This window comes from Triticum urartu, chromosome 5A (assembly GCF_056163025.1).
Source record: "Triticum urartu cultivar PI428250 chromosome 5A, HENAU_Tu73, whole genome shotgun sequence".
Taxonomy (NCBI): domain Eukaryota; kingdom Viridiplantae; phylum Streptophyta; class Magnoliopsida; order Poales; family Poaceae; genus Triticum; species Triticum urartu.
Window position 1 is genome coordinate 5,036,554 of NC_141877.1, and position 71,475 is coordinate 5,108,028.

Genomic DNA, 71,475 nt, shown 5'->3' on the forward strand with positions numbered 1-71,475 from the left:
GCGCCAGCGTTCTGGACTAGAGACAGCGGTACTAACGCTCGCGAGGAGCGGTACTACCACGGGGCGCGGTACTACTGCAAGCCAAGGCGGTACTACCGCAAGCCCCTACGGTACTACTGCTCCCTTGAGCAGTACTACCGCATGCCACAGAACCTATAGCACTTGGAGGCCTTCATCTCGCCGTCTTTGTTCCAATGCAGCGAAGGAAAGGTGGTGCAAAGAAATAGATGTGTACGTGTTGATTCCACCCTAACCTTTCCGAAGTGAACCCCCTCTTGATAGTACGGCTTTCCTATGACTCAAAATCCACCGAAAAGAAACGTAGAAAAACCGCCGTCTTCGATATGCTCCGAGGGGCACCGAATCGTCTTATGCCTAGACATGAGATATCTGAAATGCTCAATGCACACGGTGAGTCCGCAAATGCACTGTCATCAATCACCAAAACCATATAGGGAGAAATATGCCCTTACACCGACCTCCATCACCTTGAAGCTAACATTACTAGAGATGAGTTAAATGTTGTTGTCTTTGACTTGCATGGGGAGAAGACACTGTAGAAGGGTAGAGAGGGATTTGGTGAAATTGTTGTTGTATTGCTTGAGGCTTGTGTGCATATATATAGAAGTACATGATCAACTTGGAGTACAAGACAAGGTAGAATAAATCCTACGTTATCCTATCTTCCTAACTAATTACGGTACTCAACACACCCCGCAATCACAACGGTAGGGATGCAAATACTGAGACTGGAGAAGAATCGGAAGGTAAGAAACCATATAGAAAGGTAGAGGGGGATTTGGTGGAATTGTTATTGCATTGTTTGAGCCTCGTGGGCATATATATAGGAGTACATGATCAACTTGAAGTACAAGACAAGGTAGAATAAATCTTACGCTATCATATCTTTCCTAACTAATCACGATACTGAACAGGCACAAGGTCCAGACATTTTTATTAGTGCATTCTTCAAGTGTTTCCACCGTATAATTGAAGATGATCTTTTTTAGGAAACTAGGCAAGCGGTCAGACTTGAGGGCCAATCAATGGAAGCTCCTAATGGGGCAAATATAATTTAATTCCAAAAAAAGTTGCACGGATGGCCTCTGGTTTTAGGCCAATTAGCATAATGCATAGTGTTGTCAAGATCTTTTGCAATATCCTTGCCAGCAGATTGGGACCGGAGCGATGTGAATGAGTCCCCACAAGAAAACATCTAAATAAACTTGATACCCACGCAGCGTACTGTGTAGTTAAAGAGTGGGTATATACAATCATGTCTACTAATGAAATCCCCGACCTTGGCTACTGGGTTCTCTTTTTCCAAATCAGAAAGGGGCCCGAAGACAAAGAGAGTCCCCATTGAGGGCCCATCTACCGTGCGCAGTGTTAGGTAGAGCCATCTGGATGATCCGTGTAGGTTTATCAGAATTTGTATCAAATTTACTAGCTCGTTCCTTGTGTCAGTTGATTCAATCACCGTACAAACATTTGAGTACACTAATTACTTCTATATATTAATGTATATGTATGCTACTTTCCTTTATTTCTACAACATGTAGAACATGCTACTTTCCTTTATATATTTTTAAACAAGGCAAAATACTTGCCATTTTCACTAAATAAGAAGTAGATATTTGCCCAGTTAATTGGCAAAAAACTAAGTGAAACCCTTCACAACCTACTGATCTGGCACACATAAAGATACTACATCGGGCATACCATTACAACAGCAAAAAAATCTTCATCTAATGCTTCGTTTTTATCCCTCTTCACCGCTCTACTTGATGTCCTAGTTGTTCCTGTCAAAATAACACAAACATTGGTTTCTTTTTTCATCAACACAAAGCAGCTACCAATATATCTCGTAGTGATTACACATTTCAAGACGAAAAGTACCTCATTGACAAAGAAGGCATGGAATCCGTAAGGAACCCGGCTCGGCAGCTCAACAACCGCCACTGGATCAGCACACATCGTCTTGGCATCAATCACATTTATTTCAGATTTGCTGCATCCACAGTGCACGCAAAGAAAACAAAATTAATCACATTAACTTTAGATTTCCTGCATCCATGTAGCAGTACCATCTTGCCTTAGTGATGTAGGAAATGAAAGGAGTACCCTGTGTTTTCATCGTGCACAAAGAATATCAAGTACCCATCATCTTCTTCCCCTAAAACACCAGGCTCCTTGGGCACGAAGACCGCCTCCGAACAAAACCTACCAGGCCCCAGGTCATATATGCCCCTCACATTCCCCCCAACTTCAAGCTGCTCCTTGTCGCTCTCTGGCTCCGCATGTAGGTCAAATTTTATGATGCCAATCATTTTTAAGATGCCAGTCACCTTCACTGTGCTCTCAAGTATCGTGCAGTAGACGTACCGCTGCTTTCTGCATTCAAAAAGATAACATATGAGATGAAGTTTGATAGTTCCGACAAGGAATCTTACTTTGAAATGAAAGTTTTATCATGTGTTAATAGTGATTTCTATGGTATATGCATCATAGAACAAAACAAACTTTGAAGTGAGACCTCCAGTATAAGTACCTGCCAGTATAACTCTCATTGATCCGAGGAAAGTCTATGGCAGATACTGATAGTTGTTTCTGCGAAGCAGCACCTGTTTTCATGTTGAATCTCATCTCGTACCTGAAAGATATAACATTAGGGCAAGTAGTGGGTTGCATGGAATTAAAATAAACGGTATGTATTGTGGGTATACATACAACTCATTCCCGGGATCCTCAAGCTTGTCACTTTGGTGACCATTCACTTGGTCCAAATCTAGGTTGTTGAGACGACATGTAATCAGAATAACTTCGTCACCCTCTTCCCAGGCGTTAGCTGCGAGAAGAAATATGCTTCTTGTGATTAGTTCAATAATATTAGCATGGAATGAATAATACAAATAATTACTGCAATTCGTCGATTGATATGTGCTCTAGCAAAGAAGCAAGATGGATTTGACTCTCTTATTTATATTTTCATCTGACTGTTTTCGGGTGGATTATTAATAATTAGATCTCGCCCAAAATTAACTTATATTTTTTGGTTTTGCATGGACAATGCTAAAAATTAACTCAAGGAACTGATGTTGAACTTAATTCATCCTCTTGAACATGTTTATTTCAATTTTACTCCCTACGTCCCATAATGTAAGATGTTTTTTAACACTACACTAGAGTCAAAACACGTCTTGCATTATGGGACGGAGGGAGTAGTTCTTATGCTATGGTGCTAGACAACATTGTTGGGAGAATAAAGAATTGCATTTACATTTTATATTCATCATTTCCCTTGCTATGTTGAATTATGACAAATGATATAGAAAGATTGCACATTCGGAGTCCAAGAAAAATGTTAGAGATGGCATACCATTGTGGAATATGAAGCAATTGGGGAGTTCAAACCATCTGATGGTCTTTTCGTCCTTCTCATAGCGTTGGAGTATACCAAACCGAGCGTTCTTTGTAGGATCAAACTTGTAGATAAATTCACCATTCTTCGCCATTTCCTTATACAAGAACATATCAGGTTACAATAAGACCAGGTTATGAAGAGGAGTATTAACCATTTATCAATCGTTGATGCAAACATATGTTGATCATATGCAACCGTCAAACAAATGTTGACTATGGCATCCTTCAACATGATGAAAAGAAATGGTATAGGGGGGAAATCCTACGGAAACCACTTATTATTAATGTCATTTACCATCCTATACATAAATCATCATGTACCTTTGGTCGAAAAAACATTGGCAAGTCCATAAATATGGAATAGTTCTCTGTAATGGCAAAGTCATGCATCATTACAGATTCCGATATTGTTATTGGCACAGGGTCAAGCATAATTCCGTCCTTGGTGATGACCCGATATGTACAATAGGGAGGTTCATGCGAATACCCAAAGGTGAACATTTCATCTGAAAGAAAGATACAAACTACATGATTTAACCCAATTTTCATGAATGTAAGTAAGAAATGGTATGTTTTCACCGTGATGTACCTGTGAATGGATCAACCTTTGGATGAGCAGTGAAAGGATGTTTCAACCTTTTGTCATAATCCAACAAACCAAGAGTTTGCAAGTCTCCATCTTCAAGGATCTTAACAACATCTGAAAAACAAAAATAGAAACTCATGCTTCACATTTGCCATGTGCCGTTTATCATGCAAAGTATATGGTATTATCATGCCCACAACAATGTGTGGGCCATGATCTATTATAAGCAAATTGTGCTAACAGACTAACTTACAAGGTTTATCTGATTCTGACAGGGCCATGAGTTTGCCATGATGATATATAAGCGCAGTATTAGCTGGAAAAGAAGGGAGCAAATCAAAAAATACCACTAAATAAAATGCCCATGAAACATATGTAGATATACATCATTCAGTGACTACTTAAGGTTAAGAAGTACCTGTTCCAATTCCGTAAGTAGCATCTAAGACTTTAAGTTTCTTCCTAAGTTCTTGTGTTAGAACCATAAACAATCCAAAAACACCCTTTAGATCTCCAATCTGTAAAGATTGAAGGAAAAAAAACTCATGTGTGCGCACAACCGATTTCTTATATAGCCATCACTAAACCCACAAGATTTGGAAGAGATGGGGTTTTAGTGGTGGACTAAGTCATACACATGTACGGTATATATTAGAATCTTACTTAAAAGAAAGTAAGAAAGTTGCAAGCATGAATAAGAAAATTGGAGCATTTCCCGTGGAAAAAGGAGCATAGTTGGAGATGGCGGCACGTAAGATTACCTTGGTAAACTGGTAAGAACATTAAGGCTTTTTAGTGAAACACGTAAGCTTACCTTGGTAAACTTTGCTCCACCAAAATACTCTTCTTGCTCGAGGCGAGAAGTCTTCACATATCTTGATACATATGTAGCTTTTCCATCTTTAATGCGCATTGCATGGATCATTCTGTAAGAAACAATGTAAAAGTTGATGCAATCATGAAGCCAAAGTTTGAATCATAATAGATTAAGGCTTGACTTTATCAGCAAATAGTGAGCTGTAGAACTGTATTGAAAACGGGAGAGAATGAACGTGCACGCAACCGGTACGACTAGATATACAATATTTCAAACAGAAAGGGATTGTGTCACGTACCCATCCCCATCAAACCTGCAAAAAAAGGAAAACACAAACACCAAAATTAGAAATGTGGCCCTCAATTGTTGGAAGGAAAATTGTCAACAGGTAAGAGTTAGTACCAATGATACCCTGCAAGAGGGGCAAACTTGGGGTTAGGCCCCACCCTGACAAATTCTCCATTCAAGCACTTCTGCAGATAACAAAATAAGGATCACCATGAGGAAAGGAAAAGAAAGGATTTTCTAGAGGGCTGCACTGCATGCATGGCTCCAAGAAAAATGTCAGCAAATCAGCGTAGAGGTTGTTGTTATTAGTTGAAAAAATGCTGGAGAAAATGGTGATTTGCTCTAGAAACAAAGGATGAAGAGAGGGAGGGAGAGGGATGCTGACCGGGAGGTGTCCGCGGACGGGGAGGCCGGCGGCGGGCGGGGTCTCGTCCGGCACGGGGGCGAAGTTGCCGGAGAGCCAGGGGATGGGCTCGGCTTTCTTGTCGTCGTGACGGAGGCGGACGGCGAGCCGCTCGAGCAGGTCGACCGCCCAGGACGCCACCCCCTTGCGCGGCCGCGGCGCAGGCACCACCACCATTGCCGCCCCCTTGCTCTGGGTATCTTCTCCCATGGTGGCCGCCGCTGCTGCTGCTTGTGCTTCTCCCATGGTGGCTGGTGGCGTTCCAGATTACTGGCCGGGGTGGGCTTGTATAGGAGACCGGAGATGGTCGGCAGAGTTTGCGTTGCTTGGGACTTGGAAGAGTAGAGCAAGGGAGGGACGGCACGGCAATGGCGACAGCGACAGCCGACGGGCCTCCATATGTCATGTCAGCGGTGGCGCGGATGGCCGGCCACGCCGAGGATCACATCAAGGCTGCCTCTCTCCATGGATTCCTTCGCCCAAATCGCCTGTCTTTCTTGTCCCTCTGGATGGATGGATGGATGGATGGATGGATAGACTCAAGACTCCATCGCACTGACTCGCTCCACGTTTTTCTACGAAATCCATCTGGCCGATCAAATCCTCTCTGTAGACGGTGTTAGATGAATGGGTGCATGATTGGCGCCGGCCCCCCGTTCAAATTCTTTTACTAAAAATAGTCGTGATGGATTTAATAATCCCAGATATTGGGAGCTGGATATAGCATATTGATGCTGGTACAGCGGCAGCAGCTTGTCAAGGTATCGTAAATTGTTCATAGAGCTCATCGATCAGCTGGATATAGTATACAACGGCAGCAGCTTGTCATTGTCAGGCCAACCGTACTGACAGGAGGAGGCGCCATTTTTGGTAGCGTTTGAGGCCATGACCTGGACCCTATGGACTACATGTAGCTAGCAAGACCTAACGAGATGGTCTTTTTACTGTGTGCTTCTGACACTACATTTAAATTTAGGGAAGTTCCAAACAGTTTTTGAATTCATTTTGTTAACTTTAAATTTTTTTTAAAAAAAAATCCTAAAATTAAGAATGTTTTTCTAAATTCATAAACTTATTAAAAAATTAAAGGACCATTTCTTTAATTTGTGCATATTTTTGAAATGTGGATTGTTTTCTAAATTAGGAATATTTTTAAAATTTTATGATGTTTTTTAAAATATAAATTATTAGTGAACGCTTTTTGAATATTAATATTTTTTATATAAGCAAACATACAAAAAAGGAAAACGAAAAAACAAACACAGAGGCACCCCGCCCCGTACTTGGGCCGGCCCAAAAGCACAGGGACGGCTGCGCGTTTGGGCGTCTCACGTCGCCTTATGCGCGAAATAGGAGGTCCAAGAAAAGAATATTATATTTGTGACCCTAATCTATACATATACCTATACCTATACCTATACCTACCTACTATTAAAGGGAATAGGTATTCTTGGTTCAGTCATAATATTCTTTGTCCCATGGTATTTTTCCATTTACGATGGGACCTACCTAATTTTCGTCCGTCATGGGACACTGGGGTTCTTTTTTACGTTTGTCTGTGATTTTCTCGAACGTCTAGGCCGGCCCATGAAGATAAGGATAGGCTGCAAAGATATACTGTAGCTCCAAAAAAAAGATGTGCTTGTGGGGATCAAACCTAGGATGTCATATTACAAACATAAGACTCCAACCAGTTGACCTACCGAGCTTTACTGGTTATAAAGCAGTGAAAATATTAAGAATTAATCTCCAGCGCAGATATGAAATTTTGTTAGATTTCGATATGAACTATTTTTGAAAAAATACCAGAATGTTTTGTGAAGCGCAAACACTTTACAAATTTTTAAACATATTTATAAAAAAATGAAACATTTTTTAAAATACGAAAATTTTCTGAAAATCATGAACATTTTTTTCAAATAGGAACATTTTTATAATTCCAAAAAAAATGTGAAAATGCAAACATTTTTTGAAATTTGCGACCAAATTTGGGAACACAAAAAAATTGAAACTCCGGAAAAGAAATTGAAACATGAACATTTAAAAAATGGAACAATTTGTGGATTCGGGAACATTTTTTTGAAATTCCAATAGAAATTCTAAAAACTTGTGAACATTTTGAACAAAAACATTCCAAACAATTTTTGAAAAAACCCAATACAAATTTGAAAACACGTTTTTAACACATTCTCAAACAATTTTGGAAACGGGAACATTATTTGAAACTCCTGAAAATGAAAACATGACTATCTTTAAGATTTGTGAACAATCTCTGAAAACTGGAACATTTTCTGAAATTCTCAACATTTTTAAAAAGTTGTGAAAATAGGACAAAACCATTCCAAACGAACTTTGAAAATCTAGAACATTTTTTAATTTATGTACAAATACGAAAACACAACCATTTTTTTTAATTTATTAAAATGCACAAACATTTTTTTAGATAGAGAGGGTTCACTTGAATATTTATCCCACCTCGCTTTGATCCACAAAAATCCACCGGTTTATATACGTTGGATAGTTGTCACGTAATCATCAAGCCCAACGAGGGTATGGTGCGGGAGTGAAGGAATTAAGGTTGGCTCTAATTAAAATGAAATTGTTGGAATAGAGTCTGATGAAAGAATTAAATGTTGGCTCTAAATGGAAATGTGGGAAGTATGGCTGAATTCTAGGCTTGGGATGTGCTTGCATGCCCCATGGAGTGTATGGTATGGCTGAATATAACTAACAAAAGATATAAGATACTTGGTTGGAGTTGTATATATAGCTAGTGAGTGATGGCCGAATCTTAATGCGCACTAACAAAACAACCCCCAAGATGTGTGCAATACGAGAGATACTGCTGTCTTCTTTCCATGGGATCAATCGGGTCTTGCTCGCGAACTACTCAAAAACAAAAAAAGAAGCAAACGACATGCCGTCAGCTTTGTTTTTTGGGCGGCACGTTAACCTTTTCAATGTGTAAAGTAATGTTTTTATTTCTCAGTGTTTTTGCCGCTACTAAGTTTTACTTTTTTTGAAAAAAAAAATACCTGGTTAATCTACATCCAATTTTTGATCAAGCATTGTTGTTGTAAACAGCACACACAACAGTTTTAGGCCCGCCGCTGTTGGTCAAAGCAGAACACAACATTGGAAGGCCAATTGCTTGCTACATCCGGAAGCACACCAATATAACACCAGTCGCCCCTATTATTTTTCTATTGGGAAGTTGGACCCCCATGCTACAAAACCAGTTACATAAGTGATACCAAGACAACAAGTCATATAGACAATGCAGCAAAGCCGACCACATGGACACAACAAGGATGACCGCCACTGCTACAAGTCGGAAGCGTGTCGTAGCGAGGTCAATCAGTGTGCTACAAGTTGAATGTGCGGAGGTGTAAAGCTAACTAAGCATAGATGGTAGGATTATAAGGAGAATTATTTGATCCTTACTACCGTGTTAAGGGTTGTTGCATGATTAATGCCTGACTGATATGCATTTCTTTTAGAGCTTGAAGTGCGTCTTCGTGCCGTGTGATACCTTCTGGATACTATTATGCCACACTGGTGAACACGCTAATTTTCACTCTCGTTGCAACGCATAGACATATGTGGTAGTTTATCTCAAAAATAAAAATATGTGTGACCCTAAAAGAAAACAAAAGAAAGAAAATCTCCAGCGTGCCTTGTCTGATGGGGCGTAATTACGCATGGCATAACGCGAGGTGCTAGCCAGCCTCGCCCACGCTCACGCTACAGGGTAACAGGAGCCGCCGATCTGCCGGCCCTGTAATGAAGTGTCATCGTCATTCTGACATTTTGCTAATTTCTTTTTCTCCTTTTCCTTCTTATTTTTAATATTTTAAATGAATATGTTTGAAAACCTAAATTTAATTTAATTTTCGAAAACGGTTAATTCAAACATTGTTAATTTATTATAAAAAATGTTGGTAGCCTTTTAAAAAATGTTTGTGAAAATCAAAACATGTTCCACGTGTAGGAAAAAATGTTACTCAAGTATTTGAAAATGTTAAATGTGTATAAAAAATGTTTGATATGTATAAAAAATGTACAGTATGCTTCAACAATGTTAACCATTTTTAACATGTTAATAAAAATGTTTCTTATGTACATGAAAAATGTACAATCTCTATTTAAAGATAGACATAAAAAAATATCTCAAAAATGTTAATCATGTATAAGACTACTTCAAATCCAACCCGACATCCAACTACACCGTCAACGGACACAACTACATTATGGGATACTACCATGTGGATGATATCTATCCTCGGTGAATGACATTTGTGAAGACTATCCTAGAGGCCCAACATAACAAAAAGAAACTAAAGAAAGAAAACCAGAATGAAAAACAAAGAGAAACCAAAAAACAGTGAAAACCAAATAAACAATGAAAACCGTAAGAAAAACTTGGAAAACGGAAAGATAACAAACCCACCAAAAACGGACCTCTCCGGTCATTGTACAAAAAAAACAACTTAAAACAAAATCTACACTCAACCGAACGACCGAAGCAAATGAGCGAAGACTAGCGAGCGTGAGAACACGCTAACGGGCCGGCCAATATGTGGGGGTGCTATGGCCGAGGAGAGCTACCATCTTGCTATAAGCGAGATATAGCTCCCGCGTGTCTGATGTGCTACACAAAGATGTATTATTGGATTGATCATGCCGTATTCAGCATACCTGGCCAAACGGGCCGGCCTGACCTGGCACGGCCCAGCCCATCGTAATCGTGCCTGGCCTGGCACAGCCCGCCAGGGCACGGTTACTATACGGGCCGTGTCGTGCCGGCCCGCGTGCTGCGCCCCCAGGCTCAGGCACAGCCCAGTTAGTAAACGGGCCGGCACGTTGGTCCGTTTAGCACAGTGGGCCGCATATTTTCAGCTTGTTATTTGACGCGCTGAGCGTTTTTTAGCCTATTTTTACATATTGGGCCATATATATATATGTATAAAAAATAAAAATAAAACGTAATCGGGCCGTGCCATGCCGGCCCGCCTGCCCAGCCTCCAGGCCCAGGCATGGACCAGGGCGTGCCACATGCCGGGCCTGGCTTGTTTAGCCCGTGTCGTGCCTGGCCCAAGGCGGGCCGTGCCGGCGTGCTCATGGGCCGGCCCGAAAAAAATGGCCCATTTGGCCAGCTATAGTATTCAGTATAGTACACAAGACAAAAAAATGTACAAGTGGCCGTCAACCATAATATGAAGATGCACATCTATCGACGTGTATCCCAGTGGGTGGCTATCCAGACAGTTTTAAGTACTCCCTTTGTTTCTTATTATTTGTCGCGAATATTTCTAGTAGGAGGTAAATACACTAAAAGTCAAAGAACTTGCACGCAACGTTCAGTTTAGTGCATAAACTTGTAAAATATGTGTTTCTGGTCATCTAACTTGTCCTCTTGTTCATATATGGTGCTTTCTACGGTATCCAGTCGTATCCCTATGCATGCCACATGAAGGGGCCCACTGTCAGTGGCTGAGATGGTGGTAATCCGCATGCATTTTTTTAGATAGCACCCTATTTGAGACTCCTAAGATATATATCAAAAAGTAAAAGTACATATTCTGAACTATGTTTTCTCTTATCTAGATTATTAATTTAAAATTATTTGAATTCAGACAAAATTTCCGTTGATTTGTTCGAATTTTTTCATTACTAAAACCAAAGTTACTTGGACTACTATTATGAAAAAGTTCAGACCTCGGGCTCGAGGATGTACATTCATTCAACACTATATTTTCTTTTATCTAGATTTTAATTTAATTTTTTTCGAATTCAAACAAAAAATATTTGATTTGTCCAGAATAATTTATGTACATCCATTCTGCACTGTATGTTCTTTTATCTAGATTTTTAAATTTACATTTATTCGAATTCAAACATAAATTGAGTTTATTTGTCCGAAAACATACGTACATTCACTGTGCACTATGTTTCCTTTTATATAAATATTTAAATTTAGAATTATTCGAATTCAAACAAATTTTTTGTTGATTTGTCCAAAAGAATTTACGTATATTCATTCTACATTTTATTTCCTTTATCCAGATTTTATAATTTTAAAAAATCAAATTCAACCAAAATTTTCGTTGGTTTGTCCAAAAGAATTTGCATTCATTCATTCTGCACTATTTTTTGCGGGAATATATATTTAAAGTTAGGTACTATGTGCAAAAAAAGATCTATCTTTGCGTAAAAAAATTAAACATAGCTCACTGCCATTGGAATACATAAATTTTATACTATACAATACATAACACTTTTATCATTTTTATCTCTATTTATCACTGATAAACTAAAATCAAATCTATCTTACATAGAAAAAACAATATACAAGATAAAATTTGTTTGTGTTACTAAGTGTCGGTGTGGCCTGATGGTTGGCACTTGTACACGATGCCATAGTATCAAACTGGGGCTTTCCCTTTTCAGCAAACCCTTTTGTCGTTTTAATTTCTATTTTTTTATGCAGTACGTGTTAAATAGCTTTAACTGTGCATTTTAGCGTCAACTGTTAGATTTTCTTTTTTGAGGAAGCGTCAACTGTTAGTTGGTCTAGTGGCTCTCTACGCTAGGCGGATCGTGCTAGCTCATCGGTTTGAATCCCATCATGCGCTGCAGCTTCTTTCATTTTATTTGAGGATTGTTTGTTAAAAATAAATAGAATGTATGGGTCCTTTCTTAAAAAAAATAGCCTCAGCCACTGATGGTGGCCCTGCCACGTTGGCACTCGTAGGGATACGGTTGGAAGCACCGTATATGCACGAGATGACGAGTTAGATGACCAGAAACACGTATTTTACAAGTTTATGCACTAAACTGAACATTGTGTGCAAGTTTTGTGACTTCTAGTGTATTTACCTCTTCTAGTAGAGAGTAATAAAGCTAATCTACGGGGAATATCACCGGGAGTCATAAAACTTGCGCTCAATGTTCAGTTTGGTGCTAAAACTTCAAAAATACGGATTTATGGTCACATAACTTGTCTATACGGCGCTTCCTCTCGTATCCAGCCACATGGCATGTCCACATGGCGTGCCAGCCCGGTGGAGGCCCACTTGTCAGTGGTTGGGAATGCACAAGGCACTAGGTGACCATAGCACGCTGGATTTTTTATAGAGAACTCTCTCACAATTTATTTAATGCGCACAAAGCCCTCAAATATAATGAAAAAAGATGGCACACATAGGGTTCAAACACGGGACCTGTCAATAAAATAGTCCGCCATACATCATTCCATCAGTGCCGATTGACGTTCAACATGATCAACTAAAATTCGTTTAATCACAAACAAAAGCCCCAACGTGAATTGAGTGACAAAAAAGGGTGGCCCAACAGATTCGATCTCTCAACCTCAAGCGTGGATACACTGCAGCTAAACGCTATACTAAGTACCAACCAGTGCATGTAAAGAGAGAAGCCCGATTTTATATATTGTCCACGACCACTACTCTTATTCAGGTTCTTTTTCTCTCAGACCGAATTTTCGACAACCGATCAGTCCCCAGAAAATTTGGCGGTCCCTGAAAAAAATGTTGTCGCCCGAAATTTTGAATTTAAACAACAAAAACTACGTCAAATATAATAACTTTTGTGTGCATACAATATCATAATGACATAGTTAGCTTAGTGGCAGGGGCCGCGATTCTATTCCTTGTATTGTGAAATATATTTTTCTTTATTCATGCTCATTTATAAAAATGGTCTCGAACTGTAACAATGAATTGAACATGCAAACTTCTATATAAGAGAGGAGTTGAGCTGACCACTATAACAGGCGTCACTTTTTTTTTGCTAAATTAAATATATTTAGACGATAAAAATATTTGAATTCAAAATTCATTTCAAAATTTTGGTAGATAAAAACTTGAATGGCCAAGATATTTTGAAACCCGGATTTTTCCAACCCTCTCAAAAAAAATGGAATAAAAAATTATCGCTCATGACAAAGTTTTGTATGGTATGGATTAAACATTATACATTTTGAAACAGTTTTCTTAATTGCTTTTTGGTGAAAAAAGGCGATATTTTCCGGTATCCAGTTTTTACTAGCCGAACCTGGAAAAACGGAATCTAGGAAGAACTGCATCTAATATAAAATCAGGTTTACCTCTTTACAGTAAGGAATATGTAGTTGGTGTAGTGATTTGCTTATGCATGGATGTACCCGAGGTGTATGGAGTTCAAATCCTTGCCCGTGTACTTTTTATTTTCATTTTTCACACCACCTCATGCTGACAAGTGGGACACACAGAGGGGATTATGCTCAATTAAATTAATTAAATACAGAGCAAGGGTACTTCTGCAAAGAAAAAATGTGGTGAGCTGTTTCGGTCACTAACAATGGGCCGTAGCCACACTGGGGTGCCACGTAAGCGCGGGATACGTCTGAATATGACCAAAGTGATCGTATTTGCACAAGAACGCAAGTTGGATGACCACAAATCCGTATTTTTAAAGTTTTAGCACCAAACTGAACATTGAACACAAGTTCTATGACTCCCAATGCTATTACCTCGCTAATCTAGTAGAGAGTAATAAAGCTAAGAGCATCTTCAGTTGGAGTTCCCACTTCTTCATATGTCCGAAGATATAGTGGCATGCGATGATTTGTTTGTGTAATCCTATTATCTCACATAGTCACACAACATGATTGTGGAGGATGGGGGCGATGAGTCTGCCTATTATATTAGAAAGTATAAATGCAGATGCTCACATACATGCGACCGTATGAACATACACATGCACACCCTACCCCTACGAGCACCTCCGAGGTACTGAGTCTACACAACATCTTGAGTTTGACGAAGACGCCATGGACGCCTTCGTAGTCGATGTGAACTTCTCCTCCCATTGAACACATATCGCCCAAAGGCCCATAATAAATCTAGAAAAATGTAATCACCAATGCCAAGTCTAAGACTTAGACCCTGGTGGGTTGGTTCCACCATAATAAACCTAACAATCTGAGCTATGCTGAGTTTACTATTTTATAGTTGAATTGTAGTGTGTTATTTGTATAACTGCATGATGCATGTGCATGTATTTGCATAATGTGGTTAGAGTATAATCTGTGAAGCCCTCTGATTCCAAGAATGCACAATCTCCTATATTTTACTAGGAGTATGTACTTGTTCTGTCTTATTTCTTGCTGATATGGGCCAGTCATCCAACAAGAAAAAAATTATTACTTGTATCCCCTTTAAGAAAAGGACCCAGATATGTCCCACACGTCACACTCAGATTCGAGCACATAGTAACTCCAAACATTTTTAGGCAATTTAGTGACGCAAGGATAACAACTCTATTTACCAGCATGGCAATTTTCATACTTCAATTTAGTTTTGATGGAAAATTGCCCTGTGCCACTGGAATATACCGTCCTTGCGTGACTGAAATTTGACATTCCTGTGTGACTGAAATCTGCCATTCTTTACATGGTTGAACTGACATAAAAAACGTCTGAGCCGGAGTGTCACGTACCTGACATGTGGTACTTATCGTCTGGGAAAAATAATTACCAATGGGTGCTCGATGAATGAATGGGATTTGTTGAGTATTGTTATTATTAGTAAAATTAGGATAGTGTAGGATATTATTTTACCTTGCCTTGTACTACAAATGATCATGTATATATATATATGTCTATGAGGCTCAAGAAATATAACAACTATTCCATCAACCCCCCCTCTTTCCCTTCTAACATGGTATCAGCCTTACCTCGATCCTAAACCCTAGCCGCCGCCGTCGCTTCCGCGCCCGTGCGTCGCCCCCGGGGCGGTTGGCCTCCATGACCGCCGTCGAGGGCCGCGCCGCCCGTACCTAGGGTTCGTCCGCCGGTCGTGTTGACCAGCTGCCCTAGAGAGTCTTTCCGAGCCCTTGCTCCGGGTTTTTCTCTCTCCCGCCAGTCATCTTGATCGGCGTTTTCTTTTGGGGTTTCCGATCTATGCTTGATCGGTTTGCATCACCCGCCGCCGCCGTCGACCCCCACGCACCTCTACTTCGACCCCGGCGCGACCAGCCGGCCTCTCCTCCGACTCGACGGTCACGCGCGACGAGGCGGCCCGATAGGGCCAGCCGCCGTCCGCGCGTCGGCCCACCCGTCGCCCTGCGTGGGCCATCACTGCCATGTCTCCGAGTTCAGCGCGCCCCACCACTGATCGAGCAACGGGTTGCCGCTGCGTCGCCCCGTCGGGCCACAGTGCCGCCGCCCTGTGGTTCTTCCTGTGGCTGCCCCGATTCGCGCCACCGTTGTGTTGCCCCTTCAGGTCGTAGCGCCACATCACACGATTATTAGGAAAGCTATGATAGCGTAGGATATTATTCAACCTTGCCTTGTATATATATGAGGCTCAAGCAATACAACAACTATTCCATCAATCCCCCTCTCTCCCTTCTAACTGGATTAGTGAAAACTATCATGCATGGTCATCATCAATTACGTACAATACAAAGAGTACACGCATAGGCACCAACTAATCAGTAGCAATCACCAAAGCCTAACTGACATGCACACCCTACCCCTACGAGCACCTCCGAGATACTGAGCCTACACAACATCTTGAGATCGATGAAGTTGTCACGAACGCCTTCATAGTCGACGTGAACATCACCTCCCATTCAACGCGAAGGCCTGAAATAAAATCCAGAAAAATGCAACCACCAGTGTCAAGTCTAGGACTGGAGCCTTGGTGGGTTGGTTCCACCGCAATAAATCTAACAATCTAAGCTACGCCGAATTTGCTATTTTATTGTTAAATTGTTGTGTGTTATTTGTATAACTGCATGATGCATGCGCATGTATTTGCATAATGCGGTTAGAGTGTAATCCATGATGCCCTCCGATTCCAAGAATGAACAATCTCCTATATTTACTAGGAGTATGTACTTGTCCTGTCTTGTTTCTTTCTGGTATCGGCCAGTCATCCAACAAGAAAGAACTACTACTTGTATTCCCTTTAAAAAAATCTGATAAGTTCCACGACGTAATGTACAAGCACACGACAACTCCAAACATTTTTTACGGCAAGTTTAATGACGTGAGAATGCCAACTTTTGTTACCTAACATGGTAACTTCTGTGGTCCAGTTTATTACTGACAACCCGTGTGTCACTTGAATTTGTCATCTTTACGTGACTGAAATTCCCATTAAAAATATGCCAAGCATCTGACGTGTCTCACTTATCATTTATCATTTGGGAAAAAGAATGAGATACTAATGGGTACTCGCTGAATGAATGGGATGAATGGGATTCGTGAGAACCATGATGCATGCATGGTCATCATCAAGTACGGAGTACCCCTCCGTTCCTAAATATTTATTTTTCTAGACATTTCAAATGACTACTACATACGGATATATATAAACATATTTTAGAGTGTAGATTCACTCATTTTACTCCGTATGTAGTCACTTGTTGAAATGCCTAGAAAAAAAAGTATTTAGGAACGGAGGGAGTAGAATACAAGAAGTACACGTATAGGTACTAACTAATGAGTAGTAAAATCACCAACGACGGATCCTGCCCTAGTTATTATCTTCAATTCAATCAATCAACGAATCAAATGAAATGATGATGATTCCAATCCAATCGCCCCCCTTAATAGCTTGCTCCGCTAATCTCGTCCGCACCAAAGGCTGACCGTCCTCCTCGATCTCCTCCCTCCCTGCTGCCCTGTTGCTTTGCCTTTGCCTTTGGCCTTTGGCTTTTGGCTTTGCTTTGCTAATGGCAATGGCGATGTTAATGGCCGCCACCTCGTGACCTGACCAGACGACCTTAACCCCTCCGTCCGTCCTCGCTAAACCCACTCCTTCTTCCTTCTCATCTCTGGCTAATTAGCTGGTTCATGCTGGAGCAATGAGGCGGGTGGCGCCGGCGACCGTCGCTTCTGCCCACGGAGGTGCCCACCAAGGCCACGACGGAGACGCCCACGCCTCGCCCACCGCGCCGCACGGCTGCGCCTGCCCCTGCCGCCGCGGCAAGGCCACCGGCCACCACGGCAATGCCGGGGGCAACGCCAGCCGCTCGCCGGAGCCCAAAGCCCCCGCCTTGCCGCGGATCTGCATCTGGGACTCCGCCGGCGACGGCGAAGTCCTCGAGGCCTCCGTCTCCGTGGCGTGGCCGGACGAGGCCGCCACGCCGCGCGCCAATCTGGAGCCGCCGCCGCCGCAACGGAGGCGGCCCGGGAAGACCATCTCCAAGGGCCACAGGAACTACCACCTCATGCTCAACCTGCAGCTCGGCATCAGGCATGCCCATCCTTTCTTTCCTTCCTTTCTTTTTTACAAGAAGAAAGACAATACTGTCAGTCCCTGATCTCCATTGCAGACCTAATAAGATATACTGCCAATGGTGGGTACAGTTTTGGTGGCAATGGATTGTGAATTCGATGGTTGTTCTTGTCTGCAGACACGCGGTGGGGAAGTCGGCGGCGAAGCCGATGCGGGAGCTCAGCCGGGCGGACTTTGATCCCCGGGAGAAGTTCTGGACGCGGTTCCCGCCGGCGGGGTCCAAGACGACGCCGCCGCATTCCTCCTCCGAGTTCCGGTGGAAGGACTACTGCCCCATGGTCTTCAGGTAGCTGCCCAATGCCAACTGATAATCTTCAGCTCAGTCACTTGTTACTTCAACCTGCTCTGTAACTGGCTCTGTTTTCTTTTTATGTTGTTTTGCTTCACAGGCACATGAGGAAGCTGTTCGCCGTCGACCCGGCGGATTACATGCTTGCGATCTGCGGGGACGACGCCTTGCAGGAGCTGTCATCGCCGGGGAAGAGCGGGAGCTTCTTCTACCTCACGCAGGACGAGCGCTTCATGATCAAGACTGTCAAGAAATCTGAAGTCAAGGTAACACCAACATTCATGCTTGTTAGTTTTATTTATCATTTGTGTACACTATTTATTAATTTTGGCTGAGGATTCATCTTCTGTTGTGTTCTGCATGTTGTGTAGTTGTTGATTCGGATGTTGCCGAGCTACCACAAACATGTTAAACGGTACAAGAACTCTCTCATCACAAGGTTCTACGGTGTTCACTCTGTGAAGCCATATGGTGGGCAGAAGGTGTGCGACCCTTCCCACATGCCAACAACAACTACATTGGCTCCCTAGTGATGTTGACCGTTTCTTGGTTCATGAGTCATGACACTACGACACATGTTCTTTCGCAGGTGCGGTTCATCATAATGGGCAATCTGTTCTGCTCGGAGCACCGGATCCATCGCCGTTATGACCTGAAAGGCTCCTCCTACGGTCGGAAATCCGACAGGTTTGAAGAAGAAACCGGCGATGCAACCACGCTCAAGGACTTGGATCTCAATTTTGTGTTCCGGATGCAGCGCTCTTGGTATAAAGAGCTTCATGAGTACGCTTTCTGTCCTCCCCGGTAATGCTAGCGTAACTATATTGTCTTCCAGCAACATCGAGTCTGAAATGGCATTATTGTTTTCTTTAGGCAACTTAGGCGAGATTGTGCGTTCTTGGAATCGGAGGGCATCATGGATTACAGTTTATTGGTTGGAGTTCACTTTTGCGATGATATTGTCCCTGCATCAAAGATGGCATTATCTACTTTTACTTCTTCTCCTGGTAAGCAAGTTGGGTGTTACTTGAAGGAAGACATGATTCTGCTAAATGCTAAATAAGTACGGAATTTTGGCAACATTATGGTTTTTTCCGCTAACGTGAGCAATCATATTACCCAGAAGAGCTTTCGGCCAACATGGTGTCGGCATGCCAGGGCAGCGTCAGCATGCCTGAGCCATGCCCCTCAGCTAAAGATTTGGACAAGATGGCCGATCACCGGTACGTCATAATAGTGCTTGCACACATATGCATCTCTGTAGCTTCTTGACCCTTGCAGAATTAAATGAAATCTAGTCATAAATAGTACTGATAAATTGATAATCAAATAGAGGCTGATTAAACCGTGGAGCCTCTTTTGTCTATGTTAAGATACCTGTAAACATCATGTATCCGTGGCATGAAAATGAAATTTGATGTCACCCCTTTAAATGTTTGCTAAACGACATGATGCATTTTTTCTGTACTTTCTGTATGTGCGAGATCAAATATCTGTTGCTTGCAATATGAGCCTGCTCTTGTTAAGCATAAAGAGTGAAGAAAATACTTTCCTCACATCTTGGCTTAGCTACTTTGAATGTTTTCCCTGTCGGAAAAAAGACACCAAATGTGTCGCTACTCTATTGAATGAGCAACCACTTCCATACTACATACTAGTAAAATACTTGGATCTCTGTAGCTTCTTGACACTTGCAGAATTAAATTTAGTCATAGACAGTACTGATAATTGATAATCAAATAAAGACCGATTAAACTGCAGAACCTCTTTTGTCAATTGCAAGATACCTGTAAACATCATATGTCAGTGACATGAAAATGAAATTTGAACTACATGATACATTTTTTTTCCGGATTTGATTGTGTGTGCAAGATCAAATCTGTTGTTTGCAATATGAGCCCGCTCTTGTTAAGCACAAAGAGTGAAGAAATTCTTTTTCTGGCATCTTGGCCTAGCTACTTTGAATGTTTCCCTGTCAGAGAAAAGGCAGCAAATGTGTTGCCATCTCAGGACTCTGATGAGTAACCACTTCCATGCTACTAGTAGTAAAATAGGAGTACTTCTTTGTAGTAATCACTCACTTTGTACTACCAAAGCGACATGTTTAGTAATAATACTTTGGATCCCAGAGCTTCAATTGTTAGCCCCTCCCACTATGAGACCTTCAGTTACTAAATATGTCGCCTTTTGCAAAAACATACATTAGTTCTAATGGAACACATGCCTTGTTTTATTGACAAGTGGTACACTTAGTTTTTGCCTCCCTAAGATGTTACACCTGGGGTCGCATTGTCCGTCTCCTTTTTAATAAAACATGAGCTGTCATGATACATAGTGCAAACTTGATCGCTGCCGTCCCTTGTTTTCACATAGTGCATGTTCTGGCATCATTTGGCTTGCTCGCCCCCCACCTGTAATACCGAGATAGCAGTACCCCTTAATTATTCTATCGTGTTCATCGTTTTCTCTTATATGTAATGTAACTAATACCAACTGGACACTTGGCAACTCCAACCCCAGGTTCATTTTTAACTGTTGTTGTATAATAACTAGTGATACCAACTGGACAGTCGGCAACTCCAATTTCAGGTTCATTTTTAATCGGTATTCTCTTAGTGACTTCAGGAAACCTTTGGCTAGACTGGGTGCGCACCTGCCAGCTCGAGCGGAGCGCACATCCATGAGCGACGTCGACCCGTTCCTCTCTGGCGGCGGGGGATTCACGTCGGGCCGGAGCAAGAGCAGGGGTGAAGCCTACGACGTCATCCTCTACTTTGGGATAATCGACATCCTCCGGGACTACGACATCAGCAAGAGGCTGGAGCACGCATACAAGTCGCTGCAGACGGACCCTAGCTCGATCTCCGCGGTCGACCCGAGGCTCTACTCGCAGAGGTTCCGGGATTTCATGGGCAGGATATTCATCAAGGAGTGCTAGTGTACCACATAAGTTTTGATGTACCATATATACTACACATTAGTGTTGCCACAGTAAAGAAGATGAGCATGAGTAGAGGGACATGGGGCTGTAGTGGCTGAATTTTTGAGACACGGCCAGGGTTATGGGGAGAGGAAGAGGTGGTGTCTGTAAATGGTTTGTGTGATCCTGGTTAGTGAGGGGCAGATCAGATCCCTGATTTTGTTTGTTAGTGCTTGTTTAGTCTCCTGGGCTGCTTTGCCCTTTGTATATGTGTGTTGGATGGAGTGAAAGGGAGACATGGTTGTGTTTTTTATGTTTGATGAGAAAAGAGAAGATGAGTCTGGTGTAAGCCATGGATGATGATATGATAGTAGTAGGGAAGAAAGATCTTGTGCAGATACACTCTGATGCATGGCACTGTCTCCTAGTTAAATTTAGCAGCATCTGGTTGTTGAGCCCACATTGTTTGTAATATTTAATTGTTGCTAATGTTGGGTTAGTTCCCCCGTAGAGGAGGAGCTTTGGGTAGGGTACTGGTGCTATCAAAGGTATGCATGAGTAGTAGTAGTATATGCTGTTGGTGTGGATTAGTAAGTAGTAGATCAGATCTTGTTTGTGATTAGCAGCCATAGTTTAGGGCCTGTTTGGTTCCAAATAAGTCACCAACTTATAAGTCGAAAAGTGAAAAAAGTGACTTATTTTGCCAAACAGACCCGACTTATAAGTCACCCCAACTTATAAGTCATAAGTTGCTCCACCCCAACTTAAAACTTATAAATCATCCCTTTTTGCGTGGGTCCCACCACCTACATGATGTTGATTGGTGTGGAAAGGTGACTTATAAGTTAGGTGACAACCAAACAGGCGTGACTTATAAGTCACTAGTTTTAAGTCACCTGACTTATAAGTCGGGTGACTTATTGAAACCAAACAGGTCCTTAGTAGTAGTGGTTAGGCTGGTGTGGTGGGATAGGGGTAGCCATGTTGAATTGTTGGGCATTGGTCAGAGTGCCAACCAGTGGAAGGGAGGAGCAGAGGGAGTTTGGTCAAAGTCCACTGGCAGGACCGAGGCACTTGCACTATTTTTAAGCCTCAAGTTGTTTTTTTATATAAGAGGTGTTAAGAATATTGTGAAGACCTATTTTGTTGGAGTTTTCTCCAAAAAATTGTTTTTTCTTTGCACAGCTACATCGTAGTAATATACTATGATAAGTACTCTCTCCTTTTCCTTTTGCTCTGCATATGAGGTTTTTCTGAAGTCAAATTTCATAATATTTGACACTAAAGTTATATGATACGAAAATTAATTCCATGATGTTGATATCATACTATGAGTGTTGATATATTTTTCCTATAAAGTTGCTCTAACTTTACTAAGTTTGACTTTGGATATATCTTATATGCAAAATAAATAAAACAAAGGAGGGAGTATGCGTGCCTGTTGCTCGTGGCCGGTGGCGGCGAGGGGGATCCCGATGCCTTTGCTCCAGCTAGTAGTTTAGGTTAGTTTTTTTTTGTCCTTGCAGGTGTGACGCTTGGACGGATGGTGGCGCTTCTTCTTCGAGTTTGTCTTTCGGGCTCCTATCCTCATCAAGTTCGTCCATATGGACGTAGTCGGTGGAGCTTCGGCGTAGATTTCCGCCGTCTTCTTGGGGATATGGGGTTAGGGTTTCTTGACATGTGGAGTGATTTGGTGTCAAGTGCTTCAGATCTGTGTAAGGGTTCAACGACGATGACTGCAGTTCTAGGGCGACGGTCCTTAGGGGCACTGCACAAAGACTTCCCGGCTCTCATCGACAGGGTCAAGCCGGCTCCTGTAAGGAAGCGGCGCCAACGCCAGCGCGTCCGTGGAGTCATCATAGACAACTTGTAGTTGACACGCACATCATACCGCTCAAGGAATAACGCCGGAAAAGCCCGGAAGGGATTAGTCCGAGAAGAAGACGGAGGGAAAATTCTGAAACTTCAAAAAATGCGATTTATCATGTTTTGAGAAAAAAAATACTAGTAGGAGTACTGTATTTTCTGGGTTATTATACATTCACTATAGAAAAAATTGGGGTAATGTTTGAAAAAACATTTCAGTTTATTTTTAAAAAAACTATGTAGTACTATCTTCGTTTCAAAATAAATAAGTGCCTTAACTTTGTAGTAATTTTAGTATAAAGGAGTATTACTTGAGACATTTATTTTGAGACCAAGGAGTACTCTTTTCGTTCGAAAAAGCTTGTTTCTTAAATGGATGTGATGTAAAGGATCATATTTTTCGGACGGAAGGAGTATATAATAAGGTGAAAGAAAGCAATGATCAACTCCAACTTGTCCGCAACACATATCGCCTCCGCCCGTCCCGTCCGAGTGTCGTCAGTGAGTGAATGAGTGTGCAGCTGAGCTGGGTTGGTTCGTCCCCCCTGGCCTCCTCCTTTCCTTTTCTTTCCTTTCCCCCTTCTCCGTCCGTCCGTCCGGCTCCGGCTCCGGCTCCTTTCCCCACGCCACCGCCGCGCCGCGCAACTCCGGCGCTCTCCCCGCAAGCAAGCAGAACGAGCGCAGGTATCTTCTTCCTCTTCTTGCTCGGTCTCCGCTGGTTCTGCAGCACGGCATCCCCTTCTCCCCGCCGCCTACATCGGCCATGGCAGTTAGGGATCTCCTTCTCCTGGCCCTTTCTTTACCTAGATCTGGGAACCACCCAGCAGCTGCGCGCGGTTTTTCCTGAGATTCGCCTGCCCTGCTAAGCTCACCTCAGCTCAGCTCAGTCCCCATACCTGGTTCTGGGAAGGCAGGGATTAGCATAGCACGCTAGGCTAGGCTACTCCGTCTGAAAAATCGAAATGCCACAGTTCGTTTGGGAGTAGCTATTTTGGCCGCTTCTTCATCCCACCCACCAGTTTTTGGCTGCTTGGACAATTAGATTTCTGCACCTCTGGGCTCAACGTGCACATTTGCTACGGATGCACCAAAATTTCCTCTTCTTCATTTAAATTTGTTCATGTGCACTCACTCACCGACGACACATAGCCACTTAGATCTTTTTATATATTTTTTACAACTCTGCGCCGAATGCATATCAAATCAGACACCTATTGCGCACTATGGATCTGTTTGTAATGCTTAGACAGTAGACACCCAAGCATACCATCACATACAATGGATGCACCCGAATTTATCTTCTCTTGTTGTTTTTCTCTGCTAGTTCAGTAGTTCTGCATTTTCTTACAATATATCCCCTGCTCCCTGCTACCTGCATCGGCCATGGTTTAGGTCTGGCAGCTAGGGGTCTCTCCTTTCCTTTCCCTGTGGTTTACCTAGGTCTGGAAACCAGCCAGCAGCTGCGCTTTTGCCTAAGATTTGCCTGCTCTGCTAAGCTTGCTCGCCATACTTGTTAATTAGGAATAGCATAGCTCCACCCTACCTCCCTCCCTGCCCCTGCTAGCTAGCTAGGCTACTCGCGTGAAAATTGAAATGCCACAATTAGTTTAAGAATAGCTATTTGGACAGCTTCATCCCACCAATTTTTATATCTACACTTGCTTTACCCTAGACTACTTAGATAAGTGGATTTCTACAGCTCCGCGCTCAATGTCTATCAATTCAGATAACCATCACATTTGTTATGGATGTACCCAAATTTATCTTCTTTATAGTTGTTGTTTTCATCACTTAAATAAATCTAACTTGCTTCATGACATAATTAGTTTGAGAACAGTTATTTAGGCTGCTTCGCCCGACCAATTTGTTCATCTATCTACACCCTAGCATGCCTGGCTACTTAGATAATTAGATTTCTACATCTCCGCACTCAATGTGTAACAATACAGATACCTATCCCATACCACTATGGATGACACGTGCCCAAATCTATCTTCTTTATTTTTTGTTTTCTTCACTTTAATGAAATGAATCTAACTTGCTTCATCACATACTATGGATGTACCCTACTTTATGTTATTTATTTGTTGTTCTGACACTTCATCAAGCCGTTTCTCTGATTTTTCTTTGCAGGGAACAAATGCCGGCCAGGACGACGACAACGACTCTCTAGCTAGACATCAAGCCTCCAGATTAACTACTAAAATGGAGGGCTGTGACTGCATCGAGCCGTTCTGGCCGACCGACGAGCTCCTCATCAAGTACCAGTACATCTCAGACTTCTTCATAGCCCTCGCCTACTTCTCCATCCCACTCGAGCTCATCTACTTCGTCAAGAAGTCGTCATTCTTCCCCTACCGATGGGTGCTCATCCAGTTCGGCGCCTTCATCGTCCTCTGTGGGGCCACCCACCTCATAAACCTCTGGACCTTCACCATGCACACCAAGACCGTCGCCATCGTCATGACCGTCGCCAAGGTCTCCACGGCCGTCGTGTCCTGTGCGACCGCCCTCATGCTAGTTCATATCATACCCGACCTGCTCAGCGTCAAGACGAGGGAGCTGTTTCTCAAGAAGAAGGCCGACGAGCTTGACAGGGAAATGGGACTGATACGCACGCAGGAGGAGACGGGGAGGCATGTCAGAATGCTCACCCATGAGATCAGGAGCACGCTTGACAGGCACACCATCTTGAAGACTACTCTGGTTGAGCTCGGGAGGACGCTGGGTCTGGAGGAATGTGCCTTGTGGATGCCATCACGGAGCGGTTCTAGCCTTCAGCTAACTCATACTCTGCGCCACCCGATCCCGGGTGGCTCGTCTGTGCAGATCAATCTTCCTGTTGTCAATCAAGTCTTCAGTAGCAACCGGGCGATCATTGTGCCGCATACGTCTCCGTTGGCAAGGATCCGCCCTGTTCAAGGCCGGTATGTCCCACCGGAGGTGGCTGCTGTGAGAGTCCCCCTGCTGCACCTTTCAAACTTCCAGATAAATGACTGGCCCGAGCTTTCGGCGAAAAGCTACGCGATTATGGTTTTGATGCTCCCGTCTGATAGCGCGAGGAAATGGCATGTCCATGAACTGGAGCTCGTCGAGGTCGTCGCCGATCAGGTTGCTACTACACTTTCCCTGATGCTATATTGTTCATTTCTTGTTCTTATTATTGATGTGTAGCTAATATATTGTTCTGATGGACATAAATCAACCTTCTCTGTGGTTTTTTATTTCCCTTTTTTGGAATTTATAGTCCTTGAAAAACTATTCTGTATGCAGAAATTTCTCATGTGCTGCATTCCATTCTGTTTGTGGTTTAATTTTTAATAGATTGTGCACATAAAAACTAGTTACCTAGATACGTACATATGCATGGTGAACTAGCATTCTACACTGCTCTAATGAGGTCCTGTATGGCACTATTTTCCTGATGTGCAGCTAATATATTTTAATGAGCATACATCAACCTTCTCTGTAGTTTTCTTTTCTTTCCTTTAATTTTCCATTTTCAGTGGAAATGCCCTTTATAAAGAGTTGTAACAGGGTGATCCTCTGAATAACTGTTACCTGCAGTTGGCCTTTAAATGAAGCTGGGTGTTAAACCTTTTATCTAGGAAAGAATTACAGTCCTTGGAAAACTATTCTGTATGCAGAAAATTTTGTGCTGCATCCATGTTGTTTGTACTTCAGTTTTTACTTAGATTGTGCACACAGAAATACAGATATGCATGGTGAACCAGCTTTCTACACTGCTCTAATGAGATCATATATGGTACTCTCTGCAGGTAGCTGTTGCCCTCTCTCATGCTGCTATTCTTGAAGAATCCATGCGAGCACGTGATCTACTGATGGATCAAAATGTGGCCCTAGATTTAGCTCGGCGAGAGGCTGAAATGGCAATACGTGCTCGCAATGACTTCCTAGCTGTGATGAATCATGAAATGCGAACCCCGATGAACGCGATAATAGCCCTCTCCTCCTTGCTACTAGAAACTGAACTTACCCCTGAGCAGCGCCTAATGGTGGAAACGGTGCTGAAGAGCAGCAACCTTTTAGCGACGCTCATCAATGACGTCTTGGATCTTTCGAAACTCGAGGATGGTAGTTTCGAACTGGATATAAGCGCATTCAATCTTCATGCTGTTTTCAAAGAGGTTTGTACAAAAATATATCGCCCTCCCAACCACCTACCTAATACCACTGGTGATGCATATTACTCTAACCTGAACTTGGTATATGGCATTGCAGGTGATGAGTTTCGTCAAGCCGATTGCAGCCATAAAAAAACTCTCTGTGTCGGTTATGTTATCCCCTGACTTGCCTCTATCTGCCATCGGTGATGAGAAGCGACTCATGCAAACTATTCTGAACGTCTGCGGCAATGCCGTTAAGTTTACCAAGGAGGGCCACATCTCGCTCTTAGCGTCGGTTGTGAAGCCTGACGCTCTAAGAGAGTTCAGAAGCACCGATTTCCATCCGGTCGCGACCGATGGACATTTCTATGTAAAAGTTCAGGTAAAGATCGCATCGCAGAAACTCCATGCTCTAATCAATGTATTAAGCGAGAATGGCACGTGCGAGGATCACATGAAACTCTGTGGTTTCAGGTTAAAGATACAGGGTGCGGCATCAGCCCTCAGGACCTATCCCATGTGTTCACAAAGTTTGCTCACACGCAGAGCGGCGGGAACCAGGGGTACAACGGCAGCGGCCTCGGGCTCGCCATTTGCAAGAGGTATTCTACCAATGTCCTAACAGATTCCCGGCTTGAACGGCCGATGGGTCGGTCGATGACATAGTGACTTAGAAACACCTGAACGTGCAGGTTTGTGAGCCTGATGGGCGGGCACATATGGCTGGAGAGCGATGGGGCCGGAAAGGGCTGCACGGCGACGTTCGTAGTGAAGCTGGGGGCCTGTGACGCGTACCAGCAGCCGGCGGTCCCTCTGGTGTGGCCGAGCCACGCCGGCTCCGACCCGGCGGCGGCGGCTCGCTGGGAAGAGAGAGGGCTGTCTAACCTGAAACCTAGGTACCAGAGGAGTATATGACATGATAATCAAAACCGATGGATCATCGTCTAATTTTGTGGTCGGGGGAGGTAGGAGATGGAATGGAAGGTGTTTGTTTGTACACATGATGTAAAGAAGATGGTGATTGGCGCGTCCTGTAATCTGATGGATGTTGCTGTGCGGTTAATAGTGCATGGCAGCAGTAGGGTACAGTTGTTGCATCTGACTGATGATTCTGCTGCAGTGCAGTGCTGGCCCAATGTTGCAAAGAGTTGGAAGCCCATTGCAGCATGCAGCAAAGCACCAGCAACCAATGTAGTACATTATGCAGAGTTCTTTCCAGGATTTGTGAATTGTCCAAGCCAGTGAAGACCTCTTGCAATTTGGATCCCTCGGTTTCTTCCATTTTATTTTCCGATAGATAATGGACTATTTTCTTGATGCATAACTCTGGCATTTGCAACAACACATCAGCTGTGAGGCTAGGCAGAATAACTGACCATGAAATGGGTCCAAATTGGCAAAAACAGCACGTGTACCGTGGTTCCTTGAAAGTGAAAATCGCACAAGCAGGGTTTGGAAATATGAAGAATGCATTCTCCCAACAAAAAGATAATGAATACATTTACTACTTATAATATCATTTCATTTTTTTTCTATTCCTTAGAAACCAGGTACTATTTGCTAAGACAAGAATAAATATACTAATAGCAAGCATGATATTTGCAAAACCAATGCCCTTATCTCTGGCCAAATGGCTTCATTCACGCCAAATAAACAACATCATATAGCAGCCATGAACTGTTGTTCATTGTCCTGAAGCACATGTACAAAGTAACAAACACAGTGGTAGCTCCTGGAACTAGAACCATAAGACCAGCAAACTGGCAACATGATTATTAGCAAAAAGAACGAGAAGATGCCACCGTGGCTTCTTCAGATTTCAAAGGTGAAAGGCCTCAAGATCAAGGGAAAAGAAAGACAAAATAATCCAATCCATCTTTTCTGTCACCGAGCTAATCGCATCAGACCATTCCACTATTGTCCTATCCTCTTGATTGATCATGTTATCAAGAAAGGAGTAACAATATGTATCTATAAACACTTCTAATATATAAGCATAACAACTGCAACTGAATAAATCATCTCATAAACATACTTAAGATCCACCATAAAGATAAATCATCGATTTTGTAACCATGTAGGGCAACTTGTACAATCTAAATCAATGAAAGCACATAGTCGCCATACGAAGCATACTATATAATAGTGCAAAAATGCAAATGGTTATTGCTGATGGATCATCACTATAGGGTCCAATAGGGTAGTGCAGTAGAGCCAGGGCCGACCTAAAGGCCAGGCAAAAGGGACAACCGCCCTGGTCCTCGCGAGAGAAGGGCCCCAAATACGAATTATATGTAACAACTATACAATTATACATTACACTTAGAAGATTATTGAATACATAAAAGAGAATCTCAATTTGCATGAGTGCAAGTTCACACTGCATATTAATAGTTTGTAGAACAAACCAATCCGACTGGTAAAGTTGAGTTTAATTACATTGCTAGTCTCTCTTTACGATGGACGTCTCAGTATCATAATAAAATTTATGATAACTAGATTTTTGTGTTTAAACGAATGCACAATTTTTCATTTGAGAAATGGGTAGGAGATCTTAGATGTACCAAAGAAAACCAAGTGAATCTAAACTAGCATGTCAGATAATCGAATCATATGTCAAACTACGATCAAAAATATTTCATGTTCTTCTATTATTATAACGATGGTCCTATTTTGAATACAAGTACAAAATCATGCACATGTTGCCAACCTATTACGAACCCAACTTGCAAGTCGTATTTGCCATGGCCTAGAAATTTCTATGAATCTGTTTTCCAACATACACCAGCTATTAAGAAATTGATTAGTGTGTATGATTTAGAAAATATCTACCATGATATTCAATATCATTAAAAGATATATGTACACATGCATAGATATGGTATTGGTTTTCCTGTCCTGTGTCAGCTAGCGTGATTCTATTGCTTCTGTTCTGATCATTGTCGAGATACTTGTTGTGCTATGCCACGGAATTGCGAAGTACCCCTCCACGAGACTGTTAAGTTCACAAATAAATAAATGATGCAATTGGGGCAGTCGCAAAAGCCACCACCCACCCAAGCTCAAATGGTCCTTATATGAACATTAAAAATAAAAAAAAACTGATTTTTTTGCAACATACTTTAAGAAATTTTAATTTTTACCATGCCTTTCACCAAAAAAAAATCAGTGCTCTAAATGCGTTTGAAAGTAACATTTTCAGAGCATTGGTTTTGTTTTTTGTACCACGCCTTTCACCAATATCATTTCATGATGAAATTTTGCATGCACAACAAACATTTCTTAAAGTATGCCACAAAAGAAATTAGCTTCTCAAAATGTTTTCTATTTTTTTATAATATTACGTTCATACCAAGAGTATTTGATACTAGGTGTAGAAACTCCACATTCCTTAACATCCTTTTGATATTATAGCAAATATGCTCGTGCATTGCACAACGGGAGAAAACAATCAAATTATGCTGAGATAAGGAATTTTAAAATGTCATTTCACAAACTACGTCTGAATCATCTCACAGTGAGATAAGAGACTTTTAACAAGTCAAAAACTGAAAATGTGATGGTCTCATCACAACTTGATTTCCTAAGGCGCTACAGTGAAATATTTTATGGCTAAGCAAGCTGCATTGATGAACCCTGCGTGAGCTAGACTGATGAACGATGTGCCTCGCGTTGGCCTAGCATCACGGTGTTTTTCATGACTAGTAAAACTATAGTACAAGAATAAACATAGGTATGTATGGAGGCAAATTAGACATTTAGTCATTTTCATATAGCTTACAAAAAATAACCCATAAAAGTTGTGTGAATTTTTCTAAGGCAAGCGTTGTATAGAACACAAAAACCCTTTTTTAACCGATGAGCGATGGACTAAATAAAATCATAAAACAGCCTCTACATATCCCCTAAAAGAGCTCTATGTAAGCGACGGTTCGTTTTGTTCGTTATTTACGTATCTGTTTAAATTTTGTGAATATTTTCTAAAATTTGAAATTATTTTAAAATTGCTAAATATATTTAGAATTCACGGTCACTTTTTAAAAATCATGAACATTTTTTTGAAATCGTGATTTTTTTTATAATATGCAAACAATTTTAAAAAATCTTGAACATTTTATGATTTTCCTACCATTTTTTGAATTCATGAACATTTTATGATTTCTCAAAAAAAACTTCAACTCACAACTTTATGAGATTTGGAATTTTTGGAAATCCTAAATTAATTTAAAAAAGGAAAAACATAAACATAAATAAGAAAAGAAAAGGCAAAAAAGGAAATGAAAGAAACACCCAACCTGAGTCTTGGAAGCTATTGCACACCACGTTTTCGTTTCTAAAGTATGCTGTCGAGCAAGGACTTGATTATCAGGCCTATTTCACGAATCAACCTAGGTCTCACGGGCTACTGGGATCAGCGGTTTGATGCTATCCTTCAGGTGCATGCCGGACTTTAGACCGGTACACACCTTAAGGGCTACTAGCTATACATCTAGGCAGAGAATGAATTGCACAAATCAAAAAATTAGCAAAAAAACATTCGAAGATCGAGGTGGTGCACCACCTAGGAAGCAGTCCGGCATAAAACTCTGATGCGAATGAATAGTTCCATAGAGAACATTTCCGTCATTAAGCTCGGTTGAAATCCTTCAAACTTTTTCAATACCGAGGTAATCTATGACACCTCAGATTTAGCACCGACAGCAGAAAGGAGCACTCACATTCTTTTCCATGATGTTGGGATGCGCTGCCTAGATCGTCTTTGTCATCCCTCTCCATGCTCGGCTCGATGCCGGTGCTAGTGGTTAACGGCATCGGGATAGTGATGCAGGCGCGTGCATGTCCTTGTTCTTATGTATTGTCGGCGCCGTCATGCGCCGAAGGACCGTGAAGCAGCTGGTCGTGGTTGTGGCATTTTTTGCGTTACTAGCCCTGTTGATGGTTGTGTTTATGTTGGTCACAAAAGTTTGCATCCCAAAGGTGTTTGGCATCATCGCAACCACTTACAGCACGACCATGTTCATTATCGCAATGATCATGGATATCGTAAGTGATTTCTCAATTTGTGGCTTGTGGCTAGTGGTAAATGCCCAACATTACGGCCACCGTGACCACAATGGTGCAGCTCATTGTCAATTTCTTCTTCTACCTCCATAACAAGAACGAGGACAAGGGAGGGTATGATGCAGCATAATTATGCTGATGTTGATGCTACAACTTCTTCTGATATTTGGGGCTACAAAATTGCATGAAGTACAAGTTATTTACCTATCTTGCCATTGGCTGGCTGTTAGAAGGAGTTTTACTCATAGTCGTTTCAAACCATTTTGTGATCTGAGGTTATGTAAACCAATTATTTTTTATACCAAACTTTTATACTTTTTAAACTAATTATACCATATTAAAATTTTAATTTGTATAATTTTCTATTACTTAGACATCATAGTTAGCTGCATGACAATGTTTATAAATAATAGTTACAATATTCCTTGTCATGCAGTTGTAATACATATTAATGGACAAAATTTTAAATTAACAAAAAACTCTTTCTAGTTAAAAAATCCTTTGAATTGACTTTTAAATATTGCATGAATGATAGTGTATACCCATATATTTGCATACACTGCTCTAATTGCTGCACCTAATTCTCTCTTTAGCTTTGTTTCTTAAAACATTAGGGATATATTTGTAATTTTTTTATCTTTTATAGTTTTACCTGCAAAATTTTCAGGACAAACGACTTTTTTCCTGATCAGGCTTTTAGTTTTCACGTGTTTATGTAACTTGATTTTTTTCTTACTCACAAAAACATTGATTTTCTATTAATGAAATACATGGTTCCGCCGCAAAGGATGTTAAGCGATCATGTCACACATGTGCCACGCAAGATGAAAATGAAATGCTGTGGACCCCGAAAACCCATTTAACACGAGCAAATGATAATATTGTTATTACTGTTTTAGTGCTTTATTGACGCAAAACCATCACAAGTAAGGCATGCAGTCGCTTCAGAAGAACACCACCCTTAACCAACGAAAAGTACATTGGTAGCACAACTAACATCGAATCTGACTAGTCAGACCCACATGTAAGGGCTGACATGGCAAAGACTAGTCGGCCGAGGTGGTCAGTGGTCCACATATCTGCTGCTAAAATGGGCGCTGGCCCACCTGTCGGTGACCCATCAGCCGCTAGCCGACGCGGCACCTGGCCACCGCCATGGCTGGAGCCAGTGGCGGAGCTTGCAGCAAATTCCTGGACGGGCTGGGTAGGCTAAATTGCATGAAATTGGTTTTTCCCCGGCCCATGGGCCGGCTATAATAGGAGGATGTGGTGCAAAGCTGGGCGGGCCATGGCCCATGTAGCCTTGCTGAAGCTCCGCCAGTGGCTGGAGCCAAGCACCGGGAGCACCTATAGGCCGCTCGCTGCGGCGAAATGCCGGCGCTTCGCACAGTAGCGGCTAGCGTGGGCCGGCCCATTTACAGTGGCACGCGGCGGAACGTTCCCGAGATGAAAAATCGTAAAAAAGAAATTAGCACTCGCGCTGTAACTCGAACACGCGACTTCGCACTAACTGGCCTGCCGTGCAAACCACTGCGATGTAGACATTCTCACGTTCAACTAGCAGCGCGACAGTTAAAGACTACAGATAATTTATTGGGTCGAACCGACGACCTCCTGCAACTGAATTTTTCAAAATTATGAATATTTTCTTCAAAATAAAAACATTTTCCGAATTTTCGTACAAATTTTGTAAAACAGGAACATTTTGATGATGTGAACAAATTTGAGAAAGGGGAACATTTCTTGAATTTGTGAACAAAAAACAAAAATGTTTATATTTTTAAAACTTCCAGAACATTTTTTGAATTTGTGATTTTTTTGAAAAACATGAACTATTATTGAATTTGTGAACAAATTTGGAAAGCTGGAATATTTTTTTCAATTCCCAAACATTTTTTGAATCTTGAGAACAAATTTTGAAATGGTGAACAATTTTAAAAAATCCTGAACAAATTTGGAAGCGCGAACAATTTTTTAAAGCATGAACATTTTTGAATCTTGAGAACATATTTCGAAACGGAGAGAAATTTTGAAAAAATCCGAACAAATTTGGAAGTCCAAACAATTTTTTAAAGCACAAACATTTTCTGAATCTTGAAAACATATTTTGAAATGGAGAGAATTTTGAAAAATCCTGAAAATTTTTGGAAGAGCTAACATTTTTTGAATATGTGAACAAAAAATTGAAATTCAGTACATTTTCTGAATTTCAGAACTTTTGTACTTTTTTGTGTAACAAGAACAAATTTTGAATTTTGAGAACATTTGTTGGAAACACGAACAATATTTAGTTTTTTGATTTTAAAGGACAAGAAGAAAAGAAAAGGAAATAAAAAAGAAAATCATAAACATTTGTAAAACTACGAACATATTCTTAAAAAGAAAAATAAACTTGAAAAAGAAAATGAAAAAGAAACAGAAACGAAAAAAAAAGAAATAAAAAAACAATAGAAAGCCAAAAAAGAACCAGAAAAAATGATACAGGAAAAAAACCGGTTCAGGGAACCTTCCAGAAGGTTCCCAAAACCGGTTTGGACGCATTATGTGTGGGCCGGCCCATTTCTCGCTCGCTGCGCTGCCCCTGTGCGATCGCTCGACAGTTTGCCGCAGCGAGCGGCAAATAGGATCTTCCCCAAGTCTGCGGGAAAATATCAGGTGATACCAACACTTAGGTGATACCATGATACGGGCTTCCGGGCCATTGGATCTCATATCCGACAGTTCCCGGAAGTCAATTGTACCTATGCGAAATTTTGAAACTCCCGGATAACTTTTTTGCAAAATGCTTAAGAACTTCGGGGAGACGTCGGATCTGAGATCCAACGGCTCCCAGAAGCCCGTATCATGGTATCACCTAAGTGTTGATATCACCTGATATTTTCCAATAGGGCCGAAGCCAAGCTCCTGTCGTTCATGTCGTCCAGTTGTCGCAGAAATGGATAAAAATGAATGTATATGGAAGAACACTGAATAATGACGAGTAGCACATCGAACTAGTATATACTGGTACTGGGGTCATTTACTTCAGTTTAGCCTCTCATGACAGTAAGCATTAGCCAAAGGCATCAAGAGACCTCCGTAGACATCATCCAGCCCAGTATATGTGTCTGGGAGCACTTATTATTAACATTATGAACAAGTAAAAGAAATTCTCATGCTTTCGCTATGATTGCTTATTTGATCCTCAAGAAGAAGAAAAACTCCTTCCCGTGCGCCGGCGGTGGCGGTCCAGTCTAGAGTTTGGATGACTGCTCGACCCCGGGATATTCTTTACACCATGTCTTGTGGATGTGCGTTACCACAAAACCCCCAGGGGTTTCAGGCTGAGTGACATCACAAAAACAACCCGTGTTAAAATTTCCAAAATACGAGTGGGTCAGGTCAGGTTTTGGCTCAACACAAGTGATATATATATATATACCTTTACATTCAGTGCAAGAGTTGTAAAACAGCACGCCCACGCAGCACCTGAAAATAGCAGCGCATCAAACATTCAGCTGAGGATGATTTGCTAAAATGAGGTTTATCAAGATAACGGGAGCGTGCTGTCCCACAGGACGAAAAAACTTTGAAATCCACGTCACACTGTCCCACAGGTTATGTGCTATGCCCTCCATTAGGTAGAATCAGAGAATCATGTCCATCAGATAGAATCGATCAACCGGCCAAAGCCATGCCAAAGTCCCCATACCTCTTTGTTAGGACGGGAACATGCCAAATCAGGTAGCCAGATCATTTTAACTAGCTTGAAGCACAATTTTCCATTAATCATAGACCAAGATTGATTTTCGACATCCCCAACTGACTCAGGATATAACTACTGATTGCTCAACAACGAATGACCCCCAACCCACGGGTTGTCCTTTTGCAAAGGACTTTGAATCTATGGCCATTATCATCAAGTGGTCATTCATGTTTACATATGTAGTAAAGGAATTCATGTTTCAGTCAACTTCTACTATCTAGATCACTTCATACCATAACCAGTAAGTCCATAATATCTGGCCAGAATAGAGTTATACAACAGTCCACACTGTAAATTTAGCATTGTACTTTTCTGTAACTGAATGATGCGGTCATTGTTTCGCAACAGGCAAAAAAAGGATATGTGCGCAAAGTAATAAAGGTAAACTATAAATGACACTATCTATAAATAAAACAAGAATTCTGATTGAGCACATACAAACTGGGTAAAAAGATACTGCCATCTGAACAAAATGTATTAAATAGCATTTTTTGTTAAAGTTTGAGTTGCTCAACGCAGTAACTGTATAATACTTTGCAGATTCATAACAACTCACCTTCTGCCTCCCACAAGTCGAATCTCACAAGCCAACTGTCAGAAGCAGTCTGCAAGATAACTAGTCTGTCCACCCATGATCGGTACTTTTTCCCTTGTTTGTCACCATAACATGAAGCCAGCTCATCAATGGATGAATGGATCGAAAGTTCAACCCCAGACGGATGAATAATAACTCCATTTGCATCCTAGCACCCACAATAAATAAATAAATAAATAAATAATCTGAAAGCTTAAGAAAATATTAACGAAAATATGGCATTTTCTCAGAATTAGAAAGCTCGAGAAACTGAGATGGGAGAGGGGAGAAATTTACACAAAAGCTAACCAAACTGTTTAAGTGTATATGGAAGTGGAAAACCATATACATACTGTGATGTTTTTGAAGTACTGTATAACTGAATCAGCCTTTGGAACATCAGCTCTACGCCACTTTTCGTACAGAACATAGAACTTCACAATGGCCGCTGTAGGCTTGAAAGGGTCCTCCTTGATGTAAGGAAACTCAACGTCTCTTGGAGAAACATTAGGTCCTAGCTTGAAGTGCCCAATAGCTTGAATAATACCAGCAGCACACCTCTCAGTTGCATGAATTATCTTAGGATTATCCTTCGCATTTTCTGCATGCCACTGGAGTAGTTCCTCTTGGGCATTGCTAACCTAACATTTTAGAACATAGAGTTGCAGTAAACTCACATTCATTCACGCCTGAACTTTAATAGACACATCATGCAAGTTATTGTACACTGACCATGACACCATGTACACCAGGGATACTGAATAATTCTGCATCATTACCAGAGTCACCACAAGCAAGAGTATTGTTGGGTGTTTTTCCGCATGAACCTAACTTCTTGAGCAAATATGCAAGTGCTTGACCCTTTCCAGCCCCTTGAGCTAATATGTCAAGATCCTGGCCACCACTGTAGATTATTTTCGCATCTACCTGTTTACAGTAAATATAGTAGTTAACCACACAAATTCCAAAAAACCATGATTCTTAAAGAATATATTACGAAAAACTAACACCTAACAACATCAGTAAACATGCTGCCTCTTAGAAAAAAAGTAAGCATGCTGCCTCACCCCACGTTTCTCAAACTTCTCGGAGAGAGACTTGATCACTCCCTGAGCGTTCTTCTTGTCAACCAAAAAGCTGACCTTATGTGGACGCTGTTCTGTCTCTACCTGCATTCATGCAAGTGAATGACAATAAAGTGTTATTTGTATAGAGATCAAAATGATTATTAATTAGGGGAAGTAGCTGTTTAGCAATCGAACATGCCTGAAGCTTCAGCTCAGAAAACTTAGCTGTCTCCTCAAGAACAATATTCCTGTCCCACTTATTGTTCAGATATTCCTCCCAGCCATGATCAGGGACCATGGCTTCACCATAAGTTATCTCAGAGCCCACAGACAAAATAGTGATGTCTGGAGTTAGCATAGGCTTCTCTTTCCTCAATTCCTTATACAGAGTAGGTGATCTTCCTGTTGAAAAGACAAGAAGAGAATCCTGACAGTAAACAGACTCCCAAAGGGCCCCAAACCTAAGCAAAGACAAGTTTTCTTCGTCATGATGATCAACCTGAAAGTTTGAAACCCAAGAAACTTCAAATTAGTTGGTCATACAAAAAAGTTACAATTATCTCTGGACAAAATCCAAGCTGCGAGTTTAGACAAACACCATTGTGTGATCGAGATCTGAAACAATCATAAGACGCGCAGAGCCCTTGAGCTTATCCATTTTAGCAACCTGCAAAGATGGCTGTCCTTCTGTGAGGAATCAAGACTCGAAGGGAAGATCTTGGGTGCATAAAACATCAAGAAAAGTTCTATTTGTGCCATTGACATCATTAACTACGAACCCAGACTTTCACAGGCAGTCGAAGCAGCAAGTAAAAGAGTAGTTCTTATATACTCATCCTAATGTTTCCACTGCTGGTTTGCTGCATGCTATGAACTGTCTCAAGATTTAAGAATATAAACTATCACACCCAACTCAGATCATGGACGCACTCAAATGTGAAATAGAAACACATTGTCCGGTTTTAAGAGAACATTTACAATCAAATTCTCATACAATCAGTGCTAACATAGAAGTGTGATTCAATTGTGTTTTGATACTGCTAGGATGCTACAGGCCAGGTAGTTAGCATCGCTGGCTCTAGAATCTGGACGAGCAACACACCCTACCAGAATGTTAAGAACAATCCAAGCAGGTTAGTGTTCGTCACCAGCGATAGAAAGCAAACCAAGCCCGGATTGATCCCCACTCCACGTCAGTCTAGGCGAACGGCACAGGAGGACGGCAGCTATGGGAGGGTCCCCTTCGAGGTGGCGTGCGAGATCCGGAGGCATGTTTGGCGTAGATTGTGTTCAATCGACGAAGTCGTCGCCAGGGGAAGAGGAAGGGTTGTGGTGCGTGGGAGGAGAGACGGGTGGCGAGTGGTTGTTTCAGGAGAGATGGACGAGCGCCTTTCTTCCTCACGAACTTCGTTGGTGGTGAGGCCCCCGCGCCTTGGCTGCAACCGTTCCCTTGTATCGACACATCGACGGGTACCACAAGATACCATATCTCAGCATCTCCGGCCCATCCAATGGCATATCCATCTGTTTTTCGAAATGATTATTAAAGGTTAAGAACATAGTTTTTTTACTACTTTGAAAATAAAAACCGGTGTTTTGACTAAAGACAGCTCAGCAAAGAAATGATGGAGATCATATCTAGCCAGGGGATAATTGGAAAAGAGACGATTAAGGTTCTCATTAACTGCCACAAAACCCGCAATGCTTTATTTCCACCATTTCTTTGCACCCCGAGCCTGTCACCAAGTTTGGAGGGTGGCTCCGGGGGGTGCCGGGCATATTTTGGCTCGGCCCAGACACTTGGGAGTTGCCCGGTGCGGCCGTTTTTTCAGTTTGGACCCCCATTGGGCCTTTGGGGGTTCGTTCGGGGTGAAGATGCTCTAATCATCCTTTTCCTCCTTTTATTTTTACTCATGCTCTTGACCATGCACAATGCCTCGTATTCTAGCTATCAAAATGAAAATATAGCTAGCACCAACAAACATATTGCTAACCCACTGAATACTACATATTGGACAAGAACAGACAGCACAGCAGCAAAATCAAACAGATTGCAAGCATGCAACAGAACCATATTATATATAAAAAGTAATGAAAGACGGGCCTGTTTATTTCGAATCATCCCCTCTCAAGATCGGGATCCTCTCGATCTCAATCTGCTGCTGGCCGAGATCGGGTCGAGATTCGCGGTACGCGAGGGAGGAGTTGAGGCGGGCGGATTCATACCTTGACGGAGCCCGAGGGCCTGGCGCCGCACGGCCGATCTGCCGCTGGTCCCCGCCGCCGCGCCGCGCGAACCGCCGGTATCCACCGCTGCTTGGTGAGAGCGCCGACCCGCTGCTCCACCGCCGCCACAGAGAGGAAGAAAGGAAGAGGCGAGGAGGGATGGGGTTCGTGCGGTTGGCGGTGAAATAGGGGAGATCGATCGTGGGGGGGTGAGCCAGCCCGTGAGGAGAGGTGAACCACTGCCCACTTCCGGATCGGAAAACGCTCTCCGTCACCCGACCCATCTCTCGTCTCTCCCTTCTTTCCACCGCCCCAACCGCGCGTCCCGGCTTTTACATCAGAGCGATATACATAACTTTTTATTATATAGTTTTATTTAGAGGTATATAAGAGTATGAAAAGTAAATCAAAATTACAATGGCTAAAGTGGTTACATGAATCGGTCACCGGAAAAATGCTAGAATGACAAGGCTAAACATAGTGTAATCTTCTAGCATGTTGTCAGTCACCCCGGTTGAATATAGGCCGAACAATCAGACCCTCATCAGCCGAGTATATCCAGAATTCATAAGAACCCGCTGGCCGGGTTGTAGGAGAAAGGACCACATGATGATCCAGTATGTAGCATGGTGAACAATCAGTGGCGGAGACAGGGGGTGCCAGCAGGGGCCCAGGCCCCCCTAACATCCAAGATTTGTTGATAATTTGCTTATAAACAGTGTAAAATTAGTCTTTAGTTGCTGCTAAATGCCTCTTTTCCAATGGTTTGGCCCTCCCTAATCTGATTCACTGTCACTTGGCCCCCTCGATCGATTTTTTTCTGGCTCCGCCACTGTGAACAATCTGTAAAAAATGAGCACCCAAACCTTGCTGAACACCACATCATTTCGGCAATTCCATATAGCCCAAATAAATGGAGACACGTCAATGCAAATATGCACTTTAGTTTTCTTGTTTTCCCCGAAAAGTCATGTTCCAAACATATGAGCAATAGTGGTAGGAGGTGGAGTATTAAAAAAATACACAAGCCGTCAAATGTTACGAACAAAGGAATAAGAGATAAACAAATGCTCTAAAGTTTCATACAAAAGGCACATCTTATACAGCCGTTCCGGCGTCTCCTGACTAGATTATCTTTTGTGAGAATAACTTTCCGATTGACAAAACACACGAAGATTTTAATCTTTAACGAAACTTTTAGTTTTCACAAATACTTTAGTAGCAAAGGTGTATGCTCATTCATATAATCAATACACATAGACTTAACTGAAATTGCTCCAGATGGAGTCAACTGCCACCTGAACGTATCATCATCAATAGATAAAGATACATCCCTAAGTCTTTCCACTAAATTCAGCCAGGCGGTCCATTTTACCGCATGTTAAAGACCTTTTAGACAAACTCAAAGTTTATCAGTGGAGCATTAGTTAAAACGCCAGCCACTAAGACATGCTTATTACACGCAATGCTAAAGAGAGAGGGGTTCAACGCAATGCTAAAGAGAGAGGGGTATTGAACCGATAATGGCCTATCCCCAAGCCAAATGTCGTGCCAAAAGTGGGGGCCTAACCATTCCCCACAACAAAAGGAATTACATGAGAAGAAGTCCTTCTGAACCGCAAGTAATCCTCTCCAAAATGGAGAGTCGGATGGTTTTGGAGTAACTTGAGCCAATGTTTTACCACAAAAGTATTTATTGCATAAGAGTTCCTGCCAAATGCCTACCTCATGTAATAGTTTGAATAGCCATTTACTTAACAAACATCTATTTTTAATTTCAAGTAACTCAATACCCCAGCCCCCTTGGTCTTTAGGATGGCAGACGATATTCCACTTTGTTAAGCCATTCTTTCTCTTATGTTGATCACTTTGCTAGGAAACCTGACCGCGAAAGTAATCAAGTTTTTTTCAAACCCCAACTAGTATTTCAAAAAAGGAGAGAATGAACATGGGTAGATTAGTGAGAACAAAATTTATCAAGACAAGATGATCCCCGTATGGGAGCATCTCTTCCCACCCATGAAGCAGGTATTTCTCGAAAGGGTCCTCAATTGGTTTCCATTCTTTATTTAGCAACTTTCTATAATGAATAGGAATTATCAAATATTTAAATGTCAAAGTAACCGCCTCACAACCAAAAATGTGCCAATACTCATTTTACATCTCCATAGCTTCGCCAAAGCAATATATTTCACTTTCATGAAAGTTAATCTTAAGTGTCGATCGTTGTTCAAATATAGACAAAATAAGCTTCATATTAACAACTTTGTCAAGGTCATGCTCAAGAAAAAAAATATCATCAACGTATTGGAGAATCGATACCCCTCCATCAACTAGATGAGGTATAAGACCTCCTACCTGGCCATCTTTCTTTGCTCTTACAATAAGGACATCCAACATATCGGCAACAATATTAAAAAGAACTGGAGACAGCTGGCCACCTTGTCTCAGCCCTTTTAGCGTTTAAAAGTAATGACCAATTTCATCATTCAGACCAATCCCAACACTACCTCCTTGCACAAATCTAGCAACATCTTTTAGGGTCAAAACCCTTCATACATAGAGCTTGTTGCAAAAAGGACCATTTAACCGTATCATATGCCTTTTCAAAACCAATTTTGAAAAGCACTCCATTGACACGTCTCCAACACATCTATAATTTATGAAGTATCCATGCCATGTTTACAACATTTTTATATGGTTTTGGTGCACTTTTATACGATTTTTATGGAACTAACCTATTAACCTAGTTCCCAGTGTGAGTTGTTGTTTTCTGCATGTTTTTGGTTTTTCAGGAAATCCGTACCAAACAAGGTCCAAATACCAAGAAAATTTACGATGATTTTTTTTGAACATAAGAGACTCCCGAAGCTTCGAGGAAGGACCAGAAGACCCACGAGGGAGTCACGAGCTCACTGATGTCTACTACGTAACTTTATTCTTATAAACTCGTGTTGGGCCTCCAAGCATAGAGTTCTGTAGGACAGTAGCAATTTTCTCTCAAGTGGATGACATAAGATTTATCAATCCGTGGGAGACATAGGATGAAGATAGTCTCTCTCAAACAACCCTGCAACCAAATAGCAAAGAGTCTCTTATGTCCCCAACACACCAAATACAATGGTAAATTGTATAGGTGCATTAGTTCGGCGAAGAGATGGTCATACAAGTGTAGTAATGACAGTAGACGTTGATTTTTGTAATAAGAAAAATAAAAAAACAGCAAGGTAACAACAAAAGTGAGCACAAATGATATTGCAATGCTTGAAAATAAGGCCTAGGGTTCATATTTTCACTAGTGCAATCTCTCAACAATGCTAACATAATTGAATCATATAACAATTCCTCAACGTGCGATAATGAATCACTCAAAGTTCTTATCTAGCGGAGAACCTAAGATGAAATTGTTTGTAGGGTACAAAACCACCTCAAAGTTATCCTTTCCAATCAATCTATCGAGCTATTCCTATAAGAGTCACAAACAGCCCAAGAGTTCGTACTAAAATAACATTGATGACCCACAAGTATAGGCGATCTATCATAGTCCTTTCGATAAGTAAGAGTGTCGAACCCAACGAGGAGCAGAAGGAAATGATAAGCGGTTTTCAGTAAGGTATTCTCTGCAAGTACTGAAATAAGTGGTAACAGATAGTTTTGTGATAGGATAAGTTGTAATGAGCAACAAGTAACAAAAGTAAATAAAGTGCAGCAAGGTGGCCCAATCCTTTTGTAGCAAAGGACAAGCCAGAACAAACTCTTATAATAGGAAAAGCGCTCCCGAGGACACATGGGAATATCGTCAAGCTAGTTTTCATCACGTTCATATGATTCGCGTTCGATAGTTTGATAATTTGATATGTGGGTGGACCGGTGCTTGGGTGCTGTTCTTACTTGAACAAGCATCCCACTTATGATTAACCTCTATTGCAAGCATCCGCAACTACAACAAAAGTATTAAGGTAAACCTAACCATAGCATGAAACATATGGATCCAAATCAGCCCCTTACGAAGCAACGCATAAACTAGGGTTTAAGCTTCTGTCACTCTAGCAACCCATCATCTACTTATTACTTCCCAATGCCTTCCTCTAGGCCCAAATAATGGTGAAGTGTTATGTAGTCGACGTTCACATAACACCACTAGAGGCTAGACAACATACATCTTATCAAAATATCAAACGAATACCAAATTCACATGACTACTCATAGCAAGACTTCTCCCTTGTCCTCAGGAACGAACGTAATTACTCACAAAGCATATTCATGTTCATAATCAGAGGGGTAATAATATGCATATAGGATCTGAACATATGATCTTCCACCAATTAAACCAACTAGCATCAACTACAAGGAGTAATCAACACTACTAGCAACCTACTAGCACCAATCCCGGATTTTGAGACAAGAATTGGATGCAAGAGATGAACTAGGGTTTGGAGATGAGATGGTGCTGGTGAAGATGTTGATGGAGATTGCCCTCTCCCGAAGAGAGGAGCGTTGGTGATGACGATGGTGATGATTTCCCCCTCCCGGAGGGAAGTATCCCCGGCAGAACAGCTCTGCCGGAGCTCTAGATTGGATCCGCCAAGGTTCCGCCTCGTGGCGGTGGAGTCTCGTCCCGAAAAGTTCCCCCTTATTTTTTTCTCATCGAAAGACTTCATATAGGAGAAGATGGGCGTCGGAGAGCCACCAGGGGGCCCACGAGGTAGGGGGCGCGCCCTAGGGGGGGCGCCCCCACCCTCGTGAGCAGGGTGTGGGCCCCCTGGCCTTCATCTTTGGTGAAGATTTTTCTTTATTTATTTAAGACGTTCCGTGGAGTTTCAGGAATTTTGGAGTTGCGCAGAATAGGTCTCTAATATTTGCTCCTTTTCCAGCCCAGAATTCCAGCTGCCGGCATTCTCCCTCCTTATGTAAACCTTGTAAAATAAGAGAGAATAGCCATAAGTATTGTGATATAAAGTGAAATAACAGTCCATAATGCAATAAATATCGTTATAAAAGCATGATGCAAAATGGACGTATCAACTCCCCCAAGCTTAGACCTCGCTTGTCCTCAAGCGAAAAGCCGATAACAATAAATATTTCCTCATGTTTAGAGGTAGAGGCGTCGATAAAAATAAAATACGGACATGAAGGCATCACGATTATTCTCATAACATCAACATATATAGATTTTGTCATATGATTACTTATGTTCAAGTGATGATCTATTCACAATGCAAAAGTATAAATCATAAACCTTATTGGGCTCCGACAAACTATAATCTCAGTCATTGAAGCAATTGCAATTTATCATAACATCGGAAAGAGTCTATGTCAGAGCTAAAAAGCAAGTCCACATACTCAACTATCATTTAGTCCTCCATAATTGCTAACACTCACGCGATACTTGTGGTTACGGAGTTTTAATCGGACACAGAGAAAGATAGGGGCTTATAGTTTTGCCCCACAACCTTTTACCTCAAGGGTAATGTCAACAATAATGGTTCATGCTCCCCTACATTCAATTAGATATATATATATATATATATATCATGTTCTTTCCAACATGCTGAGCTTGTCAAAGGATAAAATGAAAAAGAAAAGGTGAAGATCACCATGACTCTTGCATAAGGTAGAAGATAATAATAAAGGATAGGCCCTTCGCAGAGGGAAGCAGAGGTTGCCATGCGCTTTTATGGTTGGATGCATAAAATCTCAATGCGAAAGAACATCACTTTATATTGCCCCTTGTGATATGAACCTTTATTATGCAGTCCGTCGCTTTTATTACTTCCACATCACAAGATCGTATAAAGCTTATTTCTCCCACACCAATCAATCATAAATATTTAGAGCAATTTTTATTGCTTTGCACCGATGACAACTTACTTGAAGGATCTTACTTAATCCATAGGTAGATATGGTGGACTCTCATGGCAAAACTGGTTTAAGGGTATTTGGAAGAACAAGTAGTATTTCTACTTGGTGCTGAGAATTTGGCTAGCATGAGGGGGAAAGGCAAGCTCAACAAGTTAGAGGATCCATGACAACATACTTTATCTCATATATAAGAAAGACATAACTCATTACATTGTCTTCCTTGTCCAACATCAACTCTTTGGCATGTCATATTTTAATGAGTGCTCCCAATCATAAAAGATGTCAATGATAATATATCTATATGTGAAAACCTCTCTTTCCTTATTACTTCCTATTAATTGCAACAATGACCAAAGCTATGTCTGCCAATTCCCAACAACTTTTAATCATCATACTCTTTCTATGTGAAGTCATTACTCTCAATAAGATCAATATGAACTTTTTGTTTCTTTTTATTCTTTTTCTCTTTTCTTTTATTCACCCAAGATCGTGGCAAAATAATCAAGCCCTTGACTCAACACTAATCTTTATTATATATAACTCACGGACTCGATCACATAGAGAGATCATAAAGCAAAACTCAAAACTAGATCATGCCATAAACTTTATTCTACTAGATCAAGATACTACTAATAGGATCGAACTAAGAAAAACGGTAAAGATAGGAGTTGTGATTGTGATACGATACCGGGGCACCTCCCCCAAGCTTGGCAGTTGCCAAGGGGACTGCCCATACCCAAGTGATTATGTCTCCTTCTTTGTTGGTGAAGAAGATGGTGGTGATGCAGGCTTAGTTGATGGCTTAGGCTTCTCCCTTAATTTGCGCTTGAGGACGGCATTTTGATCCCTCAGATCATCAATTTCCCACTCCAGGGTTAATATCTTTTTGCATAGATCCTGCTTATTTTCCTGCAAGAGACGAAAAGGGATAAACTCGAACTTGGGTTTCTTTACCCTATCAGGGAGACTTGACTTTTTGAACTCCACGTGCATGTCCCCAGGTTGAGGTAATGGTGCTTCATGTTCATCTGAGCTCGTCTCCTCCTTCCCCTTGGGTTCATAGTCCTCTTCTTCATCCGTGGTCCATCCATCATGTTCCACATCTCCATAGACCTTTGGATTTGCTAAGTAGTCATCCACATAGCTTTCTCCTTCCGAATCCTGGGAAGACATGTTGATTTAATCTGCAACGGGACAGCTCGAAACGAGAACAGAGCATAATTGTGTGGTATGGGAGTCAAAACCTTCGGGAGAATATATAATGAATTTTTACCGACCAAAATACGTAATGTGCAAGAAAACGGAGTCCGGAAGGCACAAGAGGTGCTCATGAGGTAGGGGGGGCGCCCAGGGGGGGTAGGGCGTGCCCACCACCCTTGTGGGGCCCTCGTGTCCTTCCCGGACTGCTACTTATTTTTCTATTTTTTCTAAATATTCCAAAATAGAGAAATATTGCCTTGAAAGTTGTTTTGGAGTCGGTTTACTTACCGTACCACATACCTATTCCTTTTCGGAGTCTTCCGGAAAGTGTCTCTTATGTATTCCTCCGGGGTTATGGTTTCAACATTTATGGGATTACCTGAGATATAATGTTTGATTCTTTGACCGTTTACCACCTTCGGATTTGTGCCCTCGAAGTTGTTGATTTTTATGGCAGCGGAACGATAGACCTCTTCGATAACATAGGGGCCTTCCCATTTAGAGAGAAGTTTTCCTGCAAAAAATCTTAAACGAGAGTTGTATAGCAATACATAATCACCTACATTAAACTCACGCTTTTGTATCCTTTTGTCATGCCATCTTTTAACTTTTTCTTTAAACAACTTGGCATTTTCATATGCTTGGGTTCTCCATTCATCAAGTGAGCTAATATCAAATAACCTCTTTTCACCGGCAAGTTTAAAATCATAGTTGAGCTCTTTAATAGCCCAATATGCCTTATGTTCTAGTTCGAGAGGTAAGTGACAGGCTTTTCCATAGACCATTTTATACGGAGACATACCCATAGGATTTTTGTATGCAGTTCTATAAGCCCACAATGCATCATCAAGTTTCTTAGACCAATTCTTTCTAGACCTATTAACAGTCTTTTGCAAAATTAATTTGAGCTCTCTGTTGCTCAACTCTACTTGACCACTAGACTGAGGGTGATAAGGAGATGCAATTCTATGATTAACATCATATTTAGCAAGCATTTTACGGAAAGCACCATGAATAAAGTGTGAACCACCATCAGTCATTAAGTATCTAGGGACTCCAAACCTCGGAAAAATAACTTCTTTAAGCATTTTAATAGAAGTGTTATGATCAGCACTACTAGTTGGAACAGCTTCTACCCACTTAGTAACGTAATCAACAACAACTAGAATATGTGTGTATCCATTAGAGGTAGGAAAAGGTCCCATATAATCGAAGCCCCAAACATCAAACGGTTCAATAACTAGAGAATAATTCATAGGAATTTCTTGACGTCTACTACTATTACCAATTCTTTGACATTCATCACAAGACAAGACAAACTTACGGGCATTCTTGAAGATAGTAGGCCAATAAAAACCAGATTGCAATACCTTATGTGCAGTTCTATCTCCAGCGTGGTGTCCTCCATAAGACTCAGAATGACACTTGCGTAGGATCTGTTCCTGTTCATGCTCAGGTACACAACGTCTAATAACACCATCTACTCCTTCTTTATAAATATGTGGGTCATCCCAAAAGTAATGTCTCAAATCATATAAGAACTTTTTCTTTTGTTGGTATGTGAAGCTAGGTGGTATAAATTTAGCAACAATATAATTAGCATAATCAGCATACCATGGATTACTACGAGAAGTACTTATAACATTTAATTGTTCATCAGGAAAGCTATCATTAATAGGTAGTGGGTCATCAAGAATATTTTCTAACCTAGACAAGTTGTCTGCAACGGGGTTCTCAGCTCCCTTTCTATCAACAATATGCAAATCAAATTCTTGTAGAAAGAGAACCCATCTAATAAGTCTAGGTTTAGCATCTTTCTTTTCCATAAGGTATTTGATAGCAGCACGATCAGTTTGAATAGTTACTTTAGAATCAACAATATAAGATCTAAACTTATCACAAGCAAATACAACTGCTAAAAGCTCTTTTTCAGTAGTAGCATAATTTCTTTGAGCATTGTCTAGAGTCTTACTAGCATAATGAATAACATTTAATTTCTTATCAACTTTTTGCCCTAGAACAACACCTACACCATAATCACTAGCATCACACATAATTTCAAAGGGTAGATTCCAATCAGGTGGCTGAACAACAGGTGCAGTGACTAATGCTTTCTTAAGTATTTCAAATGCTTCTACACAATCATCATCAAAGACAAATGGTATATCTTTTTGCAATAAATTAGTCAGAGGCCGAGAAATTTTTGAGAAGTCCTTAATGAACCTCCTGTAAAATCCGGCGTGACCAAGGAAACTTCTTATACCTTTGATGTCCTTGGGACATGGCATCTTTTCAATAACATCAACCTTGGCTTTATCAACTTCAATACCTCTTTCAGAAACTTTGTGCCCCAAGACAATACCTTCATTAACCATAAAGTGGCACTTTTCCCAATTCAAGACAAGATTAGTTTCTTCACATCTCTGCAAAACTCGATCAAGATTGCTCAAGCAATCATCAAAAGAGGAACCATAGACGGAAAAGTCGTCCATGAAAACCTCACAAATCTTTTCACAAAAGTCAGAGAATATAGCCATCATGCATCTTTGAAAGGTAGCAGGTGCATTACATAAACCAAAAGGCATACGCCTATAAGCAAAAGTACCAAAAGGGCATGTAAAAGTAGTTTTTGATTGATCTCTAGCCGACACAGGTATTTGAGAGAAACCAGAATAACCATCTAGAAAGCAATTGTGTGTATGTTTGCATAATCTTTCTAGCATTTGATCAATAAAAGGTAAGGGGTAATGATCTTTCTTAGTAGCTTTATTTAATTTGCGAAAATCAATTACCATCCTATAACCTGTGATAATTCTTTGTGGAATCAATTCATCTTTATCATTAGGAACAACAGTAATACCTCCCTTCTTAGGGACACAATGGACAGGACTTACTGCTACCTCTTGAGCTTGCGTTGGTTTTCCCCGAAGAGGAAAGGATGATGCAGCAGAGTAGGTAAGTATTTCCCTCAGTTTTTGAGAACCAAAGTATCAATCCAGTAGGAGGCCACGCGCAAGTCCCTCGTACCTACACAACACAAAGAGCTCAACGCAACTAACGCGATTAGGGGTTGTCAATCCCTTCACGGTCACTTACGGAAGTGAGATCCGATAGATAATATTTTTGGTATTTTTGATATAAAGATGCAAAGTGAAAAGTAAAAGGCAGAGTAAAAACAAAACAAGATTAAAGTAATGGAGATTGATATGATGAGAATAGACCCGGGGGCCATAGGTTTCACTAGTGGCTTCTCTCAAGAGCATAAGTTTTCTACGGTGGGTGAACAAATTACTGTTGAGCAATTGACAGAATTGAGCATAGTTATGAGAATATCAAGGCATGATCATGTATATAGGCATCACGTCCGTGACAAGTAGATCGAAACGATTCTGCATCTACTTCTATTACTCCACTCATCGACCGCTATCCAGCATGCATCTAGAGTATTAAGTTAAAAACAGAGTAATGCTTTAAGCAAGATGACATGATGTAGAGAGATAAATTCACGCAATATGAAATAAACCCCATCTTGTTATCCTCGATGGCAACGATACAATACGTGTCTTGCTGCCCCTTCTGTCACTGGGAAAGAACACCGCAAGATCAAACCCAAAGCTAAGCACTTCTCCCATGGCAAGAACTACCAATCTAGTTGGCCAAACCAAACAGATAATTCGAAGAGACTTGCAAAGATAACCAATCATACATAAAAGAATTCAGAGAAGATTCAAATATTGTTCATAGATAGACTTGATCATAAACCCACAATTCATCGGTCTCAACAAACACACCGCAAAAGAAGAAGATTACATCGAATAGATCTCCACAAGAGAGGGGGAGAACATTGTATTGAGATCCAAAAAGAGAGAAGAAGCCATCTAGCTAATAACTATGGACCCGAAGGTCTGAGGTAAACTACTCACACTTCATCGGAGGGGCTATGATGATGTAGAAGCCCTCCGTGATGACGGCCCTCTCTGGCGGAGCTCCGGAACAGGCCCCAAGATGGGATCTCGTGGATACAGAAAGTTGCGGCGGTGGAATTAGGTTTTTGGCTCCTGTTCTGATCGTTTGGGGGTACGTGGGTATATATAGGAGAAAGGAGTACGTCGGTGGAGCACCGAGGGGCCCACGAGGCAGGGGGCGCGCCCTGTAGGGGGGGGGCGCCCCCTACCCTCGTGACCGCCTCCGGTACTTCTTGGAGTAGGGTCCAAGTCTCCTGGGTCTTATCCGAGAAGAAAATCACGTTCCAAAAATGATTTTTCTGTTTGGACTCCGTTTGATATTCTGTTTCTTTGAAACACTGAAATAGGCAAAAAACAACAATTCTGGGCTGGGCCTCCGGTTAATACGTTAGTCCCAAAAATAATATAAAAGTGGAAAATAAAGCCCAATATAGTCCAAAACAGTAGATAATATAGCATGGAGCAATCAAAAATTATAGATACGTTGGAGACGTATCAGGCATCTCCAAGCTTAATTCCTGCTCGTCCTCGAGTAGGTAAATGATAAAAAGAGAATTTTTGATGCGGAGTGCTACTTGGCATAATTTCAATGCAAAATTTCTTAATTGTGGTATGAATATTCAGATTAGAAAGATTCAAGACAAAAGTTCATATTGACATAAAGAATAATAACACTTCAAGAAAACTAACAAAGAAATTATGTTTTCTCAAAGTAATATGGCCAAAGAAAGTTCATCCCTACAAAATCATATAGTTTAGTCATGCTCCATTTTCGTCACACAAGAATGCTCTCATCATGCACAACCCTGATGAAAAGCCAAGCAATTGTTTCATACCTTAATAGTTTCAAACTCATAAACTTTCATGCAATACATGAGCGTGAGCCATGGATATAGCACTATGGGTGGAATAGAATATAATGATGGGGGTTGTGTGGAGAAGACAAAAAAGGAGGAAGTCTCACATCAACGAGGATAATCAATGGGCTAGGGAGATGCCCATCGATTGATGTTAATGCGAGGAGTAGGGATTGTCATGCAACGGATGCACTAGAGCTATAAATGTATGAAAGCTCAACAAAAGAAACTAAGTGGGTGTGCATCCAACTTGCTTGCTCATGAAGACCTAGGGCACTTGAGGAGGCCCATTGTTGGAATATACAAGCCAAGTTCTATAATGAAAAATCCCCACTAGTATATGAAAGTGATAACTCAAGAGACTCTCTATATGAAGAACATGGTGCTACTTTGAAGCACAATATATGAGACTCGCTATATCATGGTGTTACTTTGAAGCACAAGTGTGGAAAAAAGGATAGTAACATTTCCCCTTTTTGTTTTTTTGGGGCCTTCTTTTTTTGTTTGGCCTTTCTCTTTTTTTGGGACAATGCTCTATTGAATGATGATCATCACACTTCTATTTACAACTCAATGATTACAACTCGATACTAGAACAAAGTATGACTCTATATGAATGCCTCCGGCGGTGTACCGGGATATGCAATGAATCAAGAGTGACACGTAAAAATTATGAACGGTGGCTTTGCCACAAATACTATGTCAACTACATGATCATGCTAAGCAATATGACAATGATGAATGTGTCATGATAAACTGGATGGTGGAAAGTTGCATGGTAATATATCTCGGAATGGCTATGGAAATGCCATAATAGGTAGGTATGGTGGCTGTTTTGAGGAAGATATAAGGAGGTTTATGTGTGAAAGAGCGTATCATATCACGGGGTTTGGATGCACCGGCAAAGTTTGCACCAACTCTCAATGTGAGGAAGGGCAATGCACGGTACCGTAGAGGCTAGCAATGATGGAAGGGTGAGAGTGCGTATAATCCATGAACTCAACATTAGTCATAAAGAACTCATATACTTATTGCAAAAATCTACAAGCCATCAAAAACCAAAGTATTACGCGCATGCTCCTAGGGGGGTAGATTGGTAGGAAAAGACCATCGCTCGTCCCCGACCGCCACTCATAAGGAGGACAATCAAATAACACCTCATGTTTCAAATTTGTTGCATAATGTTAACCATACGTGCATGCTACGGGACTTGCAAACTTTAACTCAAGCACTTCTCAAATTCACAATTACTCTACTAGAATGACTTTGATATTACTACCTACATATCTCAAAACAGTTATCAATCATCCAACTTTTCTTAGTATTCAACGCACTCAAAAGAAAGTTTCACAAATCTTGAATACCAAGCGAGTTATTATTAAGCAAATTACCATGCTATTACGACTCTCAAATAATTTAAGTGAAGCATGAGAGATCATAGTTTCTTTAAAACAAACCACCACCGTGCTCTAAAAGATCTAAGTGAAGCACATACAGCAAAACTACATAGCTCAAAAGATATAAGTGAAGCACATAGAGCAAAACTACATAGCTCAAAAGATATAAGTGAAGCACATAGAGTATTCTATCAAATTTTAATTCATAGATGACTCTCTCAAAAGGTGTGTAAAACAAGGATGATTGTGGCACACTAACAAACAAAGACACAAATAATACAAGACGCTCCAAGCAAAACACATATCATGTTGGTGAATAAAAATATAGCTCCAAGTAAATTACTGATGGAAGTGGGCGAAAGAGGGGATGCCTTCCGGGGCATCCCCAAGCTTTGACTTTTTGGTGTCCTTGGATTATCTTGGGGATGCCATGGGCATCCCCAAGCTTAGGCTCTTGCCACTCCTTGTTCCATAATCCATCAAAAGAACTCACCCAAAACTTGAAAACTTCACAACACAAAACTCAATAGAAATCTCGTGAGCTCCGTTAGAGAAAGAAAACATAAAACCACTTCAAGGTACTGTAATGAACTCATTCTTTATTTATTTTGGTGTTAAACCTACTATATTCCAACTTCTCTATGGATTATAAACTATTTTACTAACCATAGATTCATCAAAATAAGCAAACAACACACGAAAAAACAGAATATGTCAAAAACAGAACAGTCTGTAGTAATCTGTAACTAACGTAAACTTCTGGAACTCCAAAAAATCTACCAAAATTAGAAGACCTAGATAATTTGTTTATTGATCAGCAGCAATTGGAATCAGTATTTTATCACGTTCTGATGATTTTTAGTAATCCGGGCACTGAACGCAAAGTTTCTGGAAATTACAGCAAGATCAAATAACTATCATCCAAGAAGATCCAATAGGTCTAGCTTAGCACAAACACTAATTAAAACACAAAAACCACATCCAAACAGAGGGTAGATGGGTTATTTATTCCCTAACATAAGAAAAGCACAAAAAACAAAAAATAAAATTGGGTTGCCTCCCAATAAGTGCTATCGTTTAACGCCCCTAGCTAGGCATAAAAGCGAGGATAGATCTAGGTATTGCCATCTTGATTCTTAAATTTTTTAGCGATGTTATGCTCGAATCCGAGAGATTCCTTATGTTTCCCTTCATATTCAGAGATTTTGAGATCTAAGGAATCCAACCGCTCTAAGGAAAGGTCTACCAAGAATAATAGGGCAAGAAGGATTGCAATCTATATCAAGAACAATGAAATCTACGGGCACATAATTCCTATTTGCAACAATAAGAACATCGTTAATCCTTCCCATAGGTTTCTTAATAGTAGAATCTGCGAGATGTAAGTTTAAAGAGCAATCATCAAGATCGCGGAAATCTAGCAAATCACACAAAGTTTTGGGGATAGTGGAGACACTAGCACACAAATCACACAAAGCATAAAACTCATGATCTTTAATTTTAATTTTGATAGTTGGTTCCCACTCATCATAGAGTTTTCTAGGGATAGAGACTTTCAACTCAAGTTTTTCTTCATAAGATTGCATCAAGGCATCAACAATATGTTCGGTGAAGGCTTTCTTTTGACTATAAGCATGCGGAGAATTTAGCACGGATTGCAACAAGGAAATACAATCAATCAAAGAGCAACTTTCATAATTAAATTCCTTGAAATCCAATATAGTGGGTTTAGCAACATCTAAATTTTTATTTCTTTCAATCCCACTTTCATCAATTTCATCATAAAGATCTAAATACTCCGAATTTTTGGAACGCCTTCTAGGTAAAGGAAGATCATATTCAGTTTCATCAAGATTGATATTGCAAAACAAAGATTTGATAGGGGACACATCAATAACTTTTAGATCTTCATCTTGATTTTCATAGGTATTGGAAGAACACGCTTTAATAAAGGCATCCTTTGAAGCACGCATCCTAGCGGTTCTTTCCTTGCACTCATCAATGGAAATTCTCATAGCTTTGAGAGACTCATTGATATCATGCTTAGGAGGAATAGATCTAAGCTTTAAAGAATCAATCTCAAGAGAAATTCTATCAACGTTCCTAGCCAAATCATGAACTTTAAGAACTTTCTCTTCAAGCAAAGCATTAAGATTCTTTTGTGAATTCATAAACTCTTTAACACTATTCTCAAATTCAGAGGCATCTTATTATAATTTCCATAAGAGTTGTTGTAAGAATTTCCATAATTATTAGAAGGATTACTAGGATATGGCCTAGGATTAAAATTCCCTCTATAAGCGTTGTTACCAAAATTATTCCTACCAAAAAAATTCACATCCATAGATTCATTGTTATTCTCAATCAAGGTAGACAAAGGCATATCATTAGGATCAGAAGAAACACTCTTAATAGCAAATAATTTCATAAGTTCATCCATATTTCCACTCAAAACATTAATTTCTTCTATCGCATCCACTTTTTTATTAGAAGATCTTTCAGTATGCCATTGAGAATAATTAACCATAATATTATCTAGGAGTTTAGTAGCATCTCCTAAATTGATTTCCATAAAAGTGTCTCCTGCGGCCGAATCTAAAAGATTTCTAGAAGCAAAATTCAATCCGGCATAAATTTTTTGTATAATCATCCACAGATTTAAACCATGAGTAGGGCAATTACGTATCATTAATTTCATTCTCTCCCAAGCTTGTGCAACATGTTCATGATCAAGTTGCTTAAAGTTCATAATATCGTTTCTAAGAGAGATGATCTTAGCGGGAGGAAAATACTTAGAGAGAAAAGCATCTTTGCACTTGTTCCAAGAATCAATACTATTTTTAGGCAAAGACGAAAACCAAGCTTTAGCACGATCTCTAAGCGAAAAAGGAAATAGCTTCAATTTAACAACATCATTATCGACATCTTTTTTCTTTTGCATATCACATAAATCAACGAAGCTATTCAGATGAGTAGCGGCATCTTCACTAGGATGGCCGGCGAATTGATCTTTCATAACAAGATTCAACAAAGCAGTATTGATTTCACAAGATTCAGTATTGGCAAGAGGAGCAATCGGAGTGCTAAGAAAATCATTATTGTTGGTATTGGTGAAGTCATACAATTTGGTAGTATCCTGAGCCATCGCGACAAACAAGTAATCCAACACATGAGCAAACAAAAGGCAAGCGAGAAAAAAGGCAAACAGAGAAGGAGAAGGGGAAGGAGAAAGAGAGGGCAAATAAAACAGCAAGGGTGAAGTGGGGGAGAGGAAAACGAGAGGCAAATGGCAACTAATGTAATGCGGGAGATAGGGATTGTGATGGGTACTTGGTATGTTGGCTTTTTGCATAGACTCCCCGGCAACGGCGCCAGAAATTCTTCTTGCTACATCTTGAGCTTGCGTTGGTTTTCCCCGAAGAGGAAAGGATGATGCAGCAGAGTAGCGTAAGTATTTCCCTCAGTTTTTGAGAACCAAGGTATCAATCCAGTAGGAGGCCACGCGCAAGTCCCTCGTACCTACACAACACAAAGAGCTCAACGCAACCAACGCGATTAGGGGTTGTCAATCCCTTCACGGTCACTTACGGAAGTGAGATCCGATAGATAATATTTTTGGTATTTTTGATATAAAGATGCAAAGTGAAAAGTAAAAGGCAAAGTAAAAACAAAACAAGACTAAAGTAATGGAGATTGATATGATGAGAATAGACCCGGGGGCCATAGGTTTCACTAGTGGCTTCTCTCAAGAGCATAAGTTTTCTACGGTGGGTGAACAAATTACTGTTGAGCAATTGACAGAATTGAGCATAGTTATGAGAATATCTAGGCATGATCATGTATATAGGCATCACGTCCGTGACAAGTAGATTGAAATGATTCTGCATCTACTTCTATTACTCCACTCATCGACCGCTATCTATCATGCATCTAGAGTATTAAGTTAACAACAGAGTAACACTTTAAGCAAGATGACATGATGTAGAGAGATAAATTCATGCAATATGAAATAAACCCCATCTTGTTATCCTCGATGGCAACGATACAATACGTGTCTTGCTGCCCCTTCTGTCACTGGGAAAGAACACCGCAAGATCGAACCCAAAGCTAACCACTTCTCCCATTGGCAAGAACTACCAATCTAGTTGGCCAAACCAAACGGATAATTCGAAGAGACTTGCAAAGATAACCAATCATACATAAAAGAATTCAGAGAAGATTCAAATATTGTTCATAGATAGACTTGATCATAAACCCACAATTCATCGGTCTCAACAAACACACCGCAAAAGAAGAAGATTACATCGAATAGATCTCCACAAGAGAGGGGGAGAACATTGTATTGAGATCCAAAAAGAGAGAAGAAGCCATCTAGCTAATAACTATGGACCCGAAGGTCTGAGGTAAACTACTCACACTTCATCGGAGGGGCTATGATGATGTAGAAGCCCTCCGTGATGACGGCCCTCTCCGACGGAGCTCCGAAACAGGCCCCAAGATGGGATCTCGTGGATACAGAAAGTTGCGGCGGTGGAATTAGGTTTTTGGCTCCCGTTCTGATCGTTTGGGGGTACGTGGGTATATATAGGAGAAAGGAGTACGTCGGTGGAGCACCGAGGGGCCCACGAGGCAGGGGGGCGCCCCCTACCCTCGTGACCGCCTCCGGTACTTCTTGGAGTAGGGTCCAAGTCTCCTGGGTCTTATCCGAGAAGAAAATCACGTTCCAAAAATGATTTTTCTTTTTGGACTCCGTTTGATATTCTGTTTCTTTGAAACACTGAAATAGGCAAAAAACAGCAATTCTGGGTTGGGCCTCCGGTTAATAGGTTAGTCCCAAAAATAATATAAAAGTGGAAAAAAGCCCAATATAGTCCAAAACAGTAGATAATATAGCATGGAGCAATCAAAAATTATAGATACGTTGGAGACGTATCACTTACCCACTCACTATCAGCAATGGGATAGATTATACCTGCCTCCAGAAGCTTTAGTATTTCTTTTCTTACCACTTCTTTCATTTTAGGATTCAGACGTCGTTGAGGATCACGAACTGGTTTGGCATCTGCTTCCAAATTTATTTTATGTTGACATAGAGTGGGACTAATGCCCTTAAGATCATCAAGAGTATATCCAATAGCAGCACGATGCTTCTTCAGAATTTTCAATAATCTTTCTTCTTCGTGCTCTGAAAGGTTAGCACTAATAATAACAGGATATATCTTCTTTTCATCAATATAAGCATATTTAAGATTATCAGGCAAAGGTTTAAGCTCAAACACGGGATCACCCTTGGGTGGAGGAGGATCCCCTAAAATTTCAACAGGCAAATTATGATGCAGAATAGGTTCCTGTTTAAAGAATACTTCATCTATTTCCCTTCTTTCATTCATGAACATATCATTTCCATGGTCTAGCAAATAGTTTTCTAAAGGATCACTAGGAGGTACGGCAATAGAAGCAAGACCAATAATTTCATCCTTACTAGGTAATTCTTCCTCACGATGTTGCTTACTAAATTTAGAGAAATTAAACTCATGAACCATATCATCCAAGCCAACAGTAACAACATTCTTTGTGCAATCTATGGTCGCATTAACAGTATTTAAGAAGAGTCTACCAAATATAATGGGACAAAAGCTATCTTGCGGAGAAGTAAGAACAAGAAAATCAGCAGGATATTTAGTTTTCCCACACAAGACTTCAACATCTCTAACAATTCCCATTGCTGAAATAGTATCTCTGTTGGCAAGTTTAATTGTGACATCAATATCTTCTAACTCAGCAAGTGCAATTTCATGCTTGATTTCTTTATACAAGTCATAAGGTATAACACTAGCACTAGCACCCATATCACATAAGCCATGATAACAATGATCTCCTATTTTAACAGAAATAACAGGCACGCCTACCACAGGTCTATGTTTATCTTTATCACAAGGTTTAGCAATTGTAGCAGTTTCACCTTCGAACTGAATAACATGCCCATCAATATTATCAGACAAGAGATCTTTAACAATAGCAATATTAGGTTCTACTTTAACTTGCTCAGGAGGTGTATAAGTTCTAATATTGCTTTTACGAACAACAGTTGAAGCTTTAGCATGATCCTTTATTCTAACAGGGAAAGGTGGTTTCTCAATATAAGAAGTAGGAACAATAGGATCATTATAAGTGACAGTCTTTTCTTCAACTTTAATAGGTGCGGCTACTTTTACTTCTATGGGAGGATGATATTTAAACCACTTCTCCTTAGGGAGATCAACATAAGTAGCAAAAGATTCACAGAAAGAAGCTACTATCTCAGAGTCAAGTCCATATTTAGTGCTAAACTTACAGAAAATATCAGTATCCATAAAAGATTTAACACAATCGAACTTAGGTTTCATACCTGACTCCTTACCTTCGTCGAGGTCCCAATCTTCAAAGTTGCGTTTAATTCTATCCAATAAATTCCATCTGAATTCAGTAGTCTTCATCATAAAAGAGCCAGCACAAGAAGTATCGAGCATGGTGCGATTGTTATCAGAAAGCCGAGCATATAAATTTTGAATAATCATTTCTCTTGAGAGCTCATTATTGGGGCATGAATATAATATTGATTTAAGCCTCCCCCAAGCTTGAGCGATGCTTTATCCTTCGCGAGGCCAGAAATTATATATGTAATTGCGATCACGATGAACAAGATGCATAGGGTAATACTTTTGATGAAATTCCAGCTTCAATCTTTTATAGTCCCATGATCTCATATCATCACATAGCCTATACCATATCAATGCGTCTCCCTTCAAAGATAAAGGGAATACCTTCTTCTTAGCAACATCATCGGGTATACCTGCAAGCTTAAATAATCCACAAACTTCATCCACATATATTAAGTGCTCATCAGGATGCTTTGTTCCATCTCCTGTAAAAGGATTAGCTAGCAGTTTTCTATCATACCCGAAGGATACTCATAAGGAATTTCATTTTCAATAGGTTCAGTAGGTTGAGGAGCAACTCTTTGCTCTACTGGACAGGGTGAAGATACCCCGAACAAGCCCCTCACAGAATTACTTTCCATAGTAACAAGTGACAGTAAATTTCAGCACACTATATAAATTTTTCCTTACCGAATTCCACCTACCAAAGGCGCTACACTCCCCGGCAACGGTGCCAGAAAAGAGTCTTGATGACCCACAAATATAGGGGATCTATCGTAGTCCTTTCGATAAGTAAGAGTGTCGAACCCAACGAGGAGCAGAAGGAAATGATAAGCAGTTTTCAGCAAGGTATTCTCTGCAAGTACTGAAATAAGTGGTAACAGATAGTTTTGTGATAGGATAAGTTGTAACGAGCAACAAGTAACAAAAGTAAATAAAGTGCAGCAAGGTGGCCCAATCCTTTTGTAGCAAAGGACAAGCCGGAACAAACTCTCATAATAGGAAAAGCGCTCTCGAGGACACATGGGAATATCGTCAAGCTAGTTTTCATCACGTTCATATGATTCGCGTTCGATACTTTGACAATTTGATATGTGGGTGGACCGGTGCTTGGGTGATGTTCTTACTTGAACAAGCATCCCACTTATGATTAACCTCTATTGCAAGCATCCGCAACTACAACAAAAGTATTAAGGTAAACCTAACCATAGCATGAAACATATGGATCCAAATCAGCCCCTTACGAAGCAACACATAAACTAGGGTTTAAGCTTCTGTCACTCTAGCAACCCATCATCTACTTATTACTTCCCAATGCCTTCCTCTAGGCCCAAATAATGGTGAAGTGTTATGTAGTCGACGTTCACATAACACCACTAGAGGCTAGACAACATACATCTTATCAAAATATCAAACGAATACCAAATTCACATGACTACTCATAGCAAGACTTCTCCCTTGTCCTCAGGAACGAACGTAATTACTCACAAAGCATATTCATGTTCATAATCAGAGGGGTAATAATATGCATATAGGATCTGAACATATGATCTTCCACCAATTAAACCAACTAGCATCAACTACAAGGAGTAATCAACACTACTAGCAACCTACTAGCACCAATCCCGGACTTTGAGACAAGAATTGGATGCAAGAGATGAACTAGGGTTTGGATATGAGATGGTGCTGGTGAAGATGTTGATGAAGATTGCCCTCTCCCGAAGAGAGGAGCGTTGGTGATGACGATGGTGATGATTTCCCCCTCCCGGAGGGAAGTATCCCCGGCAGAACAGCTCCGCCGGAGCTCTAGATTGGATCCGCCAAGGTTCCGCCTCATGGCGGCGGAGTCTCGTCCCGAAAAGTTCCCCCTTATTTTTTTCTCATCGAAAGACTTCATATAGGAGAAGATGGGCATCGGAGAGCCACTAGGGGGCCCACGAGGTAGGGGGCGCGCCCTAGGGGGGGCGCCCCCACCCTCGTGAGCAGGGTGTGGGACCCCTGGCCTTCATCTTTGGCGAGGATTTTTCTTTATTTATTTTAAGACGTTCCGTGGAGTTTCAGGACTTTTGGAGTTGCGCAGAATAGGTCTCTAATATTTGCTCCTTTTCTAGCCCAGAATTCCAGCTGCCGGCATTCTCCCTCCTTATGTAAACCTTGTAAAATAAGAGAGAATAGACATAAGTATTGTGATATAAAGTGAAATAACAGTCCATAATGCAATAAATATCGATATATAAGCATGATGCAAAATGGACGTATCGAACACCATATGATACACATCAACCAACTCTAATGTCACGTAGATACTCCAATATCACCACAAGTATATGTGAGTTGATTATACGATATGCATCAAACAACTTCAGATTCATAATATTCAATCCAACACAAAGAACTTCAAAAAGTGCCCCAATATTTCTACCGGAGAAAGTAGGATGAAAACGTGCATCAACCCCTATGCATAGATTACCCCAATGTCACCTCGGGAATCCGCGAGTTGAGTAACAAAACATACATCAAGTGAATCAATATAATACCCCATTGTCACCATGGGTATTCATATGCAAGACATACATCAAGTGTTTTTAAACCCAACAAAGTATTCAATCCGATAAATGTGAAACCTCAAACGTAAAAACTCAATTATTCATCACGAGAAGCTAGAGAGGGGAAAACACCATATGATCCAAGTACATTAACAAAGCTCGCAATACATTAAGATCATGCCAAATCAAGAACACGAGAGAGAGAGAGAGAGATCAAACACATAGCTACTAGTACAAATCCTCAGCCCCGAGGGTGAACTACTCTCTCATCATGGAGACCGTCGGGATGATGAAAATGGCCTCTGGTGATGATTTCCCCCTCCGGCAGAGTGCCAGAAAAGGGCTCTAGATTGGATCATGGAGGTACGGAGGCTTGCGGCAGCGGAGCCGAAGTTCTAGGATTATTTCGGGTAGTTTCTCTATTTGTAAGATTTTTTGGCCTCAGTCTCACGCTAAGATGGTCCACAGGCTACCCACTACCCACCAGCCCACGACCAAGGCCCCTGGCGCGCCCTGGTGGGTAGTGGTCACCTCCTTCACCTTCTGGTCCTCCCATGAAGCTTCTAGTGCCTCTTTTTTTCCAAAAAATTCATCAAAAAGTTTTGCTACATTTGGAGAACTTTTATTTCTGCACAAAAACAACACCACGGTAGTTCTGCTGAAAACAACATCAGTCCAGGTTAGTTTCATTCAAATCATACCAAAACCATATAAAATTGTTGTAAACATGGCATGAATACTTCATAAATTATAGATCGTTGGAGACGTATCAACATCCCCAAGCTCAATTCCTGCTCATCCTCGAGTAGGTAAATGATAAAAGAAATAATTTATGAAGTGTGAATGTTAGCATAGTGCATAAGTTTGATCAATAATAATTTCAATCACTTTTAGCATCATAACATCAACTCTTTCTCACCTGTTCAAATGTTATGGTTCAAACAATGCATTCGCTTGAAACTTACCAACCTATGTTCTTATAGTCACCAAACAATTGCAATTCAACTTATTCTCAACAAAGTCTAAGTAAGAGCTCCACATACTCAATCATCATATAGTCTTCTATGATTGATAATACTCAAAGCATATTTTTAGAAAAATGGCAACCATCGAACACAGAGAAAGATAGGGGCTTAATGTTTCGTCTCCCAACTCATTTATCATATAGATAATTGTCAACAATAATAATTCATGATCAAATATATTTGACTAGCCATATGTGCCTAGATCTTTCCCAACGACTTGATTGTAACACCCTAGTAGTTAAGCTACAGTAATCACACACAAATGATGCCATGTCATCACAATCAAATTGCTAAACCTCACGTTGCTCCAAATCGAGTCAAATTCAAAATTTAAATTAAAGTCAAAATAGTATTTATTCAAACAGCAAAATAAAGATGTCCTTTGTATCACAAATAACCGATGAGTAATTTTCATGGTGAAACCAACTTTTTATAAAGTGTTTATGTGCTCTAAACTAATTAAAACAGTGGCTAAAGCAATAATTTAAATGCCTTTTAAATTTTAAAAATTACCAACCATTTTTTATTTAAATACCAAACCATTTTATGGCAGTGCTAAATATTGCAAAGTATTTGTGTGGCACAATTCCATATTTTACAAAATTATTTGTGTGGCCTAACAATTTGCAAAACAAAAAGGATTAATGAAATAAAAATAAAAATAAAAAGGAAATAAAAGAAAAAGAAAATAAAATATGATGGAAAATTGACATTTCCAAAACATGAATTTTTAATATCTAACATGGAAAATATACTTGTGTAGCCATGGCAACTTTTAATTTATTTCCATGGCAAAATTACTCCATTTTTGCCATGGTAAAATTTAATCCATTTTTGCCATGATATACTTTTTAATAACATGGCAAATTTTACTTTCTTTTGCCATGTCAAATTTATTGTAAATAGCATGGCAATTTTTAATTTAAATATGATGGCAAATTTACAATTTTCGGAACATGGCAAATTTTACTATGTACCATGGTAAATATACTTGTGTTTCCATGGGAATTTTTAATTTTTTTTCCATGACAAAAATACTTTTATTTACATACATGGCAAATTCTATTTTAATTTGCCATGGCAAATTTTCCTGCTTTTTACATTGTGTATTTGAAAGATGGCAAAGTTAAGAAATTTTGATCAATTGATATGACATTGCTCAGAATTTTTTTTACACACACAATGGCAATTTTTTTGTAGAAATCTTTTTTCTTCTATCCTATATGTCCATTTTTTGTTTTTTCCCTATTTTTTCATAATTTCATGGCAAACTTTCCACACTCAGTTGTAATGAAGTGTGTATGAACATCATGGCAAATCATGTAAATATAAGTACCTTTTTTGTGATTATATGGTAGTTTTGTTCATTAGAGCATGGCAACTTTTTTTAGCGTAGTATGGATTTTCTAGGAGAGTTTTCTTGGTCCAGTGCATTTTTAGGCCTCTTTTTGTTTCTATCTATTTTTTGGGAGACGCAGTAGCAGTTTTTGGGCCAACAGAAAATGCAATTCTTTGTTTTTTTATTCTTAAATTCATTGGCGTTTTTGGGCCTGTCCTTTGGAGCCATTGGGCTGACCCGGTGAATGCGAGCGGGGGAGGTCGTTCGGGCGAAACGTTCGGGTGTTATGGTGGTCCAAAATTAGACCGGCACGTACAAGAGCTACGTACACGCATGAGTTGGTTTCGAAACGAGACGTCAGACCGACGCGTACAAGAGCTGCACTTAGACTCGGACACAACAGAATCGCTTGTCCTCCTTAGATTCTTTCTATCTATATAAGCACTGCGTTATCCCAGAACAGGTACGCCCATATCAAATATCGAATCAATGGTCGATATCGAGAACCCGCCTGCCCCCAGCGCTAGTCCCGCTCGAGACGCTGCCGGCGGTGACGACGCAGCGTCAGCGACGGCGGAGCCCAGCCGGCACAGCTTCTGGGCATGGAAGGAGAGGTTCGGCCTCTTTCTTGACCTTTGTGACAGGATGGATAAGGGTGATAAACATGCAGAGGTGATTATAGACAGGATGATGTAGATAATTTTTTTTGAACAGGTTGATGTAATCCTCCCTAGTAAAATACCACTTCATATTCCAGACGTACGTGATTGCTGTGACGGACATGGAGGCGGAGGTCATCAGATAGACTTGTTAGTGTAAATTCAATCAAATTGTATTATGTATTCATCCATATTTGCGTTTCTGAATTACGTACATAGTTTTGCTAAACAGATGTACTTGTCTTCTTGGAGTTTGCTGTACATACATGATCCTTCATTTTATTTCAAAAATTCCCAACACTAGTGCAGAACCGTCCATCGCACACGGCTAATACTCCCTATCACAAACACAGTTTCGAACCGCAGCCTTGCAATGGCGTGCAATAAGAAATGTGCATCACACACACTACGGGATAACCATGTGAAATAAGTCCCCATATCGCACACCATCCGTCCAAAACAAATGTGTGTGATGGGCCCAGCAATCACAAATGATCAGTATAAGAACTAAACATGTGAGATCTGCCATACATCCCACATGATTAACAGGAACGAAACATTTGCTTCGGACATCGTATCACATACGATTTTCCTGTAACAATCGTGTGGGATGGGGTCCCCATCGCACACGATTTGATGGGTGGAAACGTTTGTGTCTCGGCCCCATGTCACAAATGATTGTAGAAGCACAATCGTGTGGGATGGTGTCCTCAGTTGCACATGATTTCATGCGTGGAAAACTTTTGTGTCTTGGCCCCATATGATCACAAATGATTGTAGAAGCACAATCATATGGGTGGGGGTCCCCTATTGCACACGATTTCATGGGTGAAAAACTTTTGTGTCTCGGCCCCATATGATCACGAATGATTGTAGAAACACAATCGTGTGGGATGGCGTCCTAAACTGCTCACGATTTCATGGGTGAAAAGTTTTGTGTCCCGGCCCCATATGATCACGAATGATTGTAAAAGCACAATCGTGTGGGATGGGCTCATGTATGATAAATGAGTATGTCATGTGTAATTTTTTAAAAAGCATACATTTCACTTTACATATATCATTGAATTTAACACTAAGCATATCATCAGATTCTGCACTAAGCATATCATTAAATTCTACACTAATATAAATATGTCAACAAATTACTAAACTAATTAAGCATACCATCGAATTCTACACTAATATAAGCATGTCATCATATTCTACACCAATATAACCACGCGTTTTGCGAGCTCGCGCGGGTTGCGGCCGAACAAACCCCGCGTAGCGGAACTGCAAAAGAGAACTCGTTTTCCACAAACTATAAACTCGCGATAAGGATCTGCGATATAAATGATTTGCTAAAAATGCTCTTAGACTTTTACAACTCACTTTGCGTGTATCAGTTCGGACACCTACGAGCATTCCCGTTGGTCCTTTTGAAATGCTAAAGATACGGGCAACTTCTAACGGACTTGGCCTAATCTAATCAGTTTGCTAAAACTCATCTAGATGAGATATAATTTGGTCTCATTCATCTTTTATAGCCATTGAATGTGATGCTATAAGATGCGTGTGTGCTGACGTGGATGTTATATGTTCTTGTTTTCCAAGTAAATGAGACCAAATTATATCTCATCTAAATGAGTTCTAGGTACTCCCAATCTAATTGCCCCCCCCTCCCCTGATTTTCACTAGTGGGGCCGCACCTCTTAATCAAATTCCAACCAAACACACCCCACGAGCCTGTAAATCCTCTGTAGAACGCCCGTACATCTAGCATTACTCGTAAAAGGCTATCCATTCCACATTAAAATGTACACTTATACTATACAACAGCAATACATCCGGAACAGCTGCTTGATAGAAATTGTTACAGGAATATGGCTACGGAGGTGGGATAACGAAACAAGGGAATCGATTGCATTACAAGGGCATGAACTCCTCATCGATTACCTTGTAGTGCTTCTTGGCGTCGTACTGCTGCACGATGAGCACGGACGCCGTCGTTGAGAAGTCCGAGGAGGCGAGGATGTCGCCGACGGGGCCGAGCTCCAGGCACTCGGCCCACTCCTCCAGCCCCTCGGTGAGCACCGAGTTGCGGTCCCTCCCTCGGCCCACCACGAACAACCGGTAGTCCCCCTGCATCCCCCGCAGCACCGCCACGAGCTCCGCCCCGTCCGCCACGTGCTTCTCCATGTACCCGACGGACTTGTTGCCGGCGACGTGCTTCCGGTAGAACTCGGCGAAGAACTTGTCGTCCGCCCGCGCCTGCAGCTCCTCCTGCCCGGTCGTCGTCGCCGCCAGAGGCATGTGCCGCTTGCTCTTGGACTCGAAGAGGCTCGTGCGCGCCTTGGCCCGCGCCTGCGCCGTCGCGTTCTGCACCACCCGTAGCGCCGTGAGCCGCACCGAGGCCCGCTGCTTGCACATGAAGGACGCCAGCGTGAGCGCCTCCCGGTCGTCCGCGCCGCCGATGAAGAGCACCGCCACAGACGCCTGCGCCGTGCTGTCTGGACGATGCTGCTTGCCGAGGCCGCGGTCCACGATGATCCCCACCGAGCATGGCGCCAGTTGTAGCACCTTTTGGTTCACGAGCCGGAACCCGAAGTGGCCGCCGTCCATGGTGCCGTCCAGGCACTGTGTCTTGTGGAACGGCACTAGGATCAACGCCGCCATGGCGTCCTCGGCGCAGATGCACATGTCACTGTGCATGTCCGGGAACGACGACAGCGCCAGCAGCCGCCGCACCTTCACCTTGCCGCCCTCGCCACCGCACTCCGCCTGGTACGCGTCTAGCGCCTCGCCGATGAGCTTCCGCATCTCCGACACCTCCTCGTCCACCACCGTCACGCCGTCCAACCCGCCGCTTTTCACGATTGAAGAAGCCGTCTGGTCCGTCAGCTGCACCATGTCAACGGCGTAGCACGCGATCTCGCCGTTGCCGGCGCCCCACCGGAGCGACTCCATGAGGAACGCGAGCGTCGGCACTTCCTGCGGGCCGCGGAGGCCGGCGACGAGGCGCAGCTCCGTCGAGGGGTCGTGGTGTTGGAGGCCCATGAGGCGCCACTGCACGCTCCGGCGTGCCCAGGAGGCGATCCCCATCCCCACCATGGGCGTGACGGCAACGTTGAGCGCCACCACGAAGATGATGGCCATGAAGGACTTGTCGGTGATGATGCCGGCCTCGAAGGCGGCTAGCGCACAGTAGATGTGGAAGTAGCCCTTGATGTTGAGCAGCATGCCGAGCGCGAGCGCCTCGAGCCAGCCGAGGCCCCGGAGCAGGCCGACGCCGGTGCAGCCGACGAGCTTGCCGAGCGTGCCCATGGAGGTGGCCAAGAAGACCTTCCACCATGGGAAGGGCAGCTGCATAACGTAGGCGCGGAGGCCCTCATCGGGCTTGAGGCCCGCGACCTCGATGTCGTCCGTGGTCTGCCGGAGCGAGAGGCAGATATGGGCGACGTAGAGCGGCAGCACGAAGGAGGAGAGCACGAAGTTGATCTTGCTGACGAGCAGCCGGGACACGCGGCCATCGCTGGGGAAGGCGAGGCCGACGAGGAAGGCGGCCATGTTGATGTCGAGGTGGAGCACGGAGATGAACCAGCAGAGCGTGGCGGCCACGAGCGCGACGAGGGAAAGGTCGAAGCCGCGCATGCGCCGGCCCTCGGGGTTGCGGCCGTCCACCCAATCGGCCATGGCCCGGGACACGAAGGCGGACATGACGACAAGCGCCAGGATGGACGCCGCGAGCACGGGATGCGCGAAGGGCGCGTCGGCGTCGGCGTCGCTGTCGCGCCATATCATGCTGCCGAGCGCGATGAGGAGAGTGGTGAGCATGTCGGAGGTGATGCCGGCGCCGACGGCGAGGCGGCCGACGTTGGTCTTGGCGATCTTGAGGTCGGTGGCGAGGCGGGTGAGGACGGGGGAGGCGGTATTGGCGAGCGCGGCGGCGAGGCCGAGGAAGGCGCGGAGGGAGCGCTCGTGGACGATGCCCGTATGGGTACGAGCGGTGGAGGTGATGGCGCCGTGGAAGAGCGTGACGAGGACGCAGGTGGAGGCGATGCCGGCGTAGGCGACGACGGCGTCGGCGGCGGGGCTGTCGAGGAGCGAGAAGGGGTCCATCTCGACGCCGAGCGCGAAGAGGTAGGGCGCGAAGATGAAGCCGCCGATCTTGCCGAACACCAGGCTGATGGCGTTGGTGATGGAGAGGACGCGGAACTGCGCGAGGATGATGCCCAGCTGCAATCGCCATTGACGAATGACGACAGGAAAGGAATGTCAATGGCGATCGCCAACAGAGAGAGAGAGAGAGAGAGAGAGAGAGAGAGAGAGAGAGAGAGAGAGAGAGAGAGAGAGAGAGAGAGAGAGAACAAACGGAATTAATGGCGATCGTGGAGGAGGCGTACGAGGAGGTCGGAGAAGACGCGGGGCTGGTAGACGTTGCGGAGGAGGGCGTACAAGATCTTGCTGGTGACGAGGATGACGCCGAACTCGAACAGCACCGTGTTGTAGTTGGCCGACAGCACGCTGCTCGTCATCGAGCAATCCATGGCGGCCGCTGCTCTTGAATCCAATCCAATCCAGGGTCGATCCTCTTCTTCGATTCCTCTTGGATTACGCCCACGCGGCGCGCTGCGTACCAACTAACTACTTTATTTTATTTTGGATTCGATCGACGAAGAACAGAGGAAGATTAATTGACTCTCGTTTGATTGATTTGACCATGAACAGCGGAAGAGATTGCAGCGGTCGCGTGTGTGGAAGAGAGCATTTTGCGGGGGGATTATTGCATGCGAAGTTGCGAACTGCTTTCTCTTCCCTTTTCTCAAACTTGCGAGCTGCTAGATATCCTGCTGCATTCAGATCAGATAAATATAGCACCCTGATTTTTTGCCACGGTGGCGGCCACGACATCCTCAACTTAGGAAAATGTTATTCCGCCGTGGGTGCTTAGAGATTTTCTTCTATAAAAATATGGCATCAGTCTTTTTTGTTTGGAAAAAACTAATGCCCACACGTGTGACATCTTTCACATCATCTACACGTCTTCATTGTTACTCATTTTGTCACGTCAAAACAGATGACATAAGCAAGAATCTTTTTGGTTTTCGGCTTAAAAATGTTTTGTCTCCTAATTAAAAAATCCAATTAAAAATATGTTTTCACCATTAAATCCGTCTCGACGAGATCTTCAAAACTAGACCTCATGTTGATATGTTTCGACGAAATTTTTTCTTGCCCAAAAGTTGCCATGATGTTTACACTATAGTTGCCATAGTGCTTAAACTAAAGTTGCCATGTGGCAATTGTAGTTTGTAGAGCATGGCAATTTTAGTATTTTGATGATGACAATTCCAGTACTTTGACCATGAAAATTATTTTTGTATGAACCATGGCAATTTTAAGTGCATGTATCATGGCAATTTTAGTTTATGGTTCATGGCAAGTCTAGTTTCTTAATTCTCTGTTTATAATATGTCAAAATTTAATTTTAAATGTAGAAGAAAATAGCGGAAACATATCATGGCAACTTCAGTGTAAACACCATGGCAATTCATGTGCAATAGACATGACAACATTTAACCCTAAAAAAATTCGTCGAAATATATTGATATGAGATCTAGTTTTAAAGATCTCGTCACAAGGGATTTAATGGTGAAAACAAATCTTTAATTGGATTTTTCATTTAAGAGATAAAACATTTTAAAAAATGAAATCCAAAAAGATTCCCACATCCATACATGCGGTGACGTGGCGCAGTTAGTGTGTTATAAAGTGTGTGGGCGAGTTTTGCTCCCACCACACATGTAGGCGTTAGCGTTGTTCTATTTTTTTAACCACTGTGACAGCGACGACATGTTCTCACTTCCGGAAATACTATTGTGCTAACGTTCGCTCGAACACATGACAAAAAAAATGTTTTTTATGACAATTTATGTTTTTAATTACAGGGATGAAATATTCCTTCTGGAAGCATGACAAATACTGACAAGAAAAATGAACTGGTCAGAATTGCTATGCTTGCCAACTAACTTTTCATCCTTAACCAATATAAATTGGCATGCAAAAGCTTCTCAATTGCCATGCTTCTCAGCTGACGTTCGCTGGTTAAGCCAGTCCTTATAGTCATAGTACACGTCACCAAGCCAAGACACCATAGAGGCTCAATTTGAGGCCCAAACTTAATTAGTTGAGGCCCATCGGGCAGCTCCGTGCCTAGTAGTATTAAAACCGCATATTATGTACTCGGTTTTAGTTCTACCAAGTATAAAACCTTTCGACTCCAAGGTTAATTTGTCTCTATAGCTCTAGCTTCCTATTAACTTCCATCCGACTATCATCGACTAGCACCATGTCATACGCAAAGAACATATACCATAAGATATCTCCTTGTATATCTCTTGTGACGTTATCAAACAAAAAAGATAAGGACTCAAAGCTGATCCTTGGTGTAGTCCTATCTTAATAGGGAAGTCACTAGTGTCGCAATCACTTGGTCGAACACTTGTCACAATATTATCGCA

The 71,475-nt window shown here is 41.6% G+C and overlaps 5 protein-coding genes across 8 annotated transcripts; 2 read left to right on the top strand and 3 right to left on the bottom strand.

The window, feature by feature from the left end:
• Positions 1-1,482: 1,482 nt before the first annotated feature.
• On the bottom strand, positions 1,483-6,027 carry LOC125555396 (carotenoid 9,10(9',10')-cleavage dioxygenase). Its single transcript, XM_048718368.2, has 14 exons — positions 5,500-6,027; positions 5,229-5,299; positions 5,125-5,139; positions 4,824-4,935; positions 4,428-4,527; positions 4,263-4,325; positions 4,013-4,123; positions 3,745-3,929; positions 3,380-3,518; positions 2,731-2,848; positions 2,552-2,653; positions 2,125-2,394; positions 1,900-2,011; positions 1,483-1,802 (listed from the first exon to the last, which is right to left on the bottom strand). Exons 1-14 carry the CDS (start codon positions 5,761-5,763, stop codon positions 1,773-1,775), a joined length of 1,692 nt encoding a protein of 563 aa, XP_048574325.2. The 5' UTR covers positions 5,764-6,027; the 3' UTR covers positions 1,483-1,772.
• Positions 6,028-17,139: 11,112 nt separating this feature from the next.
• On the top strand, positions 17,140-21,345 carry LOC125555397 (phosphatidylinositol 4-phosphate 5-kinase 2). 4 transcript variants are annotated; one of them, XM_087525224.1, is made up of 8 exons: positions 17,140-17,786; positions 17,947-18,114; positions 18,218-18,383; positions 18,489-18,599; positions 18,707-18,900; positions 18,991-19,124; positions 19,244-19,340; positions 20,734-21,345. In XM_087525224.1, the coding sequence occupies exons 1-8, from the start codon at positions 17,395-17,397 to the stop codon at positions 21,053-21,055; spliced, it is 1,584 nt and encodes a 527-aa protein (XP_087381350.1). In that variant the 5' UTR covers positions 17,140-17,394; the 3' UTR covers positions 21,056-21,345. The 4 variants fall into 4 exon arrangements, with proteins under 4 accessions (XP_087381350.1, XP_048574327.2, XP_087381349.1 ...); XM_048718370.2 differs by having other exon boundaries at positions 17,143-17,786; positions 20,743-21,345; XM_087525223.1 differs by having other exon boundaries at positions 17,144-17,786; positions 19,241-19,340.
• A 2,011-nt stretch (positions 21,346-23,356) lies between these two features.
• Positions 23,357-28,296, top strand: LOC125506718 (putative ethylene response sensor 1). Its single transcript, XM_048671457.2, has 6 exons — positions 23,357-23,587; positions 25,037-26,014; positions 26,683-27,051; positions 27,146-27,412; positions 27,505-27,632; positions 27,723-28,296. Exons 2-6 carry the CDS (start codon positions 25,109-25,111, stop codon positions 27,943-27,945), a joined length of 1,893 nt encoding a protein of 630 aa, XP_048527414.2. The 5' UTR covers positions 23,357-23,587; positions 25,037-25,108; the 3' UTR covers positions 27,946-28,296.
• A 6,769-nt stretch (positions 28,297-35,065) lies between these two features.
• On the bottom strand, positions 35,066-39,984 carry LOC125506719 (sucrose-phosphatase 2). Its single transcript, XM_048671459.2, has 9 exons — positions 39,704-39,984; positions 38,076-38,144; positions 37,677-37,976; positions 37,478-37,579; positions 37,143-37,337; positions 36,764-37,051; positions 36,393-36,579; positions 35,513-35,559; positions 35,066-35,414 (listed from the first exon to the last, which is right to left on the bottom strand). The coding sequence occupies exons 2-9, from the start codon at positions 38,133-38,135 to the stop codon at positions 35,325-35,327; spliced, it is 1,269 nt and encodes a 422-aa protein (XP_048527416.2). The 5' UTR covers positions 38,136-38,144; positions 39,704-39,984; the 3' UTR covers positions 35,066-35,324.
• Positions 39,985-66,697: 26,713 nt separating this feature from the next.
• LOC147967345 (cation/H(+) antiporter 28-like) lies at positions 66,698-69,795 on the bottom strand. Its single transcript, XM_087525226.1, has 2 exons — positions 69,358-69,795; positions 66,698-69,190 (listed from the first exon to the last, which is right to left on the bottom strand). The coding sequence occupies exons 1-2, from the start codon at positions 69,499-69,501 to the stop codon at positions 66,881-66,883; spliced, it is 2,454 nt and encodes an 817-aa protein (XP_087381352.1). The 5' UTR covers positions 69,502-69,795; the 3' UTR covers positions 66,698-66,880.
• Positions 69,796-71,475: the final 1,680 nt, after the last annotated feature.

Bases quoted from the DNA above. Each gene is read 5' to 3' on its own strand.
- LOC125555396 (XM_048718368.2), bottom strand. From the start codon at position 5,763: ATGGGAGAAGCACAAGCAGCAGCAGCGGCGGCCACCATGGGAGAAGAT. The intron at 2,849-3,379 runs GTATGCCATCTC...TTCTTCTCGCAG, and splicing joins TTGCTTCATATTCCACAATG to CTAACGCCTGGGAAGAGGGT. The intron at 2,654-2,730 runs GTATGTATACCC...TATATCTTTCAG, and splicing joins GAGGATCCCGGGAATGAGTT to GTACGAGATGAGATTCAACA.
- LOC125555397 (XM_087525223.1), top strand. From the start codon at position 17,395: ATGAGGCGGGTGGCGCCGGCGACCGTCGCTTCTGCCCACGGAGGTGCC. The intron at 17,787-17,946 runs GCATGCCCATCC...TCTTGTCTGCAG, and splicing joins AACCTGCAGCTCGGCATCAG to ACACGCGGTGGGGAAGTCGG. The intron at 18,600-18,706 runs GTGTGCGACCCT...GTTCTTTCGCAG, and splicing joins AGCCATATGGTGGGCAGAAG to GTGCGGTTCATCATAATGGG.
- LOC125506718 (XM_048671457.2), top strand. From the start codon at position 25,109: ATGGAGGGCTGTGACTGCATCGAGCCGTTCTGGCCGACCGACGAGCTC. The intron at 27,052-27,145 runs GTTTGTACAAAA...ATGGCATTGCAG, and splicing joins TTCATGCTGTTTTCAAAGAG to GTGATGAGTTTCGTCAAGCC. The intron at 27,413-27,504 runs GTAAAGATCGCA...CTGTGGTTTCAG, and splicing joins ATTTCTATGTAAAAGTTCAG to GTTAAAGATACAGGGTGCGG.
- LOC125506719 (XM_048671459.2), bottom strand. From the start codon at position 38,135: ATGGATAAGCTCAAGGGCTCTGCGCGTCTTATGATTGTTTCAGATCTC. The intron at 37,052-37,142 runs GTCAGTGTACAA...CTAAAATGTTAG, and splicing joins CTGGTGTACATGGTGTCATG to GTTAGCAATGCCCAAGAGGA. The intron at 35,560-36,392 runs GTGAGTTGTTAT...TGCTATTTTCAG, and splicing joins CGACTTGTGGGAGGCAGAAG to GTGCTGCGTGGGCGTGCTGT.
- LOC147967345 (XM_087525226.1), bottom strand. From the start codon at position 69,501: ATGGATTGCTCGATGACGAGCAGCGTGCTGTCGGCCAACTACAACACG. The intron at 69,191-69,357 runs GTACGCCTCCTC...TGGCGATTGCAG, and splicing joins GCGTCTTCTCCGACCTCCTC to CTGGGCATCATCCTCGCGCA.